We start from the raw sequence: 72,089 nt of genomic DNA on the forward strand, positions 1-72,089 counted from the left end.
AGCTCTGCCCAGACTCACAGGTTTTGCAACATAATAGCCTAAACATTTTCAAATCTCCATTTGAAAAGGTTACTTTTTCTGCTAGCAATGGGGGAATCTGGAGAAAGAAGGGGTGATCCTTGCAGAGTTCTTAGTTCTGTAACTTCTCTAGCTTCGACATTACTTCCAAACAAAATTTGCTTCAAAGAGTGTGGTCAGGTCAGCCTGTGCGCTCCAGGTTTCCCACCCATCACCCGCGGTCCTCCCATGTGCCTGGCCCAGGACTGGTCCCCTCCACACGTGGAGAAGCGTCACCGTGGACCCGAGCCCGGGGCTGTGACTCCTCTGCCCCCTTGAGCTGCCTCTGTGGCCTGTCCTCTAAGGTCGGTCATGAGGTTTTAAGGAGACCATCCACAGTCTGGGTCTCAGGCCCCCTCGTCTGCAGAGACACAACGCCTACCCCGACCCTGCCGGCAGCTGCAGTGGGAAGGAGGCACCCGGAGGGACTGTGGTGACAAAGAGGCAGCTGGGGGCTCCCTGCAGAGAGCAGAGCCCGGGGACGAAGAGTGGACACCGGCCAGAGGCAGCGAGATCCCAGAGCTGAGAAGCTCAGCTGGACCTGGGCCCCGGGGGCGGGCATCTCGGTAGGTCCGGGAGATGGCTCAGCACAGCCCGGGACGGGCACCTCTCCCTGCTGGCCCCCGCCGGGGATGGGGGACGGGGGAGGGCATCGGGATGAGGGCAGACTGGAGGAGCTGCAGGGACGGGGGAAAGACCCACGTAACACGACTGAAAGCTCTCCTCCATAGAAGCCAGTTTTTTTTTTTTTTTTTTTTAAAGCTCCCCTTGGTGGATCATCTCTGCTTCTGCTAATAAACGCCGACACTCTTTACCAGCTTTATGTTCTGCCCGCAGCCTTGCGTGGACGATGGGGACGTGATGTTCCCGTGTTGAAATGAGACTCAGGTCCTTTAATAATTTCCCAAAAGGCTGTGGAGTGAAGAGAAGATGAAGCTGGGGTTCGCGCACGTCTGCCTGATACCTGGCTCCGCGTCTTTGGCCTCTGCCGGCCCTGCGGCTGGCGGCTGGCCCTCTGCCGGGCGCAGGCCAGGTGACCACGTAGCAGCCCTTCCCCTCCTGCTGGTGGCCTCTCAGTCCTTTGCCAGCCCGCTCTGGGGCTGTCCCAGTGACCTTGCCTGTCACTTGCAAACGCTTCTCAAAGCGGGTACCCAGACCAGCAGCACCAGCATCACCTGGGGTGGGTGGGTGGGGGTCTCTTATCGTGGGAGATTCTCACAATAAGATGGGACCCCAGAGGGCTACCTCCTGTGAGCCACAGTGAGCCAGGGGGGCAGAACCTGGGGGAACCAGAGTGCAGGTTTGGGTCAGTTTGTGGACCTGGTTTCTTTAAAGATTTGACCTTGGTGCAATGTGGTCTTAGGTTAGCAGGCTCCCCAAACACCCTTAAACACCAGTCCTTTCTGAGGGAGCTGCTTTGTCCTTTCCTCCTATTAATTCAGCAGATAATTTTGCAAGCAGAGTGAGCAGCACACAAAGCTAACCCTGCAGATGTGGAGACTGGACTCCATGAGGGAGAACAAACCAGAACACGTATAACAGAAACACGTGCAAAGATGGGGGGGATTGTATTATTGGACAGAGATTATAAAAGCTTCTGCTGACTGTGCTAAAGCTTTTTTTTTTTTTTTTTTTTTTTTTTTTAGGTACGCGGGCCTCTCACCGTTGTGGTCTCTCCCTTTGCGGGGCACAGGCTCCGGACGCGCAGGCTCAGCGACCATGGCTCACGGGCCCAGACGCTCTGCGGCATGTGGGATCCTCCCAGATCAGGACTCGAACCCGTGTCCCCTGCATCAGCAGGTGGATTCCCAACCACTGCGCCACCAGGGAAGCCCTGTGCTAAAGCTTTAAGACAGGTTGAAGGATGTGAGCAGGGAAAAGGAAACAGTAAGGAAGTGTCAGGGCAGATTTGGCAAAAACAAGCCCTGAACTCTCAAAATGAAGAATACAATAACCAAAATGGAAAACTCCATGGATGGTTTTCACAGCAGATTAGACACAGCTAAAGATAGAATTGACAACCTGGTAAGAGGGAAATCATTCTGAGCAGCACAGGAGACAAAAGATGAACAACACAAGAGAGAGAAAGAGCCCCTGGGGTAGGTGAGAAGGACCAGGTGTAATTAGAGGCCCCGCAGGAAGGCAGCGGCAGTGAGGCTGGATTCTTTTTTTTTTTTTTTTTTTTGGATTCATTTTTAAAGAGATAACCACTGAACATTTCCCTGAATCACCAAGAGACACTGTACTTGTTTCCTGGGGCTGCACACAAAGCACCACAAACTTGGTGGCTTCAAACAACAGAAAAGTATCCTCTCACAGCTGGAGGTTGGAAGCCTGACATGCAGGTGTCGGCAGGGCTCAGTCCCCCTGGAGCCTCGAGGGAGGGTCCTTCCTGCCTCTTCCAGCTCCTGGTGGCTCCTGGGGGTCCATGACATTCCGTTTACCTAACTTTCTTCCTCAGTTTATCTCCTTCCTCTAGCATTTTACTCTTAAGATATGCCCACAACACACGGCTTGGAAATCTCCTCAGCTAAATATCCAAGTTGGTCACCAAGTTCTACTTTCCACGGAAGATACAGGCTCAACATAAGCTGAGCTGTGCCTAACTAATGACACTAGGGAAAACCCCCTATTTTCAAATAAGGTCGTAATCTGAAGTTCCAGGAGAACATGAATTTGATGGGGGTTGTGTGTGTACAATTGTACCCAGTATAAGCATTGAGCCACCCACTCCAGAGTCCAGTGAATCCCCAGCAGGAAAATCAAGGAGGTCCACGTTTAGACAAATCATAGAGAAAGCCAAAGATAAAGTGTCTTAGAAGCATGAGAAAGAGGTCAGAAATGATCAAATCGAGTGTAAAGTTTTTGCAGATGCATAAAGCATGATTGGAAACATACAGCTAAAATGTGTTCCAAGTGGTTCACTGCTCTGAGGTGAAAAAACTGCCTGGAATGTGGTGACGGGGGAGGGTGGTCCCCACCCTGTGATCCCGTACACTTCCGGAGCCTGTGTCCTCATCCGCAGAACACAGGGCTGGGCAAACTCACTATAACATCACTTCTAACAAAATGGTTCTAACATCCCTTCCAGAACAAAGACCCCACCCCCACCCCCAGACCCGGCGGTGTGATGACGACACAGGAGAAGGGTCCCACCTCCTGCTCTTTCTGTTTCCTCTCACTGCTCAGCTGTGAAAGCTCAAGTTCGGGGGCTCAGGGTTTAAAAGTACTGAGAAAGGCAGAGCCACAGGTTGCACTGGGGACCTGGTGCAGCAGCAGTGACCTGTGGCTTGTACTCTTCGCTTGCTCTAGATTCACTGAATCAGTGATTCTGCGTTGAATTTTTCCTCTCCCTCTAGCTTCTGATCCCCTCTGATCTTCCTCTTTGGGGAAGTTTCCATGACCTGTGGTGTTGGACACACCCTGAAATCCAAGGCAGAGCTCTCCTTCCCTCCTCCTCCATTTCCTGCTTCGGGACCGATGCCTGACCCACGCTCAGGCCAAAGGACCCGTCCCACCCCACCCACACAGGCCTGCGGGCTTGCAGCCTGGAGCCAGGAGAGGAGTGCCTTCCTGGACCGCTTCTGCCACTGCCACCAGCCAGCACCCCTGCCGCCACCACCCAGCACCCCTGCAGCCACCACCCAGCACCCCTGCAGCCACCAGCCAGCACCCCTGCCGCCACCACCCAGCACCCCTGCCGCCACCACCCAGCACCCCTGCAGCCACCACCCAGCACCCCTGCAGCCAGGAGCCATCCATCCTTGGTAGAAGACAGTGGTCTTCCGCTCAGGCCCCGAGACCATATCAATTCCTACCCACACTCTGAGCCTCGTTCCCCCACTCGTGTCCCCATGCCGTGCACTGTCTGCCTTGTCACTCTGGCTTGCAACCAAGGCACCTCCCAGGGATAACATGCTCCCTGCACACTCGTGCCCGGTGCCCAGCGCTGAGGGACCATCACAACACAAAGGGACCCTGCTGGGAGCAAACTCCCCTTAGCCGCCTTTCCCTGAAATCCCATCCTGTCGTAGACCCTCAGGTACTCATCTGTAGCTTTCCACCTAGAAGTGCGCGGTCACTCACACATGTGAGCAAAAGAAATCTGGATGGACAGGAACCTCAGAATAAAAACCCAGATGCATCCACACTCATGCTGGGATACCTGGTGAAAGTCTTGCTGGACCCCAATACCCAGAACTCACACTCTTCTTTACTAAGAAACACTTCCTTCTCTTGTCCCGCCTGGTTAATATTTACTATACCTTCATTCCTTTCGTCAGAATTTTGTTGCCTCTTCAGAGTCTCCCAAACTCGTGGGGGATGGAAAGACCCAGAATGTGTGCTAGGATTCTGAAGGAGCATGTGATTAAAAGCTCAATTTCATTTCTGTTTATGGCTGAGAAATATTCCACTGTATATATGTGCCACGCACACGTATATATGGAATCTAAAAAAAAGGTTCTGACGAACCTCGGGGCAGGACAGGAATAAGGACACAGACATAGAGAATGGACTTGAGGACACGGGGAGGGGGAAGGGTAAGCTGTGACAAAGTGAGAGAGTGGCATGGACATATATACACTACCAAACGTAAAATAGATAGCTAGTGGGGAGCAGCCGCATAGCACAGGGAGATCAGCTCGGTGCTTTGTGACCACCTAGAGGGGTGGGATAGGGAGGGTGGGAGGGAGGGAGATGCCAGAGGGAGGGGATATGGGGATATATGGTTATGTATAGCTGATTCACTTTGTCATAAAGCAGAAACTAACACACCATTGTAAAGGAATTATACTCCAATAAAGATCTATTAAAAAAAACATTAAAAATCCGTGTATAATCCAAACCACTTGGACGTATGGAAAGAATAACTTTCAACAATGTGCTGAAAGAATTTTAAATTCTCATTTATTTTTCACGGAAGAAGAGTGCGCTGTGTCTGCCAAACTTCCAGTGCATGTGGATTGAATCCCCTTTGTCACCCTGAGATCAGGGTGGGTTGCTTTGGGCCATTTCAGACTGCGCAGGGCTCAATCTTTCCTCTAGTCGTAAGTGTGAATTGTGACCCAGGTCCTCTCCACCACATGTGGGCAACCACCAGCTTGACCTTCCTCTCACCGCCTCCTTACTGAAAGCTCTTCAGCCCACCCTGCACCAGCGCGAGCCCTACCCTCCTGCTCAGAACACAGGCCACAGGCCAGAGTGACCCGTTCTTGGCCCACCCTGGACTCCGTTGGGGTGTGCGCATTGGTTGGGTTTGCCTACCATCCTGGCCGTCGTGGTTGGTCTTACAGGCACACATGGCATCAGTCGGAGAGCAGACTCAGAGAACTTCCTGCTGCGCTGGTGCTGGCGTGGACAAAACTGGGCATTTGGCCTTTCTCGTTACATCTCTGTCCTGCCCCTGGATCAGACCTTCATCCTCCTGTCGCCGTTAGCTGGGTCCCCACAGGAGGTTCCTGGCTGGCTTTCTTCTCAGAATTGGGGGTTTAGTGTTGTGGAATACCTCGGCAATGCAAATAAGATTACCAGCACTAATAAAAGAGCCGACGCTTGGAGCCACTGGACCTCGGAACAACTCACATTTTACAGATGAGACTTAGAGAGATCAGGCCCCATCCCTCAGTCTGCTCAGCGTGAGGGAAGCTGGCACGCAGATGCGGGGTGCATGGCCCCAAGGCTGGCACCTAAACACCCCGCCACTTGATTGTCCTGCAGGCCGCCTGTGACACTCACCTAATGGGCGTGTGATGACCGCCAGGACTCCCCAAAGGGGTTCTGAGATGTTTAGGTTTAAGTGTTCTTTCCTTATTCACCTGTTTCTTTCCATGAAGAAAGCAAGAAATCATTTTCTACCTAATGTCAGAATAAAACTCATGGGGCTTCCCTGGTGGCGCAGTGGTTGAGAGTCCGCCTGCCGATGCAGGGGACACGGGTTCGTGCCCCGGTCCGGGAAGATCCCACGTGCCGTGGAGCGGCTGGGCCCGTGAGCCATGGCCGCTGGGCCTGCGCGTCCGGAGCCTGTGCTCCACAACAGGAGAGGCCACAGCAGTGAGAGGCCCGTGTACCACACAAAAAAAATAAATAAATACAATAAAACTCATGGACTAAGGTCTTCCTCAAAGGGTTGGCTGAAATATGCTCTTTTAACCCCAACACAAAATTGACCAGGAAAGGGTCAGGGAAGACCTTCCCTTCCCATCAGGGGTTGCTGTCTACTCTGCAGGGACAGGAAATCAGGAGAGGAGGGAGCGCTGGCCTGGGGGTCACGGCCACGTCAGCCCTGTGGGTGGGGGGCCAGGAGCCCCACCTGGTCTCCATCAATCACCACACAGGGCCTGGGACCAGCCACGGAAGCCACGGGACCGGTTTCTTGACCTGCAAGTGCCAATCCTCGCTTGCGGAGTGTTAATTCGGTCTAACTGTGTGACCCGTGGGGACTCAGAGGGACCCTCAGAGCGCCTCCTGCGAAGCACACCCTCCCACCACCGGTGCCATTGCTTAGGACCAAAGGGCAGGATTTTAAGTTTGTTCCTGAAGTTTACAAAACCACCCAGCCGGCTCCTCCAGGCCTTAGAGGACCCACTGTCACCTGCCCATGGAGTGGCCTCTGCCACCCTACAGCCATCCTGTGGCCATGACCAGCTTCCATCCTGTCACTGGGGGGCATCACAGGCAGGACTGGGGTCCCCCCGACGGGCCTCCATGCAGGCTCACCACGCCCCCCGCCATCGTCGTCTGAGCGAGGCCACCCGGCCCTGTGTTAACCTGCCAAGGTCACGGCCGCGTAGGTGGTCATCACGTCCTTACTGGTACCCTGCCGCCTTCTTCCCACTGATGCAACGATGCGCTGGAGCATCATGGGCTTAATGTTCCCAAAGAATTGTCCATGTGCCTGCCGCTTTGGACAACTTTTTATTTGTGTTATCTGTGCAAGGCAAGCGGCAAGGCCCTCACACACTCTGGGGGTCCATACAGTCCTGGCGGTGCAAGGAGGCTGAGGCTGGACACTTGGGCTGGGCAGCAGGTAGAGGACAGGAGGGGACGGTCTCTTCTGCCAGCCAGTGAGCCTGGGAGAGGGAATTGGTGGAAACCAGGGTCTCCTCAGGGGCTTCCTTCGTGGGTCTATGCCCAGATGACTCCCTCTCTGTAAAGGTTTCCTAATTGTGCCTGAGGAAACCCTGTGCCCTCACCAAATGCCCTGGGCCGTGTGGGGAGATGCCTGTCCCCTGTGCCCTACGTGGGAAGCCTGCAGCACCCCTTCCCGCTGGCATCACAGAGATGATTTTTACAAGAAAAATTAAACTACCAGTCTGCCTTCCAATTTGCAAGAATGTTTTTTTTCCTATGCTGCCAGGAAAGGATGCGTTGCCAAATGAGCTCGGCAGTAGTTAACATAGGATAACACCTCTCACCAAGGACCCCTCACTGTGTTGTGAAGAGCTGCACAGAGTTTCCCAGCTGGGAGCAGGTGACAGCCTTGCCTCCACCAGGAAGGCCCCCCATGCCTGCCTCAGCACCCTGGATGCCAGCTCTCTAAAGAGCCCGTGACTGCTCACTACATAAAGAGGCCCTTTTTAATAGCGAAAGTCTGCCCTGGGCTTTCTGCATTATCAGAGAACAAACAATAGGGAAGAGCGAAGGGAGTGGTGAGACCTTATTCAGCTGGAAAGTTCTCAGGCGGGCTTGGCTGTGGGCACACGGGGAGTCCTTGGCAGACAGGTTAAGGAGGAAGCAAAGAGGCAAACAACAATGCTGGCCTGAATTCCTGCCACACCAAAGACTCCAACAGGTAGTTATGCCCAAGGCATCCCAGTTCAATCCCCTGCAGGACAAGCTTACTACCTGCACTGAAAATATCTTGGTGTGAGAGGCTTCCTCGCCCCTTGGTTCTCTACGAGATAAGCAGGGGTAGATACTGTCCCCATTTCACAGATGCGGAAACATGGAGAAAGTAAATACTGCCCACAACCGCCCTCCAGGCTAGAGGCAAAGCTGGATGCGACCCCGCCCACTCAGCTCCAAAGCCTGTATTTTCTTTGTGAGGACGCTGTTCAGATGTCACACTGCTGCCCACGAGGCTGAGCTTTTTCTTCCAGAAAAGGACTGTTTGCCCTCAGAACTGATTTCCTAACGGGGGAAAATCATTTGCTGCCGTAGAGGTGCTAGATAGTCACACCAAGGAATCCATTCATTATGGGGATGAGAATTTCACAGACTCTCTTGTTAGTAGATAGTTCTGGAAAATTAGACAAGAGAGCCTTTGAAGAGGTTGTTCTTCTTCCGTCTCTTTACCTCTGTCTGCACTCACCAGGCGGAACTTGGGAAAAGGCAGAGAAGCTGCAGAAACAGCTCAGAAAATGTGGCAGGACGTGTGTTTCTTGTTAGCACAGACATCATAGCAAGGACCACATTTTGCACTTAGACAAGAGATCATACGAGTTCTTTTTTTGCATATGTTGTTTTAAAAATTATTTCTACCTGGTTTGATGTATAGTTTGGATTCTTATGGCTATCATAGCTATACTTATAACTCTAAGCAATAGCAACTCATTTTAATGCTTTCATCAGACTATTCTATTATTGTAATTCCCTCTACACTCATTTTACCTAGAAAAGCATGGGGATATGATGAACACAGAACAAAGATGATTGATGAAATAAATAATAACAGATCACATTTATTTAGATAGAAACAAAAAAGAGGTAATGAGTTTATTGTAGTATCGAGAATATAAGAAGACAAACTCAGATGGCCAAAGTGAAAAGGACAGGAAATATCACGATATCCTCACAAAGGAGCCGGGCCTTTTATAAGAGCAGCGTCAAAATCATCCTCCACGTGGAGACGGGGCACAGCACAGGAATGAAGTTCTGCAGAGTCCGTGGCCAGTCTCACCACGTGCTGAGCTGCACACACAGACGGTCTTAGAGACCCCAGGTTTCCACAGTTGAAAGCAAACAGAGAATGGGTTTTGTAAAGTACACCATGGAGAGATTCCCTTGCTGGTCTGCAATTGCTTAGCAGTCAAGTGCCGAGGCCACGAGGAGACACCAGGAGCCTCACAAGGTTGAGAACACCCCCTGCCCACAAGCCAGCAAGAAAACCTCAGCCCTATGACAGCAGGAGACTGGATATGAAGTTTGTCAACAACCGAGTGAGCCGGGGAGAGGACCAGAAAGAAAGGCTCCAGAAAGTCAGGCAACCTTGCTGACACCTGGAGGGCTACCCACAGAGACTCAGCAGAAGACCCAGCCACGCTGGGCTTGGCTTCGTGACCCACAGAAACTGGGAGGTAACGAGAATGCATTTTAAGCCAGTTTAAAAAACAAAAACAGAATTCACAATATGTTTGATCCACTTAAGATTCTCCTTCCATAAAAATCATCGTCAACACTGACGGACATCTTGCCCAGTACTCTGTAAAAACCTTTTGGTATTAACATATTCTAAAGCACCATTGATGTAGGAGACAGTCCTAACGTCCTCCGGGACAGTCAAAGCAGGCCACTTCTGCGTCGTGCGGGAGAGAATTGAGAGTGGCAGGAGGCCTAATATCTCTTTCCTCTCTGCTGAAAGGCCAGAATTCTCCCCAATCATAGAGAGAGTACTAGAGCCCCATTTTTCCAGAAGGCCCACTGGGCTGTGGCAGTCTTTGAGAAGCAACGGCAGTCTGCGTGCAGCTGATTTCTCACGCTCCTTTAATGCGAAAGGAACTCCCTTCAGACCACCATCTGGTCTCTCCCGTCTGGTGGAGCAACCCCCAGTCCCCGCAGGAGCGGACGCCCCCAGCCAAGTTGGCCAGATCTTTGCAAACCCAGAGAGCAGTGCCCGGCCCCTCAACCCCGCTCCACTCTGCACTGCTTTGCGTCGCTGGTTTTGTTCTCTCTTCTGGTTCATGAAAATGTTTATCCTGGTTTTGAATTTGGGTACCTTAGTTTCCCATTTCTTTTTGTTTTTTAAATTAATTAATTAATTAACTTTTATTTTTGACCACACCACGTGGCTTGCGGGATCTTAGCTCCCTGACCAGGGATTGAACCCTGGGCCAGAGCAGTGAAAGTGCCGAGTCCTAACCACTGGACCACCAGGGAATTCCCGGTTTCTTCTTTGTATATTTCATTGATCATTTTTACATGTTTGGAACATAATGGGTTGGGTCATGGGATGTACTTATTGGGTCAGCATGAATGAATGTCCTGCATCCCTTCCCCATGCCCCCAAAAAAACCCATCAGCAAAGTGTGGCCCATGCAAGAAATCCAGCAGATTGCCTGTTTTTATAGATAAAGGTTTATTGCAGCTAAAACTCCCTTCTTACACCCAACACTTATCATTTGTGGTTCTCCTTCTCTCTCTCTCCCTCCCTCCCTCCTTCCCTCTGTCTTTCCCTCCTTTCTTCAGTTTAATTATCCAACTTGCCAGAGGTTTTCCTATTTTATTGATCCTTTCAAAGAATCCACTTACAACTTTCTTGATCAAGTCTAATGTATATTTACGCTTTTCTTTCGTTACGTGTGTACTTGTGACTTTATCTTTTTGTTCATTTCATTGTCCCTTGAGTCATTTGCTAACTTGCCTTCAGTCTTTTACAAATGTCGGATAAATAAGGCTCTAGTACTCTCTCCCATCTCACTTTGGCCCCATCTTTTTTTTTTTTTTTTTTCTTTTTTTACGCAGGCCTCTCACTGTCGTGGCCTCTCCCGTTGCGGAGCACAGGCTCTGGACGCGCAGGCTCAGCGGCCATGGCTCACGGGCCCAGCCGCTCCGCGGCACGTGGGATCCTCCCGGACCGGGGCACGAACCCGCGTCCCCTGCATCGGCAGGCGGACTCTCAACCACTGCGCCACCAGGGAAGCCCCGGCCCCATCTTTTTATGTATGACTTTTTCACTTACATGTAGTGCTTCATTGTCACTTCCTTGCTTCTAAATGGTCTTGATACCACTTTATTCCAAGAAATTTTTGGAACTCTGCTCTCAAAAACTCTAAGTGGACAGATTTTGTTTATTTGTTTTCCTTTTGTTCCTTAATTTCCAGTTTCATTGCAATGTCCTCAGAGAATGTAACTGTTTTGATTTCTGCTTTCTGGAGTTTATTGAGCTCTTCTTGGTGACTTAAGTTTTTATAAATAGTCCAAGGGTGCATTCTGTTCTGGAAATACGTGTGTTGTAAATATAGTATTTTATATTCTGTATCCACTTATTTTTTGAACTCACAGTTTTGGAGTTATATAGACTTCAGTGCCATTGTATTAAGTGATTAAAGTTTTATTCATGTGGTGGAGTGTTGATTTCATCAACAGAAAAGATCTCTCATTGTCCCATGTAATGTTTTTGGCTGAGTCCTACTTTTCATAGTCATATAACTCTTAAAGCTTTATTTGTTTGACATTTGCTCTTATCTCTTTGCCCGCCCCCATTTTCAACCCTTCTGTGTAACTTAATTTGGGTATTTATTTTATACGAGAACATCATTAGAGTGTTTTCAAACCAAATTTGTGAGTTTTGTGTCTTGTTTTCTGGTTACTTCCAACATTTTTAACAAACCTATTTAAGACCATACTTCATGTTCAACATTGAGAATCAATCATAATTGATAACTTCCTTCACCCTCCAAGCCACATAAGAATCTCAGTGAGCTTTCCTTTTTCCTCCACCCTGGGTTCCACTGTCTTGTTGAAATTTTCTACAATTTCAGCATTCACGTTTTACATGATACCTCTTTTTCCTTAAGAATACTTTCTAAATAATTTTGTATCATGTTGTGAGTTGCCAGAATAAAAAACCAGCAACTAGAACTCTGGCTAACCCAAGCCAAAGCCACGGGGCAGCTTCCGTGGTGTCTAGAAGGATGGAGAGCTGGCTGGGGCTCCTGCTGCTTTGAAACCCAGTTTCCTGACTGCTTCTGGGTCTTTGCATCCCTCTCTTGATGGTCAAATTCCCACCAGGAGTACAAAAACCCTGGTCAAAAGACCACACCCCAGCTGGCAGTCTAGAATCTTGGCATTTTGTCCTGGATTATGTCCTCAAACATTTCTTCCAGGGCTTCCCTGGTGGCACAGTGGTTGACAGTCCACCTGCCGATGCAGGGGACATGGGTTCGTGCCCCGGTCCGGGAGGATGCCACGTGCCACGGAGCGGCTGGGCCCGTGAGCCATGGCCGCTGAGCCTGCGCGTCCGGAGCCTGTGCTCCGCAACAGGAGAGGCCACAACAGTGAGAGGCCTGCGTACCGAAAAAAAAAAAAAAAAAAATTTCTTCCAGCAGGCGATGATAGCGGGCAGCTCTCCTGAAATTCCTCTTAGCTGCCCCCACATCCTAGCTGGGTGCAGACTTCACCACGTGGAGAGTCAAGGTGAGCGAATGTACATGTAGAGGAATAAGCAGGGATGGCAGAGGAGGTGAGGAGAGGTGAGGAGGCAGGTCCCCAAGGCCCCGGGAAGGGGCTGGAAGGTCCGCTGGACTCAGCCCTGCAGGGCTGGGTTCAGCACTCTTCCCGAGGGAAGACCCTTCAGAACTTGTGCTCCCTCTGTGAGTCAGATGCGGGTGCAAATGGGACGCACCCCAGGGCCTCTCCCTGCCCCCAGGGATCGCACACCCCAGCCTGGCGCTCTCCGTCTATCCACCTGCCTTGTGCACAACTCACTGTCTGAAATGTCTCCCTGGCCTGTTTGTTCACCGTCTGCCCTCCTCCGCAAGGCTCAGGGATTTGTCTTGCTTGCTGCCGCACTTCCGGTGCCGGGCACAGGACAAGCGCTCTGTCTTTGCTGAATGAACAAATGCATATGAGCCCACAGCCAGCTCACTGCTCCACTTGCTAGTCACTTGCCAAGAGTTTGCATCCCGCTATCTCACTTAACCCTCATACCATCCTGCCGGTCTCCAGGGGAGCTGCGTCGTGCAAAGCCGGGGCTCAGCATCCCCACCACCACCATCGCCTTTGCGTTTTGCTATGTCTGTCACTGCAGAGCAAAGGCCGTAGCATCCGTCTCTCTCCTTCATTGGCAAAGAAGCCTCTTGTTCTCCAATCTGGGCCCCCGCGGCTGAGAAAAGAGAGAGGAAAAGAGCCATGAGACAGAGGTCCCTCCCATGGTACCCAGTGCACTTTCTTGTGATCCAAGACCATCCTGGCCCCATGTTGGGTCCGGGAAGAGGGCTGGGGAGGGCCCATGACTAGAATAGGTATTTGCAAGAACTCAAGACTACACACAACAGAGCTGGAAGGTTCAGGCCTGTGTCCACCCCCCCTGCAGCCCCTTATTGAAGACAGTGAGCTGGGATTGCCCTGATCCAAATCTCCTCCCCAGGAGCCTGTGCCGGGGTTCACAGCTGCCGAACACGTGGCCACATTCTCGACTCTGAAGATAAAATAACAGGCGAGGATTTTGTGCCTTTGCTATTTCGAAGGCTGCAAATGCCCTGAAGGCTTCTCTCTGTTAAGTGTGGGAGCTGGGATCCCCTGAAATTGTTACTGATCTGAAGGTGTGATGGCCATAAAATAACAAGGGGAAAGGGACCAAAGGATCCGGAAATAAAGTGGCCCGGGGGTCATAAGAATCAGCAGGTTTTCTGAGAACAAGATTCCATAACATGCAGCCCGGAGGAAGCCACGGGAAGCAGAGGGATCCATGCACCTTCCACCTCCTTCACCCCCTAAGAAAGGACCCTTCCTCTCCAGAGGTCCAAAGCTCCCTCACCCCCAACCCATCTGCCTCAGGGTCCTCTGTGCGTCCCCCTGTTCCTGACCCAATTCACTCTCTAGGTGGGAAGAGAGAAAAGGGTCTCCGAGAGGCTGGAAAAATGACCATTCCCTGTGCAAACAGCACCTGCAGAAACAGAAATCACACAGGACACAAGAAGGAAGAGCTATGGGAACATATGTATATGTATAACTGGTTCACTTTGTTACGGAGCGGAGGCTGACACACCATTGTAGAGCAGTTGTACTCCAATAAAGGTGTTAAAAAATAAATAAATAACTAACTAAATAAAGGAGCTCCTACTCCCAAACAGTTAAAAAACAAAAAACAAAAAACAAAAAACATGATGTCTTTCACTGCAAAGTAAAGGAGCTGTTACAGTGGAGGAGTCCTGGACTGAATGCCAATATTATGACACAGTGTGAGTGTGTTTCATGTTTGGTAATTACAATCATTGTTGCTTTTGCTGTGGTCATCCATTTACAATGCTTGGTGTCAGTTGATGTATCTCTTGTAAAACTAAAATACAGTCTGTGTGTGTGAAAAAAAACATACATGATGTCTTGATAAAGTTGTATGGAATTTGAGATCTGGAAAAAAGCATTCCTTTTCTGTAATGCTAGGATGCTAATTGGACATTTTTGCAAGAAAGAGATTTCAGGATGCAAATCTCGTGTCTCTAAGGTGGGAAGCCAGTTCATGGTGGAACATTCTATTAAACTTGTGTGAGTGCAGAAATATTTCTTTGGAAGGAAGAGGTCACAAATCCCTTTTTAACAGTTAGTGGTTTATAGTATACCGAATGAGCAAAATGGCTATTTCTGAACTTTAGAAAAAAATAATATAGTTTTTCTGCATTTATATTATGAAGCTGATGTAGAATATCAAAAATTCTTTATTTTGAAAAACAATGTAATCAATTTGGCATAATTCATATATATTGAACCTGTGGCACACACACACGATAAAACTTACATTCAAAAAAAAAAAAAAGAAATCACACAGGAGAGTGGGGACAGGCGACTTTGAATTTCCACTCCCAGTCGGCTGCCCTGTGCCCTGGGATCATATCCTGAAGCAGATTCGAATACACGGAGGGCGAATTCAGGGTGATTTTGCGAAACGTTTTCTTTAAAAATGGCAAGTTAGTTCATCAGGAATTATGAGGCTTCTTTCTTCTGTAGCGGTGCGATTTACATGCAACTGTTTGAAAACATTTTAGATGAAACGAGCGCATTTATGGCACGTCTTTAAGTATCCCTGGGGACTCTCCTAGGCATCCGTCCCTCCTCCGCCTGACCCCCGCTCTCCAGGGGTCTCCACCTACTGCATCAGTCCCTGCGGACACTGGCCTCCAGGACAGACCCCCCCCACGGCAAGCTCCCGGGCCAGACCGTCTCCTCCAAGGCTACTAAACAAGGTTCCCCTTGGCCTTCACCACCTCCAGGGTCAAGGCGCACCCATGATGCTCCACAGCTGTTTCGACCGGCTGACACGCCTCCACGCAGAGTCAGATTTCACGTCTGCGGTCTGGAAAGCAGCTGGGAGGTGGGACTCAGGGTCAGGCAGCCGAGGAAACTTGAAAATAGTTGCACATGAGCACTGATGCCTTAAAACAGCGGATCTTGTCACACGCACGAAGGTGACTTTCAAGCGATGAGATTCAACCTCTGCGCCTCCTGGGGAGAAGCCAGCCAACCCCAACCCAGCGGGGCGCTTCCAAAGCCATGGGCCTCTGGCAGACCCAAGAAGAGTGGAGTTTCAAATCCTGGGGCCCTTGCTATACACCGGCTCAGTTTTATAAATGTGGAGGCTCAGTGGAGTGGTGTTTTCTTTCTAAATTAAATCTTACCTTATCCTCTAAAACAAGTTTTGGGTTTTAAAAAATACAAGCTGAGGGTAAACTCTCTTTCTCCTTCTGGTTTCCAGTGACAGATACCACCTGTGGGAAGACAAACTCATTTCTCAGTCCCTTATACTCACTTTTTCCCTTGTATACCTTCTGAAATGGGGTGGTTAATCATTTCTTTAAAAATAAGAGGGAAAAATTCAAGGTAAGATGCCTTAGAAAGGGAAGTTCAATTAAATTCCAACATTTAGAACAAAACTGCTTCTGGAGACTCATTCCTTGATGCATGTTTTGCTTTTTGTTTGTTTGTTTTGTTTTTTAATAAATTTGTTTGTTTGTTTGTTTGTTTATGGCTACGTTGGGTCTTTGGGTCTTTGTCTCTGTGCGCGGGCTTTCTCTAGTTGCGGCGAGCGGGGGCCACTCTTTCATTGCATTGCGCAAGTCTCTCATTGTGGTGGCTTCTCTTGTTGCAGAGCACGGGCTCTAGGCGCATGGGCTTCAGTAGTTGTGGCTCACAGGCTCAGTTGCTCCGCGGCATGTGGGATCTTCCCGGACCAGGGCTTGAACCGCTGTCCCCTGCATTGGCAGGCAGATTCTTCACCACTGCGCCACCAGGGAAGCCCTGTTTTGTTTTTAAATCAAGTTATTGGGAATTCCCTGGTGGTCCAATGGTTAGGACTCTGAGCTTTCACAGCCGAGGGCCCGGGTTCAACCTCTGGTTGGGGAACTAAGATCCTGCAAGCCACGCCACGTGGCCAAAAAAAAAAAAAAAAAAAAAAAAAAAGATCAAGGTATCTCCCCAATAAGAAAAAAACAGAAAGATGTTAGCAAAATTGTTGATGCTATCTGTAATCAATAATCACTTGCAATGTGTTGTTAGAAACAAAAAACGATGTAAAGCAAAGTGATAAAATCATAGAATAACAACTGTCTGAAACCAGGGCTTAGTCTGGGCCTCCTTCAGACAGGAGTGAACTGCACTCCCTCCCCAGGGATGAGCAATCCCTCATCATCTCTCAGGACCACAGGCTCTCCCGATATTTCAAATAGACCCCAACCTATAGGGCCATAAACCTCACCCTCTTCACCCCACTAAACATCATTTTGATGCCAGTTGTTCTAGACTCGGGAGTTCATCAAATCAACTTCACTGCCTGCAGACCTCTGGGGCCCTCTGATATCTGTGCAGGAGACTTGGGGCCTTGGCACGTTTATGTTCTTCTGGAGCCTCTTTCCCCTGTCCGGAAAGACTCTCTAAACCTTTGGTCCAGCACTCACATAAGGAGACTTATGCTTTTATCTGCCTTAAGGATTCTATGCACCTGTAAAAATACCCTAAGAGTAACTGATTCTTAACAGTCATTTACACATGAGTAAGAATTAGTTGGCTTGAGCTATTCCTAATACCTGGTCCTGAATAGGGGACCAGGAAAAGAGTAAGTGGATGTTTGCAGTGTGAAGAGAAAAAAGCAGAGTGACACCTAAGGGGGAAAGAGAATATTGAGGGCATTGCTGGAATCACAGGACAAACTTTATTTCTTTGCAAATTAGAGAGAGAGAGAGACACTGAATGATGTTTAGTTTCCAATTATCCTTGGTTTTATCAAAATCATATGAGCCCCAGAACATCTATTGCCAATCTGCAAATATTTTGAGGTCCTGGAATGATAGTATGAGTGGGCAAAGTGTCCCACTGAAACCAAGCAGGACCCTGTGGGGCTCCTGGCACAAAAGCCTTTCTGTGTCCCCCATTTCTTGATTACAGGAAATAGGCTTATTCAGCCTCCATGACCTTCCCTGAGTTCCAAAGGGCAGGTTCAAACAGTTGCTATTCAGGGAAGGGAGGGGATGCAGAGACAAGGGAGGAGCAGTCAAGAAACAACAGTGCAGCCTTAGGGCAGGGTCCTGGCTCCCCCTCAAGGGATACACAGAACAATATATTTGAGCTCTTTTGTAGAGGCTGAAACCCCCACCAGGTGGGAGAAGTTAACTGTGTGCTGATCACAAGCATGTAGACCCCAGACCGATTGGAACCAGAAGGTTGATGATACTGACTCCCACTTACCTCACCACCAACCACTCAGAAGAATGTCCACGAGCTGACCATGCCCCCTTTGAACCACTCCTATAAAACTCCTCACTACCCCCTCCAGGTCGGGACACACGGTTTTGAGGGCATTAACCTGGTGGGTTCCTTTGCCTGGCAAAGCAATAAAGCTATTCTTTTCTACTTCACCCAAAACTCTGTCTCTGAGATTTAATTCAGTGTCGGGGTACAGAGGCTAGTTTTGGCATCAACATTTGGACACGCAGACTTGACCCTCCCCTGTGGCTCAGGTGAACCCTCAGAAAGCCTTCCTGACCCCCACCCCCTGAAGGGTTAGGTGCCCTCTGCATTGTGACAGCCTCTTATCATATTTGATTCTGTCAGTTCTCTCGTGGGTCCCTTCTCTCCAGCACCCAGGACTGTGTTTGATATCAGAGTTTAAGAGTTGAGGAATTGATTGCGAGGTGGGCAGGATGAAGGTGGTGGGAAGGAGGGCAGAAATAGGAAAGAGAGAAGACGGAATAAAGCACATCGTCTAAGAATTCCAGCCACCTCAAAATCTCAGCAGACAACAGGCAGATGCAGCTTTTAAAAACCACAACCTTGGGAATTTTAATTATATCCAATCAAATATGCATCTTCAGCATCCTTCATCATTTATAACAGCTAAAAAAAAAAATCCTTCAAAAACCAAATTGCACCCTGACATTCTGTAATTTGTACTTGGATCTCTCTCCAAAATGGATTTATATTAACAATCACTCCCAAATCACAGCCCAAGCCATGCCGTGAATCTTAAGGCGAATGTAATTGAATGATTGTATTATCAAAATTCATCTTTGAGGCATGTGGTTGAATGTGAACTAGAAACTTTTGGCAGCTGTACAGACAAGATGCATAAAATCAGATATTCCTGTCAAACCATGACAATCCTCCCCAATAATTAGGAAGGAGATGAGAAAGACTGAATCTTTCAGGTTACTGAGTGTGTGTGAAAGGATGAACGCACCATCAAATTAGAGAAGCCACATGTAGCTGGGAAATAACTAATTATACCCGTGTTATTTAACACATTTGGAAAGGCTATACTTTCAAATATTTTTAATATTTAAAAAATGGTTTGAGAGGGCTCTTTGCCCAGGCTAAAGTGCAGTGGCCCCTGGGGCATGTCCCAGGTCTTCCTGAGGACACATGTTCAGGTACAAGTGATAGAGAGGAAAAGACCCACTTACCCATCTGACTCCCACCTCACTCTGGAGGGTGAGACTATCCCATTCCAGGCTGTTGGCCCAGCTCAGGGATGAGCACTGGGGTAAGAGGAAAGTCAGAGGTCTGAGGTTCTAGACCCACTTGGGCCACCCCTGCACCTGTCAAGGGTCATCATTAACATGCAGAGTCCCTGATTTTTGAAATGTAAAGCTAGAGCCATGAGACACTAGAGGCCATCAGGGTTTTATCCAGCTGTCATTGTCCACATTCGTGACCCTTTTTAGTGGCCTGAACCACCTGACAACAGTTCACAGCAGACAGGCGTGTTCTCAGCCCCTAGACACTGACTTAGCACCCACAGCAACCCTATGGGTAGGTTCTCTTATTATACCAGATGAGGAAACAAAGGCACAAGGGAGCTAAGTAATTCATCCAAGCCACACAGCTATTAAATAGCAATGCTGAAATTTGAACCAGCTGTGCATACACTTTGTCACTGCTTCAGGAATTCATTCAAGAGTTAAATATCTATGGAACATCCAGCGTATACAATGCACTCTGCTAGGTCCTGGTTACACCGTGGTGAACAAAACACACAGATCCCTTCTGTCGTGGAGATTAGGTCTATCAAATGTGCCAACATTCAACCTGACAGCTACAGAAATTATTAAATACAGTAGGAGCCCACTGTAGCTCCTTAAGAGAATCCCATAACCAGGACCGGCTTTCAGGGAAGAGTTCCTGAACAAATGACACTTTACCTGAAACCTGACCTTAGTGAAACAGGTAAAGAGGTAAAGGAAGGGTGTCTGGACATAGGGGTGTATGCACAAGAACCTGGAGTGCAAGGCTGTTAAGCCTCTTAGAGCCCCAAAGATGGCCATGATGATTGGAAAGCAGTGACCAGGGAGAAAGTGGTCCTGTTTTTGTATTTTTTTTTATGGTTGAGAGGGCTTTTGATAGAAGTAGGAAGGCCCAGCACAAGAGCTGCTGATGTGTCTTCACCACTGACAGTGGATATTTTTTGTTTGGTTCCTTAGCACATATGCCCTGTGCTCTAGAAAAAGCTCTGAGTCCACACGAGGAGTGGAGCATGGAACCAACCCCAAGTCAAGCAAAGCATTGCAGTGCTGTAGCCACAGTGATTCTTTCAGAGATAAGTGCACCATCTAAGCTAACAGTCAGAGTGAACCTCAGAAATATTTCCTGAAAGTCTTGGGTCAAAGATTCATTGCAACTCACAGCAAATTTTAACCTAGAAGGATATGGCCCTTGAATTGTCAGTTGAGAATACATTGATGGTAGATTTTTTTAAAAAACAGGTCTGAATCATGTTAACCAATAATATCCATTTATTAACACTGGCAAAAACATAGTATGGCTTCTACTTCATCACCTGAAGAAGTACCTGACTACCCTTTTATTATAAACAATTAGAAAACTGGACAAAATATATGAAGCAATTTTTTGGACATTGGGCAACAAGTGGCACAGAACTATGGTCCCTGAGAGAAGGGGAGAAATAAGACAGATCCTATGATTACCCTGTTTTTCTCTGTGGAGGGAATGATTAGATTGTAGCAAACAGAGGCAGACTTAAACAGTGCTTGGGAGTCTCACTGAGCAGATGAAACAAATTAAAGTTCAATGAGGCTAAAGCAGCTACAATCTGCAGGGCACAGTTCAAGAAAGAGGTGAGTTAAACAGAGAAAGAATCCAGTAATGTAGAGTTAAGGAGTTAAGTCTTTGTCATAATACAAATTCAGGTATGCATAAACTTCAGAAGACTGGCAAAGAACCACCACTGGGGAAAGAAGTGGGTAGCTATACACCAAACAACTCTCAGAATCCACACTGTGCTTAATTCCCATCAGCCAGAGCAGAGACCTTGATGAATACATGGAACATTCAGTAGTGACTCTGAAAGATTCATGACGTAGAAGTAGAACAAAGTTTCACATGTCCAGAATCTAATAAAAACTGACTAGACACACAGAGAAGCAGAAATCCATGAAATATAACCTGCCTATAGAAACAGAACCAGAAATGACCAAAAAGTCCTGAAATTAACAGGCAAGAACCCTAAAATAGCTATTGAAAAATTTTCAAATATGTTCAAAGATGTAAAGAAAAACATGAACACAATTAAGAAAAATAGATGACATACAAAAGAATTAAATGGAACATCTATAGAAAAAAAATAATAAAAAAATGGGATGGGATTAAAAGCAAATTAAACACTGAAGAAATAAAGATCAATAAACTTGAAATAGCAACATAAACTACTGAAACTAAAACAAAGGAAAAAAGATGACAGAAAAGGATAAGAGAAAGAAAGAGAAAAAAGCTTATGTGACCTTAGGAACAACAGCAAACGGTGTAAAATATGTGTCACTGGAGTTCCAGAAAGAAAGAAGAGAAAGAAAGGAACAAAAAATATTTGAAAACTTTTCCAACTTTGATGAAAACTATATTACATAGATCCAAGAAGCTCAATCAACCCCAAATTAGATAAACACACACATACACACACACACACACACACACACACACACACACACCAAGTACACCATAATTTAATTGATAAAATTATTGACATAAAAACCTTAACACATCCAGAAAAATATATATGTAGAAAAAAATAAGAATTATTACAAATTTCCTATCAGAATCTATTCAAGTCAGAAGATGATGTAATGGCATCTTTAAAATGCTTAAAAGAAAAACAATCCATCATTCTAGAACACCATACTCAGTGAAAATACATTTCTAAATTAAAAGTGAAATACTTTTGCAGGTAAATAAAATCTGATAGAATTTAAAGGATATTCTTCAGACAAAATGAAAATGATACTAGATGGAAATATAGATCTACACAAAGAAAGAAACTGTTAGAAATTTTATTTCAATTTTTTTCTTATTTAAAATTTTTTTAAAGTAAATTGACCATTTAAAGGAAAAATTATAACAATATATCTCTTGGGATTTATAACATACGTAGAATAAAATGTCTAATAATTTAGCATAAAAAACAGGAAGAGAGTAAAAGATTATACTGCTATAAGACACTTACATTATATAATATTATTTAAAAGTTGACTGTGATAAGATATATATGTATATTGTTAAACCTAGAGATGTGGTTCTCAATCTTCAGCATAAAACAAAATTATGTGAAGTTTTTAGTTTAGTAGGTCTAGGGTATGCCCCAATAATTTCTGTTTCCAACAAATCAAGGATGTCAGACTGCATTAAAAAATCAATATCTAACTATGTTATTCACAAGAAACCAATTTTAAATACAAAGACACAGATACATTAAAAGTGAAAAGGATGTAAAATGATATGCCATGCATACACTGATCATGAGGAAGGTGAAGTAAGTATATTTATATTCAACAAGGTAGATTTTAGAACTAGGAATAATATGAGAAGCCAAGCAATGACATTACAGAGTAATAAGGGATAAATTTATCAAGAAGGCATAGAAATCTTAAATATATATGTACCTGATAACAGAATTTCAAAATATATAAAGCAAACTAAAGGTAAAACTAGACAAATCCACAATCACAGTTGGAGATTTCAACAATCTTCTCTCAAAAATTTATAGAACAAGTAGCCATAAATCATTAAAATATAGAAAACATGAAAGACACTATAAACTAAACATGCTTTTTACAAACAGTAAAGAATCAAAAGGACATTGACTCCTAAACAGCAACCTCAGAGACTAAAAGATCAAATTCTGTAAAATTCACTAGAATTCACTTCTATCTGTGATGAAATAACTGGATTAGAACAAACTATCCCACCAAAACGAACAAGCAAACAAAAAACCACCTTTTGAAAGTACTGGAGAATAACAAAAGGAGTCAGCATTTGAGAGCACGAGATCTTTACAAAAGGAAGAAAAGATTGAGGTGAGACCTTATTTGCCACAGTATTCCCTCACAGATGGGGAATAGCAGCAAAAAGTTTAACCAAATACAATGTCCTAGAACTTACTGCAGACCATTGGGAAGGGAGACACAAGAACTGGGGTTCAAGGCTACCAAGTAGACAAGGTTTTAGTGAGGTGAGCTCCTAGACAAAAGGGAATCAAAAAGAAATGAGTTTGATATTCCACATGTGAGTTCCTCTAAAGGCATTTGCCAACTCCTAAGCTGTGCATTGTAGGACAAAGCAGGTAAAACCAGAACAGTGGCTTCAAAATCAAAGAATTTGGAGGTCTCATGGTGCTAGGGAGACAAAAATTAGATGTTATGGCTTTCCAAGGAGAAAGAACACTGGTAAGCACTCTAGAATTTAAAATAAGACTCAAGAAGAGTTACACCCTAGCAGTTAGGGCAGTAGGGAAACAGGCCAGTCTATTTCAAGGTGACGTGTTCATATATTAGGGGACTAATATGTGAACTTCTCTAAGTGGGAAAAACAAGAGAAAAAAGGACCTACAAAAGCAAACCCAAAACAATTAAGAAAATGGTAATAGGAACATACATAACGATAACTACCTTAAATGTAAATGGATTAAATGCCCCAACCAAAAGACACAGGCTCGCTAAGTGGATACAAAATCAAGACCCATATATATGCTGTCTTCAAGAGACACACTTCAGGAACTTCCCTGGTGGTGCAGTGGTTAAGAATCCACCTGCCAATGCAGGGGACATGGGTTCGAGCCCTGGTCCAGGAAGATCCCACATGCTGAAGAGCAACTAAACCCTTGTGCTACAACTACTGAGCCCGTGTGCCACAACTACTGCAGCCTGAGTGCCTAGAGCCTGTGCTCCGTAACAAAGAGAAGAACTACAATGAGAAGCTCGCACACAGCAACAAAGAGTAGCCCTCCTCGCCACAACTAGAGGAAGCCCACGCACAGCGGCAAAGACCCAATGCAGCCAAAAATAAATAAATAAATAAATACATAAATAAATAAATAAATGGTTTTTTAAAAAGAGAGACACACTTCAGACCTAGGGACACATACAGACTGAAAGTGAGGGGATGGAAAAAGATATTCCATGCAAACAGAAATCAAAAGAAAGCTGGAGTAGCAATTCTCATATCAGACAAAATAGACTTTAAAACAAAGACTATTACAAGAGAAAAAGAAGGACACTACACAATGATCAAGGGATCAATCCAAGAAGAAGATATAACAATTGTAAATATTTATGCACCCAACGTAGGAGCACCTCAATACATAAGGCAAATGCTAACAGCTATAAAAGAGGAAATCAACAGTAACACAATAATAGTGGGGGACTTTAACACCTCACTTACGGCAAGGGACAGATCATCCAGACAGAAAATTAATAAGGAAACACAAGCTTTAAATGACACAATAGACCACATAGATTTAATTGATATTTACAGGACGTTCCATCCGAAAACAGCAGATTACACTTTCTTTTCAAGTGCACATGGAATATTCTGCAGGATAGATCACATCTTGGGTCAAAAAACAAGCCTTGGTAAATTTAACAAAAATTGAAATCATATCAAGCATCTTTTCTGAGCAAAATGCTATGAGATTAGAAATCAATTACAGAGAAAAAAAACATAAAAAACACAAACACATGGAGGCTAAACAATGTGTTACTAAATAACCAAGAGATCACTGAAGAAATCAAAGAGGAAATCAAAAAATACCTACAGACAAATGACAATGAAAACATGACAATCCAAAATCTATGGAATGCAGCAAAAGAAGTTCTAAGAGGGAAGTTTATAGCAATAAAATCCTACCTCAAGAAACAAGAAAAATCTCAAATAAACAATCTAACCTTACACCTAAAGGAACTAGAGAAAGAAGAACTAACAAAACCCAAAGTTAACAGAAGGAAAGAAATCAGAAAGACCAGAGCAGAAGTAAGTGAAATAGAAACAAAGAAAACAATAGCAAAGATCAATAAAACTGAAAGCTGGTTCTTTGAGAAGATAAACAAAATTGATAAACCTTTAGCCAAGCTCATCAAGAAAAAGAGGAAGAGGACTCAAATCAATAAAGTTAGAAATGAAAAAGGAGAAGTTACAACAGACATCACAGAAATACAAAGCATCCTAAGAGACTACTAGAAACAACTCTATGCCAATAAAATAGACAACCTGGAAGAAATGGACAAATTCTTAGAAAGCTATAACCTTCCAAGACTGAACCATGAAGAAATAGAAAATGTGAACAGACAAATCAAAAGTAATGAAATTGAAACTGCGATTAAAAGTCTTCCAACAAACTAAAGTCCAGCACCCGATGGCTTCACAGGTGAATTCTATCAAGCATTTAGAGAAGAGTTAACGACCATCCTTCTCAAACTCTTCCAAAAAATTTCAGAGGAAAGAACACTTCCAAACTCATACTAGGAGGCCCCATAACCCTGACACCAAAACCAGACAAAGGTACTACAAAAAAAGAAAACTACAGGCCAATATCAATGATGAATATAGATGCAAAAATCCTCAACAAAATACTAGCAAACAGAATCCAACAACACATTCAAAGGATCATACACCATGATCAAGTGGGATTTATCCCAGGGATGCAAGGATTCTTCAATATATGCAAATCAATCAATGTGATAAACCATATTAACAAATTGAAGAATAAAAATCATATGATCACCTCAACAGAATCAGAAAAATCTTTTGACAAAATTCAACACCCATTTATGATAAAAAAAAAAAACTCTCCAGAAAGTGGGCATAGAGGGAACTTCCCTCAACATAATAAAGGCCATATACGACAAACCCACAGCAAACATCATTCTCAAGGGTGAAAAACTGAAATCATTTCCTCTAAGATCAGGAATAAGACAAGGATGTCCACGCTCACCACTATTATTCACACAGTTTGGAAGTCCTAGCCATGGCAATCACAGAAGAAAAAGAAGTAAAAGGAATACAAATGGGAATGGAAGAAGTAAAACTGTCACTGCTTGCAGGTGACATGATACTATACATAGATAATCCTAAAGATGCCACCAGAAAACTACTAGAGCTATCATTGAGTTTGATAAAGTTGCAGGATACAAAATTAATGCACAGAAATCTCTTGCATGCCTATACACTAACAATGAAAGAGAAGAAAGAGAAATTAAGGAAACATCCCATAGCTTCAAGATGGCGAGGAGTAAGATGCGGAGATCACCTTCCTCCCCACAAATACATCAAAAATACATCTACACGTGGAACAACTCCTACAGAACACCTACTGAACGCTGGCAGAAGAACTCAGACTTCCCAAAAGGCAAGAAACTCCCCCATGTACCTGGGTAGGGCAAAATAAAAAAGAAAAAACAGAGATAAAAGAATAGGGACAGGACTTCCCTGGTGGCGCAGTGGTTGAGAGTCCACCTGCCGATGCAGGGGACACGGGTTCATGCCCTGGTCTAGGAGGATCCCACATGCCATGGAGCGGCGGGGCCCATGAGCCATGGCCGCTGGGCCGGCGTGTCCGGAGCCTGTGCTCCGCAACGGGAGAGACCACAACAGTGAGAGGCCCACACACCGCAAAAAAAAAAAAAGAAAAAGGAGAAGAATAGGGACAGGACCCACACCTCTGGGAGGGAGTTATCAAGGAGGAAAAGTTTCCACAAACTAGGAGGCCCCTTCACTGGCAGAGATGGGGTGTGGACAGAGGGGAAGCTTTGGAGCCCTGGAGGACAGCGCAGCACCAAGGGTGCAGAGGGTAAAGTGGAGAGATCTCCACACAGAAGATGGGTGCCGACTAGCACTCACCAGCCTGAGAGGATTGTCTGCTCACCCGCTGGGGCGGGTAGGGGCTGGGAGATGAGGTTTGGGCTTCAGAGTTCAGATCCCAGGTAGAGGACTGGGGTTCTCTGTGTGAACCCAACCTGAAGGAGGCTAGTGTGCCACAGCTAGCTGGTAGGGAGTCCGGGAAAAAGTCTGGAACTGCCTAAGAGGCAAGACACAATTGTTTCAGGGTGCACGAGAGGAAGGGATTCAGAGCACTGCCTAAACGATCTCCAGAGATGGGCGGGAGCCATGACTATCAGCGCGGAAATAAGAGACGGGCATGATATGCTAGGGCTGCAGCTACAGCCATCACGAAACCTATGTGCAAGTGCAGGTCACTATCCACACCTCCCCTCCCAGGAGCCTGTGCAGCCTGCCACTGCCAAGGTCCTGTGATCCAGGGAAAGCTTCCTGGGGAGATTAGCATTGTGAAAATGACTATACTACCTAAAGCAATCTACAGATTTATTGCAATCCCTATCAAACTACCACTGGCATTTTTCACCGAACTAGAACAAAAAATTTCACAATTTGTATGGAAACACAAAAGACCCCGAATAGCCAAACCAATCTTGAGAAAGAGAAACGGAGCTGGAGGAATCAGGCTCCCTGACTTCAGACTACACTACAAAGCTACAGTAATCAAGACAGTATGGTACTGGCACAAAAACAGAAATACAGATCAATGGAACAGGATAGAAAGCCCACAGTTAAACCCATGAACATACGGTCGCCTTATCTTTGATAAAGGAGGCAAGAATATGCAATGGAGAAAAGACAGCCTCTTCAATAAATGGTGCTGGGAAACTGGACAGCTACATGTAAAAGAATGAAATTAGAACACTCCCTAACACCATACACAGCAATAAACTCAAAATGGATTAGAGACATAAAAGTAAGGCCAGACACTATAAAACTCTTAGCGGAAAACATAGGCAGAACACTCTATGACATACGTAACAGCAAGGTCCTTTTTGACCCACCTCTTAGGGAAATGGAAATAAAAACAAAAATAAACAAATGGCACCTAATGAAACTTAAATGCTTTTGCACAGCAAAGAAAACCATAAACAAGATGAAAGACCTCCCTCAGAATGGAAGAAAATATTTCCAAACAAAGAAACTGACAGAGGATTAACCTCCAAAATATACAGGCAGCTCATGCAGCTCAATATGAAACTAAGAAAACAACTCAATCCAAAAATGGGCAGAAGACCTAAATAGACATTTCTCCAAAGAAGATATACAGACTGCCAGCGAACACATGAAAGAATTCTCAACATCATTAATCATTAGAGAAATGCAAATCAAAACTACAATGAGATATCATCTCACATGGGTCAGAATGGCCGTCATCAAAAAATCTACAAACAATAAATGCTGGAGAAGGTGTGGAGAAAAGGGAACCCTCTTGCACTGTTGGTGGGAATGTAAATTGATACAGCCACTATGGAGAACAGTATGGAGGTTCCTTAAAAAACTAAACATAGATCTACCATATGACCCAGCAATCCCACTACTGGGCATAAACCTTGAGAAAACCATAATTCAGAAAGAGTCAGGTACCACAATGTTCATTGCAGCTCTATTTACAATAGCCAGGATGTGGAAGCAACCTAAGTGTCCATCGACAGATGAATGGATAAAGAAGATGTGGCACATATATACAATGGAATAATATTCAGCCATAAAAAGAAACGAAATTAAGTTATTTGTAGTGAGGTGGATGGACCTAGAGAGTGTCATACAGAGTGAAGTAAGTCAGAAAGAGAAAAACAAATACCGTATGCTAACACATATATATGGAATCTAAAACAACAAACAAACAAAAAATGGTTCTGAAGAACCTAGGGGCAGGACAGGAATAAAGACGCAGATGTAGAGAATGGGCTTGAGGACACGGGGAGGGGGAAGGGTAAGCGGGGACGAAGTGAGAGAGTAACATTGACATATACACACTACCAAATGTAAAATAGATAGCTAGTGGGAAGCACCCACATAGCACAGGGAGATCAGCTCAGTGCTTTGTGACCACCTAAAGGGGTGGGATAGCGAGGGTAGGAGGGAGACACAAGAGGGAGGAAATATGGGGATATATGGTTATGTATAGCTGATTCACTTTGTTATAAAGCAGAAAGTAACACACCATTGTAAAGCAATTATACTCCAATAAAGATGTTAAAAAAAACAGAGAAATTAAGGAAACAAATCTCATTCAGCATTGTAAGAAAAAGAATAAAATACCTAGGAATAAACCTACCTAAGGAGGTAAAGACCTATACTCAGAAAAGTATAAGACACTGATGAAGGAAATCAAAGATGTCACAAATAGATGGAGAGATATACCATGTTCTTGTATTGGAAGAATCAACATTGTGCAAATGACTCTACTACCCGAAGCAATCTACGGATTCAATGCAATCCCTATCAAACTACCAATGGCATTTTTCACAGAACTAAAACAAAAAATTTCCCAAGTTGTATGGAAACAGAAAAGACTCCATATAGCCAAAACAATCTTGAGAAAGAAAAATGGAGCTGGAGGAATCAGGCTCCTGGACTTCAGACTATACTACAAAGCTACAATAATCACGACAGTATGGTACTGACACAAAAGCAGAAATATAGATCAATGGAACAGTATAGAAAGCCCATTGATAAACCCACACACATAAGGTTACCTTATTTTTGATAAAGGAGGCAAGAATATACAATGGAGAAAAGACAGCCTCTTCAATAAATGGTGCTGGGAAAACTGGACAGCTACATGTAAAGAATGAAATTAGAACACTCCCTAACACCATACAGAAAAATAAACTCAAATGGATTAAAGACCTAAATGTAAGACTGGACACTATAAAACTCTTAGAGGAAAACATAGGAAGAATGCTCTTTGACATATATCACAGCAAGATCTTTTTTGTCCGACCTCCTAGAGTAATGGAAGTAAAAACAAAATAAACAAATGGGACCTAATCAAACTTAAAAGATTTTGCAAAGCAAAGGAAACTACAAGCAAGACGAAAAGACAACCCTCAGAATGGGAGAAAATATTTGCAAATGAATCAAGGGACAAAGGATTAATCTCCAAAATATATATGCAGCTCAATATTAAAAGAACAAACAACCCAATGCAAAAATGGGCAGAAGACCTAAATAGACATTTCTCCAAAGAAGACCTACAGATGGCCAAGAGGCACATGAAAAGCTGCTTAGCATCACTAATTATTAGAGGAATGCAAATCAAATGTACAATGAGGTATCACCTCACACTGGTTAGAACAGGCATCATCAGCAAATGTACAAACAACAAATGCTGGGGAGGGTGTGGAGAAAAGGGAACCCTCTTGCACTGTTGGTGGGAATGTAAATTGATACAGCCACTATGGAGAACAGTATGGATGTTCCTTAAAAAACTAAAAATAGAACTACCATATGACCCAGCAATCCCTCTACTGGGCATATACCCTGAGAAAACCATAATTCTAAAAGACACACGCTCCTCAATGTTCATTGCAACACTATTTACAATAGCCAGGACATGGAAGCAACCTAAGTGTCCATCGACAGATGAATGGATACAGAAGATGTGGTACATATATACAATGGAATATTACTCTGCCTGAAAAAGGAACAAAACTGGATCATTTGTAGAAACGTGGATGGACCTCGAGACTGTCATACAGAGTGGAGTAAGTCAGAAAGGGAAAAACAAATATCGTGTATTATTGCACATATATGGAATCTAGAAAAATGGTATAGATGAACTGGCTTGCAACGCAGAAATAGAGACACAAATGTAGAGAACAAACGTATGGACACCAAGGGGGGAAGCAGGGGGGTGGTGGTGGTGAGATGAATTGGGATTGACATATATACACTAATATGTATAAAATAGATAACTAATAAGAACCAGCTGTATAAAAATAATAAAATTCAGAAAAAGAGATTAGCGAAAAATAAACAAAACATATATGAATTGAAAAGATGGCAAGAGAGAAGCATAGAAGAGGCTGTACAGATACAACAGAAATGATTAATAAAATATTAGATTAAAACCCAAATATATTAGGAATTACGTTAAATATAAGGGGAAAAATTGCTACAAATAAAATAATAAGATTGTCAGACTGTATTCTTAAAAAACCTATGATAGTATCAGAAGACACACCTTAAATTATAAGAAAGGTTAAAAGTAAAAGAAAGAAAAAGTTATGTTGTACAAATGCTAGGTAAAGCAAGATGGTATATCTATGCTAATTTCACACAATGCAGGCTTATATACCTAAGATTAAAGAAATTTTTAAAAGCTTACAAATGTAGAACAATTCTAAATGTGTATGTACCTAATAGCATCAAAATATATAAACCAAAAAATAATAGTACTAAAAGAAGAAATCACAATCACAGTTGGAGATTTTAAACACATCTTCTCAGTAAATGTTAGAAAAAACAAACACAAAAATCAATGCGGCAGAGTAGCTCTTAATACTTGATCTATTTGACAATCTTGATCTATTTGACATACATGAAGCACTCTAGCCTCAAACTGCAAAATACACATTCTTTTCAAGTACACACAGAACATTAACTAATATAAATAATACACCAAGCCTTAGAAGACTACAGTACAGATTGACCACAGTAGAATTAAGCTAGATATCAAAAATTTAAAAAAGAACCAGAAAAATCCCCAAAGATTTCATAATTAAGCAATACACTTCTTTATATCCCATGGATTAAAGAAGAAATCAAAATGAAAATTAGAAACTGTATTGAACTAGATAGTAATAAAAATATAATGTATCAAAACTTGTGGGATATTGCTAATGCAATTTTAAAGGGAAATCGATAATCTTAAAAGGCTAAAAAAAAGGAGGGGGCTAAAAAGAAGTCAGACTGAAAATCAATGATCTAACATCTCTCTTCCCTCAAATTAAACTCAAAGATCTTGCTTACCCCTTACACCAGGTGAGAGCACAGTGAAAAGACAGACGTATGAACAAGGAAACTACCAGACACGAACTCTGCCGGCACCTTGATCTTGGGCTTCCCAACATCACCTTGATCTTGGACTTCCCAACATCAAGAGCTGTGAGAAATAAGTTTCTCCTGTTTCTAAGCCACCCAGTCTGTGGTATTGTATTATAGCAGACTGAATGATCTAAGACAAGACTAATGTAATTGATATCCTTTAGCAAGACTTGTCAAGAAAAAATTAAATACAAGTTATCAACATTCCTATTTAAAAGAGACACTGAAATAAAGATTCTACAGGCATTAAAATAATAGGAAGTAATATGTACAACTACCCTCACAAACTCTTCCAGAGAATAGACAAGGCGTGAATAATTAACAACTCATTTTCTGAGTCTATAATCTTGATAAATCCAGACAAGGACATTACAAAAAATGGCCAATCCTTTTCATGAACAGAGACACAAAATATCAAAACTGCCAATACATTTAAAAGATCATGAATAAGTTTCCAGGACTGCAGACTTGGTTTCACATTTGAAAATCAGTATTGTAATTTACCACGTTAACAGGACAGAGGAAAAAAATCATACAGGCATCACAACTGATAGTAAACAAAAGGTTTTGCTACTATTTAATACCTATTAATAATTTTTTAAAAATCAGTAAACTAGGAATAGAATGAACTTCCTAAATCTGATTAATGGCACCTACCAAAAAATTAATATTTTTGGTAGAGAGAGAGATGAATTTTAAGGAATTGGCCCACAAGATTGTGGGGTTGCGAGTCTGAAACCTGCAGAGTATCTCCCCAGGATGGAGACGCAGGGGAGAACTGATGTTACTCTGAAGGAAGGCTGCAGGCAGATCCCCGCTTCTTAGGGGACCTCACTGTTTTTCTCTTATGACCTTCACCTGTTAACTGATTGGATGAGGCCCACACACATTGTGGAGGGTCATCTGCTTTACTCAGAGTCTGCTGATTTAGATGGTACTCACATCTAAAAACTACCTTCATGGCAACATCTAGACTGGTATTTGACTGAAAACTGGGTATCATGACCTAGCCAAGTTGACATATAAAATTAACCACCACATCCACTGTCCCCACTTAGATTTGATACTTTATAGGCAGTCATAGCCAGAGTGATAAAGGCCAGAAAAATAAAAAGATGAGAATTGAGGGAAAAAAAGAGAAGTAAAACTGCAATTATTCACCAATGATATAATGGTATATGGGGAAAAATTGAAAATAATCTACAAACTATTAGAATTAATAAGCAACTTTATTAAGGTCACTGGATACAGTATCGTTATACAAAAGTGAATTATTTTCTATATACTAGTAACAAACAAATAGAAAGTTATATTTCATGTAGCATCCAAAAAACTCAAACATTAACAAAACATGTGCAAACCTCTACATATAAACAGACTCAAGTTTGCCAAGAAAAACTAAAGATCCAGATTTACAGGGAGAAATAATCCAGGACATGGAAGCAACCTAAGTATCCATCAACAGATGAATGGATAACGAAGATGTGGTACACACATACAATGGAATATTACCCAGCTATAAAAAAGAAAGAAATTCTGCCATTTTCAGCAACATGGATGGACCTATAGGGCATTATGCTTAGAAATAAGTCAGAGAAAGACAAATACTCGATGATATCACTTACATGTGGAATCTAAAAAATAAAGCAAATGAATGTATATAACAAAACAGAGACAGACCCACAGATACATGGAACAAACCAGTGGTTACCAGTAGGGACAGGAAAGGGAGGATGGGAAAGGTGAGGATAGAGGATGAAGAGGTATAAACTACGAAGTAGAAAACAGGTAAGAAAAAGGATGCATTGCACAGCAGAGGGGATTATACCCATTATTTTCTAATAACTTCAAATGGAGTATAATCTATAAAAATATTGAATCACTATGTTGTACACCTGAAACTAATATAATATGGTAAATCGACTATACTTCAGTTTTTTTTTTTAAGTCAAAAAGTCAAATTTACCGCGGGAAATACAGCCGATTCTTGTTGTTCACAGTACTTATGTTCTATGATGTCTGCAAACACTGGATCAGTGAATACTGACCATTGCTCCTCGGGCAAACCTGAGGTTAGATTCCTGCAAACCTCTGGTCACAACATTTTGACAAGCACCTTATTTAATGTATGCTATTGATTCATTAACATCGAACTCCTGACCAACACCGTTATAATCCATGACCAAACACAGCTTCTCTAACATGTGTATTTTATCCACAAGGCACATCACAGCCTTCTTGCGCTGAGCATCCCTAGGCATCACCTCATTTTAAACAGAAAAATCACCAACAAAAGGCACAAAACTTCGAAAACTGTGGCACTAAGTTAATCGTGAAAAGGACGCTTGTTTACTACTGGTGTGAGAGCTGAAACAAGAAAGCGAGGTTCACCTTGCTCCATCTCAGCTGGGAACGTGTTCATCGGGCAACCTGAAATCGTCACCACTCTGATCATATGCACAACGACCCCCAAATGCCACAGGTATTGATTTGGGGATACAAATGTTAACAAGCAGGCTAATTTGGAAATACAGATTTCACAAATCATAAGAATCTGCTGTTTCACCTTCAAGGACTGGGAGACTAAAACAGAAATCCATTTTCCTCGAAGTGATGTATATATTCAGTGAAATCTCAACTGGTATCCCAGTGGACTTTTGGTGGAAATTGATAAGCCTATTATAAAAGTCAAAGGAATGGAAATAACAAAGATAGTCCTGAAGAAGATGACGTTGGAGCACTTACACCACCAGCTAGAAAGACTTGTCTAAAGCTATATTGGTTAAAATATTGTGATACTGATGCAAAGATAGAAAACCAAACCAGTGGAACAGACCCACACATAAATATGGCCACCTAATTTCCAACAAGTATGTCATTTCAATGCACCACCCCAAATCAACAAAAAAAGATAAATAACTCAGTTAAAAATGGGCAAATATTGTCTAGATCCTTCACAAAAAAGGATATCCAAATGATCAATAGCATATGCCAAGGAACTCTACATTACTGACCAGCAGAAAAATGCAAAATAAAACCAACAAGATACAAAACACACCCATCAGAATGAATAACATCTTTTAGAGAACATACCTAGTGTTGGGAGGATATAGATAAACAGGAAGGCTCATAAATTGCTGATGGACATATAAATTTGAACTATCACTTTGGAAGACAATTTAGCAGCATCCACTAAGCTGTGTAAGTGTGACCCTGTCACTCAGAAATTCCTGTTATGTACCTAATAAAAATGCCTGAAAATTCACTCAGACACATACAAAAATGCTTATAAAAGTTCTATTCATTATAGCCCCAAACTGGAAACAACCCAGATGTCCATCAAAAATAGAATGGAAAAATAAAGTCTGATTTATTCATACAATGAAATGCTGTACAGCATACAGCAAACACAGCACAACCACGAGGATGAATATAACAAATGTTTTATTCAGAAAATGAAGACAGACACAAAATACTGTGTGATTCCATTAATACAAGTTTCTATAAGAGGCAAAACAACATTACAGTGACAAAGTCAGAATAAAGGTAACCTTTGAGGGGAGAGTAATGACATGGTGGGGACTGTAGGATGGCTCCTGGGTACTGAGAATATTCTAGATCTTGATTTGGATGATGGCTACATAAGTGTGAATGTTTTATAAATATTTGTTATATTTTACTGTATAATTACTTCAATAAAATATTTATTAAAGCTTCCTGAGATAAATTATTTTTTTAACCTAGAATTCTCTATCCAGCCAACCCAGCAATTATACAGTTGTCTCTTGAACACTGCAGGGGTTAGGGGCGCCCACCTACCCCCAAACAGTCAAGAAATCTGGCAACTGCTATCTCTGCCTCTAAAACCGAGAAATTGATAAATGACTCATCCAAAGGCAGGAAGCTGATACAGTCTGGATGGAATCGGGACTCAAACCCTAGTTCTTTTGATTCCACGTATTGTGATCTCTAATGCAACACAAACTATTCCCCACGCTTAGTTCGTTTAAAGATCGGTACAATGAAAATACAGGTACTATATATACTGAAAAAAAAATCTGCATATACGTTGGCCTGGGCAGCTCAAATCCATGTTGTTCAAGGGTCAACTGTCGTTGAAAATAGAAAATAAGATATTTCAGGCCTACAAAGTCTCAAACATCTTTATATTCTTCCCTGTAACCTTTTGGAAATAGGTGACGTACGTTGACACAAGGATAGAGTAAATGAAGGTCTAGCAAACTTCTTTGTTAAGGACCAGATAGTAAATATCTTAGGCTTTGAGGCTGTGTTGTCTGTCTCCACACTCGACTATCATTGTAGCCTGAAAGCAGCCATGGAAAACACACAGGTAAATGGGCATGGTCGTGCCCCAGTCAAACTTGATTTACCAAAAAAAAAAAAAAAAACTATGTCTGGGGGCCATAGTTTTCTGAGCTTTGGACTCAACCAAGAAAGAGGTGGGCATGAGGGACAGGAGAGAAAAAAATGGGAATCCTCAGAATATGGGAAAGGGAAATCCCAAGATGGAGTCTGTGTAATAAATGCAGCCATTGATCAACGCGCATTGGAGCAGTCCAGGGGCAAACTAGACAAGAAAAGCAGTAACTCAAGGAAACAAGAATAAGGAAAGGAAAAGTAATTAGTGTGTACTACATAGCTCAGCTGTCCATAACAGTTATAAAATCGTAATAGTGGGACCATAAATACTTACCCAACTAAAGTGACGATGTAGATGTTGGGTGGATAGAGGCATAGGAACTTATACGTATGGGGCTCTAGGCTGAGAAGTAAGCGAAGTCCTCATCTTCCGTGGAGGGAAACTAGTAGATAACATCTAAGGGCAAAGTCAGCAAGCAGCAATGTGTGCTGTTATTTACAGACATGAATGCATATATTTAAAAAATTGGTGGAGAATTTAAAGGTCATTTCCTGCAGGGAGAAAGAAACAAAGGCAGCAGAGACAGTGAACATACTCATAGTTTGCACAGGAAGTCTGCAGAAGGATCATAGTGTTTAAACCGTATGCATACATAGTCTTGATAAAAACAAAAAAACCAAACTTAGAAAGCAGAAAATGAATGGGTACCCAAGACTCTGAACTAAACTGAAATCAAACCCCACATGGGTTGACATAGCTTGAAATGGTTTTGAACTTTTATCTTAAAAATTCAATGCTATGTTGCATTCTACTTCATGATATTTGCCTTTTCATAGATTTAACCTTTATGTCCCAGACCTCACACACCTGTCATTACAAAATATTATACCTTTCACTTTTCATTTTTGTTATTTTCCATGTATTTTTTCCAAAATTTTTGTTGTGCTAAAAAACACACATGAAATATACCATCTTAATCATTTTTCAGTGTACAGTTCAGTGGCATTAAATACATTCACATTGCTGTGTCACCATCACCACCACTGAATCTCATCTGTTCTGACATATTTTAAAGTATGTGATGTCGGACTCTGACACCGCTCTGCACAGACCACCATCTCCCAGCTCAGCTGCCATGGCATCGTTCAGTCGGTCGGAGTTTGATGTCATTTGTCGGTAAGACCTTTACACTGTTGTTTACTTGCGACTGGAAACTTTCAGGAACAGACCGGTTGCTTTGTTTTGACCCCTGAAAACTCAGAGTTCTCTTTATAACAAGAACAGCACCTGAATACACCTGGCACCTTGTTATGTGAAGTGAACCCCACATCAAAGACTGGGTTGAAATTACTGTTTAAACCTCCAGGTGGGTTTCCTATGAATCAATCCACCAAGGCTTTTCAGAGATTATTTTCAGGCCTTCCCACCTTTTTACCACAAAAATTGTCTTCTTATTCTCTCCTGGTTTTCACTGTTCTGTTTCACATGCTGTCTGATAGGGAAACTTCGGGATTTTTCAACTCCTTTCTCCTACGGAGGGAAAATCACCCTGTGTTGACAGAAATATGATCGCTAGTTTCCAATAGTCAGCATCAGCCCACATCTTCCATTTTGTAACCAGTTAGAGGCTGCAAAGATGGATTTTCATACATCCTAATAATAGCACCTTGTCTAAAAATCTGGACTCAGATCTATTTATCTATGCTCTGGGTAAACATACAGGGAAATCATGAGATGAAATCACGGCAGAAGGTAATTTTCTTGTGATGCTAAAGCCTGGGCAGTGAACCTTTTATAATTCATATTACTGACATCACAAATGAACTGAAATGGGATTTAATGATCAAAAGTGAGATGATTAAAAACTCTTATGGCTCAGGTCTATTACACTGATATTAATATTTAATGGAAAATGAGACATGGTTTGTTTCATGAAACAGTCCGCTGAGTCTTGAATAGATAAACTCTGAAGGAAGAATGAAAGGCGAAGCGCCAATGAATTGGAGAAAAGATCAACAACCTTGGAAAAAACGGGAGATGAAAGGACGTTTCTGAAGAAAGCAGAAAAGCATCTGCAACGAATGTGAAAAATGATTTAGAAACACAGCGATTGCCTCTCTTCCTGCCTGATGCTTGCAATTGCCTAGAAAAGACTCTTCTAACTGAAGAAAAATGCAGCCAAGGGTGCGGACCCTGCCCTGTGGCTTTGACATTGACCTCTGTGAGAGCCAGCCCGGAAGGGGCCCGGGGACCAGGCAGGCAGGGCTGCTCCAGGCTGCATGGCACAGCTAGGGCACCTCCCACCCAGGTCGAGGTTTGTGGAGCCAGAGGGGGACCAGGCGAAGGACTTACACACTCTCTTCGGGTGATCCGAGTGGGCAGCCAGGGTTAAAGCTACGGAAGGGGACAGACTGGCTTTGCTGGTTTGACCATCTGTGGGAACTTGGGCCATTGGCTGACCTCCTGCATCCTCAACTTTCTCAACTGCAAAGTGGGGTAATAGCAGCACTTATCTGACTGCGAGATGGTGACAAGAGCTTAGACACTGCGTCCAGCAGCTGGAAAAGCCAGGGAATCACCACCTGTGATTGTTACCATTGACACCACCCCTGGCTTTGGGAATCTGGAGGTGGGGAAGGTCACCACACCCCAGGTGGTAACAGCATCTCCTTAGTGACCAAAGCCACTGCCAGAGACCGCAGGCTCGTGCAGGTGTGGGTAGCGGGGCGAGGCCCCATTCAGCCACGTGCAGGTTCTCTGTGGGTCCCCAAGTTCCCAGGAGAGCAACCCAATGTCATCGGGGCCTCAGGGGACAGGCCTGGCTCCTCAGCCACACGTCAGTGTTGCTTTCAACTCCAAATAAAGTCAGATGAAGAGACCGTTGGAAAACTCCAGGCCACACTTCACTAAGGACAAAAGGACACAGGCTTTCCCTCCCACGCTGACCGGTCAGACAGGCCTGGCTCCAGCCCTGCCAGTCAAGTGTCACCTGTGTCCTACCTGGTCCCCATATCGACGTCTGAGACCCACCTGCGGCCCTCCCGTGTTGGTGCCGGGCTCAGCCAGCCTCTGCCCACCCCCAGGCCCCACTGAACGCACAGCACCGGAGGCCACGTAGGTCTCCTGTTACTCCCATCACCCTGGATGGTCTTTTCCACCCCACACGGTGCAAACAAGCCTTGGCTTTGTGACTTGGCCAAAGGGACCCCCTCTGTGAACGCATCCTGCAAAAATGCTCTATGACCGGCTCTCCTCTGTGGGAATGGGCCTGGTCCCCGTGCAGCCACAGAGGAGGAGGGTCCTTTCTGCTCGATTGTCCTGCAAAGCTTTCCCTCATTGCTCAGCGACCTTGACCTTTCTCCCACTGTCATCATTCTCCCACAGACACAAACCAGGATGGAAATTGATGGGTTTGTTGCCAACGAAGTTTTTGGTGGTTTTTTCCCCTTATTCTCACCCTCCACGTGAATTACACAAACTCGTACCAGATTTGTGAATTCTAAGGGTCAAAGCAGGGATGGAGGCTAATGGGTTTGAGAGAAGTAAGTGTGGCCTAAATAAAAGGTAGCTCTCCTTTCACCGTTAGGAAGCGGGAGACCGAGATTCACAGAGAGCACGTGGGGCTCCAGCACGGCAGCCCAGTGACCACAGACCCGACCTCAGCATGGCCACTCTTGGGACTGAGGCTCAGAGAGATGACATGACTTGCCTGTTTCTCACGCAAGGTGGGATTTCCCAGCACGTATGCCCGACTTCACCCTCTGTGGTCCTCCCACAGGGGAAAGGATGGAAATGCGGACAGTCACAGACAACGTTACAGGATAAGTATTAAGGAAATCGGGCTCCTTGTCCTGGTGGGACTGCACCCCCAGGGGCCGCTGGTGCCCACAGCCCCTCCAAGGGCAATCTTGGAGCCACATCTTCTGCTGAGGAGCTGCACGAGGGGACTGTGTTCCTCCCACCTCCCAGCACCCAGCCTAGACTTAGGGGTCTGGGCCTCGGCACAGGAGTCCTTCCGGGGCAGGGTTCAGGGAGTCCTGCTGTCCTTCCAGGCTGCCAGAACAGAGTACCCTGGACCGGGGCTTACAAACAACAGACATTTTCGTCTCAGAGCTCTGGAGGCTGGAAGTCCAAGATCAAGACTCCAGCAGACCTGGTGTCTGGTGAGAGCTCCTTCCGGGTTCACAGATGGTTCTCACTGTGTTGTCACATGGTGGGAGGGGGAAGGGCTTCTAGAGTTTCTTTCATGAGGAGACTAATACCAGCAGGACGGCTTCACCCTCATGACTTAAGCTGCTCACTAAAGCCCCACCTCCAAAGACCATTGCCTTGGGGGCCAGGTTTCACCTCACGAATGTGGGGGGGACATGGCCATTCAGTCTGTATCTAGGAGTGAGGTCCTAAACCAGAGGCGGAGGGTCTCTTGTGTAGCTGTTTCCGGTTTGCACAGGGCCCCGAATCATGCTAGCGTCTCAAAGGGACCAGTTGCTCGATCCCAAATATTACACGGAAGTCTGTCACCTGCCTTCCTCCCTCGCTTCCCGTAAGGAAGGATTTATGGGGCACTCAGTCTGTGCTTTGTGTTTTGCAGGGGACTTGTGATTTTACATCTGAATGGGACATGGATTGTGACCTCATAAGGATCACCACTGAACCAGCAAGATAAACAATTGAATAATCCAAATACATAGCTCTAGATGGATAGACTGCGGTCCGAGGAACGACACGTGGAAATAAAGCTCCCCAGGGGATGGAATCAGAGACGGCTTAAAAGCCCAGGAGGTCATTTACCTGGGGAAGAGTGGCATTGGATCAAGGCTCTTTTTTTTTTTTTTTTTTTTTTTTTGCGCTACGTGGGCCTCTCACTGTCGTGACCTCTCCCGTTGCGGAGCACAGGCTCCGGACGCGCAGGCTCAGCGGCCATGGCTCACGGGCCCAGCCGCTCCGCGGCATGTGGGATCTTCCCGGACCGGGGCACGAACCCGTGTCCCCTGCATCGGCAGGCGGACGCTCAACCACTGCGCCACCAGGGAAGCCCTGGATCAAGGCTCTTGGATGAGGTTGTTAAGCCCCTGAACTAGTCAACCCTGAGGCCCTCCTGCCCCTCGTCTCTTGTCAGAGAAAACATAAATCCCCTTTGTTTAAGCAAGTTCAGTTGAGGTGTTCTGTTCCACAGAGCTGACAGAATCTTACCTGACTTAGGACAGAAAAAATAAACACAAACACGAAATTCTCCAAGAAATGCCAGTGCCCAGGGACCTATTTCTGTAACACTTTTTCATAAGCACAAGAATTTCAGCCCCAATATACACAGTGTGACTCACTGCTACCAGGAACAGTTAGGAAGGGAACTGGGGTTGGGAGGCAAAAGCAATGGAGCCCCAGGCAAGAGGCATTAGAAATGGGCTTAGAAGAGATCAATGAAAATGCAGGCAAGAAGGCACAGCTCTTGGATGATTCTTTTTTTTTCTAGCAAAGGAAAATAGCTGAGATGATTACATGAGATGTTTTCCCACAGAACTGAGGCTACAGCAGGCTTCTCATTATGATTGATCATTACCAGAGTCTGGCTGGAGCCCTGGGAGCACACACCATGCTCATCATCCAAAAGGAACCTGTCATTTTCTCCACTTTACTGGTTAGAAAACGAAGGCTGACTTGCCTCACTTAGTGTGATAATCTCTAGGTCCATCCATGTTGCTGCAAGTGGCATTATTTCATGCATTTATATGGCTGAGTAATATTCCATTGTATATATGTACCACATCTTCTTTATCCATTCATCTGTCGATAGACATTTAGCTTCCATGTCTTGGTTATTGTGAATAATACTACTATGAACATAAGGGTGGGTGTATCTTTTCGAACTGTGGTTTTTTCCAGATATATCCCCAGGAGTGGGATTGCTGGATCATATGGTAGCTCTAATTTTAGTTTTTTGAGGAACCTCCATACTGTTTTCCATAGGAATAGGAGTTTAAGATTAGCAGAGGCAAACCATTATATATAGGATGGAAAAACAACAAGGTCCTACTGTATAGCTCAGGGAACTATATTCAATATTCTGTAACAAACCACAATGGAAAAGAATATGAAAAAGAATATATATATAAATGAGTCACTTTGCTGTACAGAAGACATTAATACAACATTGTAAAGCAACTGTACTTCAATAAAATTTAAAAAAAGAAAACTAAGGCTATTAAGCCCTTGGCTAAGGAAGTGCAGCAGTGGGTGCAGCTCTCAGGACACCATGTTGTCACCTCTAGGACGTGGAGATTGAGAAGCATCCACAAAGCAAGGCTGAGAGCATTGGAAAACACTCAAGGCCATTCTCACATCAAATATACAAACACCAGGCCTCCAGAAGGGCCCCAGGACCAGGATTCAATAATTCTGACTCACAACACCAGAAAGATATTGGACGTTTGGATGCTAGACCGTACACATAAGCAAGAATGTCTCTAACCATGCATTATCACCTGCATCAGAGCAAAAATAGAGACAAACATCTTATTGAAATCCCTGGGACAGGGTCTGCAGCATTGCTGGCAAGTAAGGATTGGTGAGAAAGTAATTTTACGAAACTGCTTGTTACTCATTTAAAATGGGAACTATCGTTTGTCATCCTTTTCCGCATTCTGTCTTTTTAGTGAACATAGTTAATATTTATGGACTCTATTTTTTCTCTGGCTTTTAAGAATGTCAGCTGCAAATTCTCTCCCCATCAAGTTTTCACTAACTTGCCTTTACTGTGAGAGACAGATTATTGTACAACAAAAGAGAAGCAAAATAAACAGAAACCATATCTTTAGAAATGTGATAGAGTGACACTTACATAGGAATTATTAGATAGATTAAGCCAGTAGGAGACCTGTGGAATTATTTCTATAAGGATGCCTGTTGCAGGTGAAATGGAGATAACAAACCAAAGGAATTGTCCGAATCAGCTGAGAATTGAACTCACAACAGAATTAAGCACAGAAACATCGACATCGTTGTTTAGGTCTTGGTGCAGGTCAGGGGGCTGGGGATGCGGCCTCTCTTGTCTGGAAGTGCCCTCTTCCTGATGAAGAGGGGATGCTTGGCTCCTGTTTCTAAAGATGAAAAGATAGATGCTTTTAAATGTCATGGATATGGGACCTGTGATGTTCTTCAGGATAGTGTTCTTTTAAAATAAATCACATGGGCTGAAAATGAACTTTATATTTACTAGTCTCTTGACTCATTTGTCAAAGGGGCAAAAATGAAGCAAATAAAACTGGAGAAATGTCCTTGCCTATTTTTCCTAACATGGCATTTTCCAGGGATTCACTTCGATTCCCGTGGTATTGTCTTCGAGATGGTCCCTGACGAAGCACCATATAAACAAGCTCTCAAAGTCGAGCCAAGGATGCCAGTGGAGACACCTGCCTTCATGATTGTAAAGAGGAATCAAAATAGCAGGACATTACCTTTTAATTAGATTCAAACTCATTTATTTACCAAACATGCTGCTATGAATGCCAACTTGGAGTTATAAAACTTAAATGATGGTATTTTACTAAAACAACAGGCAACAGTTTTGTACTTCTTTGTGGTTTTCAAAGGACGTTTTTACATTTGTTTGACTCTCAAGCTGACACCACCATGTAGCCAGCATAATTATTATGATCCTCATGTTACAGAGGAGAAACCAGAGGGTCAAAAAGATTGATGAAATTTTCACATTCACACAACAAATAAATGGCATAGCCAAGAACAGAAGCCACATCTCTATTCTGGTGTGCTTTCTCTTCTAAAGGGCAAAGGCATGGGGAAAACGTGAATAGAAATTCTAAAGCCAAAGATGGACTGGTGCTCATAAATATACTTAGGATAGTTGGGTGGGGTTGTTTTCAGTTAGATTTAAGACAAAGAAAATGAAAGGGATGGACCAGTTGATGGACTGAGCATAAACATGTTAATAAACGATAGAGGAAATTGTTCTACTTCTCTCTGCATCCAACTGCTCCGTCTAGGACTCAGACCTTCAGACGGGGTGGAAATAAAATGGGCAGGAGGAAATCCAGATCAAGTGAGGAGATGGTAAAGGGAGAGTGGGCAAGTCATCTGGCCCAGGGCACTGAGAGGGCAGGAACAAATATCCTTGAGCCTCTTGGCCTGGTCTACGGGATGTAAGGTGGTGTGCTATATGTGGGCAGTTTGGGAACTGCAAATTTTCAACCACATACACACACAAAAATGAAAGTGGAAGAAAGTCCCAAACATTAGTTGGTGACATTAAAGTGCATCTTACCAAGATTACAAAATTAATCACATAAGGGCTTCCCTGGTGGCGCAGTGGTTGAGAGTCCACCTGCCGATGCAGGGGACACGGGTTCGTGCCCCGGTCCGGGAAGATCCCACATGCCGCGGAGCGGCTGGGCCTGTGAGCCATGGCCGCTGAGCCTGCGTGTCTGGAGCCTGTGCTCCGCAATGGGAGAGGCCACAACAGTGAGAGGCCCGTGTACTGCAAAAAAAAAAAAAAAAAAAAAAAAAATTAATCACATAAGTATAGTTTATGTGCTCAATACACACGCTACAAACCCCTTGAAGGCAGGGATTATTTTGTCTTCCTAGCAATCACTGCAATGACCTACACATCAGAGACACTTAGTAAAAGTGTGCTGACCAAAACTGAGCACAGAAAATAGAACGAGAATCATTAGGTTCAATAATAGTGATGACTTTTTGGATACCGTCCCCTGGATGGTCAGCGGGTCTGTGTACCAGGATTTCAGGAAGACCTTGGAACAAGTACATCATACCTCCATAGACACAACTGGAGTGAATGGCTTGGAGATGGCCCTGCTATGTGGATTAGTAACTGCTTGAAAATACACACTCAGTGGGGGCAAACTGACGACTGTAAACATGTGTGAGGTCTCCAGAGACCTGCGTTCAGTCCCAGTTGGGTTTTTTTTTTGACATTTTATCCTTCACACTGATGAGAAAAAATATAGATTATTTCTGCTCTAGATCATGCAGTAAATATGGTTTCAGGTTTACTAGCATTTTTAATAGGAATATATTTCCTTGCTTAATTAAACTCCATAATTTTTAAAACGTGTTCAGTTTTCAGTACAACATTGTTAACCATTTTAGGGTCATGCCATAATTAAATTCAACTCTTTTCATTTTTTTATCATGGTAAAATATGCATGACATGTCATTTACCATTTTAACCATTTTGAATTGTAGAGTTCTGTGGCATAAAATACACTCGCGTTGTTGTGTGTCCATCACCGCCATCCATCTCCTGTACACTTTCCACTTTCCCAACCTGAAGCTCCATCTCCATTAAACAATAAATTCCCATTCCCTCCCTCTACCAAACCCCCCGGCAACCACCATAATGCAAGAGATTTAAACAGTCAATGTACCACTCCTAAATGATGAATAGCATATAGAAAGAGACAATTTAAAAAAAACATAGCTGGGCTCAAAAATGTGATAAACCTTCCTATGGAACAGAAATGAAACAGTAGTAATGCAGGAAAGAGTATGCAGCCCATTAGTCTGATGGGTTGTGAGCCTACAGACAGGCCATGCTGACCAAAAGTTTGGTGCCTGTTGAATAATAAAGAAGAAAATTCCTCCCTGAGGACAGAGACCAGAGTCAGGCTCAGTACTGGAACTCACTGCCCAGGACAGCACGCACACTGCACATCAGAACCCAAACACGCTGGCTGGTGTGTGTTACCCACAATATCATGGAGACGCAGCTCCAAACCTATATATGACCTGGTCTCTTCTAGGGACATGTGGGTGACAGATAAAATCAACAACAAAATCTTTGAGAAGAAAGTAAGCATGAAAAAGGAAGGAATAAATATCTCCTACCTAAATGAGGCTCCAAACCAAAATAAAGAAATGTAATACTAAAAAAAAAAGAGGAAACATTTTTAATTTTTAAATGGTTTAATAAAGAATATATTGTGAATATGCATATGATGCTCCAAGAGTTAAGTGAAGGAAGAGCAAACATCAAATATCAAGTGAACAATAAATTGTGAAATAAAGACAGAGAGCACTTCCAAGAGCTATTATAACTGAGGATAATCCCAGGGACCGACTTTCTCCCAGAAAACAATTGTCTACTCTGGACCTGGAGGTCCTGGAGATGGAACAGAAACCGGTGGGTTCCAGTGGGGAGCCCTCCCTCTTGTGTGTCTCCTGCATTCACAGGCAGGATGGCATAAGGTGGCAGAGGTGCAGGGGGAAAACCAGAGCCTGAGTAGCCCAGTGAACCAGAGAGCTGAGTGTGGACATCCATGGCTGATGGAAGAGGGAGGTAGACCGTGGAAGCCTGGAATGAAAATTGTCAGAAAGATCTGTCATTTCTTCCTGCCCACATCTCTCTCTGACCCCTGACATACACAGGGAACCGCACAAGAAAGAGGATGCGACCAAGTTAATTCCTGGCTACAACAAAAGAAACTAAACTTATCAGAGAAAAATAACATATTTCCAACTCTCCACAGCTTAACATTCATGATATTTAAGATAAAAACCAAAATTACCCAACAAAGAATCAGGAATATAGGATGAATTATTTTTTTAAAAAGGAAAAGAAGATAATCAACAGATATCAGATGAGTGAGATTCAACTAGGCTGATCTTCCCACAGAGAACAATTCTATACTATGCATGTCATAAAAAAGGATCTCCTGAATGCACTGCCCAAGACTGTCAGCACTTTAACCTTCCTAATGTTTGCAGAGTACCACATCTAACAGCAAAATGCACATTTTTCAATGTGCATTGTTAAGTTCAACAGAGTGGGCCATAAAAGAAGTCTAAATAAATTCATAAAGATTGAAATCTTACAGGGTATATTCTCTTTCCACAACAGAATTAAAAACCAATAACTATAAGATATAGAAAATCCCAACTATTTGGAAGTTAAGCAGCATACTTCTAATTAATCCATTGAGCAAGATAGAAAACATAAAGGGAATTACACAATATTTTTAACTAAATAATAATGAAATACATCACACAAAGTTTACGTAATACATCTTTTGAAAAAAGCTTAGAAGAAAATTGTGCTTATACTGGAAGATCTAAAATCAATGATTTAAACTTCCATCTTAAGAAGTTGGAAAAAGGAGAGAAATTAAAGTCAAAGTAAGTAGAAATAAAGAAATTTTAAAAAAATAAGAGCATGGATCAATTAATAACAAAAACAAGAGAAGATAATGAAAAATAGCAATAGAGGGAGAAAAGTTCATTCTTTAGGAAAATTTTAAAAGTCCTGAATAAATGGAGGGAGATAACATATTCATGAATTGGAAGACTTAATATGGTTGCAATATCAATTCTTTTCAAATTGACACATAGATTTAATGCAATCCCAATCAAAATTCTATCAAGTTTTTCTGAAGAAATTGACAAGTTGATTTAAGAATTTATATGGAAATTCAAAGTACCTAGAATAGCCAAAAAAATTTTTTATATTTTTCCCTTTTTATTTATTTCTTCTTTTTTTTTGCGGTACATGGCCCTCTCACCGTTGTGGCCTCTCCTGTTGTGGAGCACAGGCTCCGGATGTGCAGGCCCAGCGGCCATGGCTCACGGATCCAGCTGCTCCATGGCACGTGGGATCTTCCTGGACCGGGGCACGAACCCGCGTCCCCTGCATCGACAGGAGGACTCCCAACCACTGAGCCACCAGGGAAGCCCCCTTTTTATTTATTTCTTAAAAAGAAGTTTTAAGTTCACACTAAAATTGAACAGGAAATACAGAGTTCCTATACAGCCTCCCGTCACACACATACACAGTCCCCCCACTATCAACATCCCCCACCAGAGGGTACATTTGTTACAATCAGTGAACCTACATTGACACTTCAATTTCACCCAAAGTCCATACTTTAAGTTTCACTCTTGGTGTTGTACTTTCTGCAAGTTTAGATAAATGTATGATGACTTGTATTCATCCTTATATATAGTATCAAACAGAATAGTTTCACTGACTTAAAAATCCTCTCTGCTCTGCCTATTTATCCCTCCCCACCAACCCCGATCCTTTTACTGTCTCCATAGTTTTGCCTCTTCCAGAATGTCATAGAGTTGCATAGAGTAAGCAGGGTTTTCCAATAGGCTTCTTTCACTTGGTAATATGCACTTAAGATTCCTACTTGTCTGTTCATGAATGATAACTCATTTCTTTTCAGCACTGAATAATATTCCATTTATTATCCATCTGTTGTCTGGATGGACCACAGTTTAATTATTTACCTATTAAAAGACATCTTGGTGGCTTCCAAGTTTGGGCAATTATTAATAAATCTGCTGTAAACATCCATGTGTAGGTTTTTGTGTGGACATATGTTTTCAACTCCTTTGGGTAAATACCAAGGAGCACAATTGCTGGATCATATGGTATGATATGTTTAGTTTTGTAAGAAACTGCCAAGTTTTTTCCAAGGTGGCTGTACTATTCTGTATTGCCATCAGCAATGAATGAGAGTTCCTGTCACTCCACATCCTCACCAGCATTTTGTGTTGTCAGTGCTCCAGATTTTGGCCAATATAAATAGGTCTATAGTGGTATCTCATTGGTGTTTTAATTTGTAATCCCCTAATGACATATGATTTTGAGCCCTTTCATATGATTATTAATTTTTTTTTTTTTTTTTTTTTTTTGCGGTACGCGGGCCTCTCACTCTTGTGGCCTCTCCCGTTGCAGAGCAACAGGCTCCGGACACGCAGGCTCAGTGGCCATGGCTCACGGGCCCAGCCGCTCTGCGGCATGTGGGATCTTCCCAGACCGGGGCACGAACCCATATCCCCTGCATCAGCAAGCAGACTCTCAACCACTGCGCCACCAGGGAAGCCCTGATTATTAATTTTTAAAAAGAAGAAAAAAGTGGAGGACTTGTACTATGTAATTTCAAAACTTAAGTGCAGAATTCAAGGCAATGTGGAACTGATATATTGACATACATCTGGACCAATGGAACAAAATGGAAAATGTCTGGAAATAGATCTTTGCTTATATGGCCAAGTGATTCATGACTAAAAAGGATAATCTTTACCCATATTGCTCCTGGTACAACTGGATATTTGTATGAAAATAAATGAATCTCAATCTTTACTTCATAAAACACTAAAAATAAACTTAGTTTTATCATAGACCTAAATGTAACAGATAAATTATAAAACTTCCAGAAGAATACACTGGAGAAAATCATTGTGACTGTGTGTTAGGCAGTGATGATTATAGGATACAAAAAGTCAAACCACAGAACAAAATATTGGTAAAATGAACTTCATCAAACTTACATATTTTGCTCTTTAAAAGAACATTAAGAAAATGAAAAAACAAGCCACAGGGTGGAGAAAAACATTTGAAAAACATCTACCTGACAAAAATTTATATCCAGAACATATATTACCAATAAATATGTTAATACATGTACAACATTGTTAGTTGTCAGGAAAATATATATTAGAACCACAATGAGATACACAGGCACTAGAGTGGCTAAATTTAAAAGACTGACAATATCAAATGTTGACAAGGATGTGGAGCAAATGGAAATCTCATATCCTGTTTAGAATGTAAAATGATGCAACAACTTTGGAAAACAGTTTAGCAGTGTTTTATAAGGCTAAACATATATTTACTGCATAATTCAACTATTCCATTCCTAGATATCCACCCAAGAGAAACGAAAACATGTCTGCACCAAATATAAGTGAATGCTCATAGCAGTACTATTATTTATAACAGCCAAAAGTTGGGAACATCCCATGATTCCATCAATGAATGAATGAATAAACAAATTATATCTATACCATAGAATACCACTCAGCAACTAAAAGAAATAAACCATCAATACATGCAACAACATGGATAAATCATTAAAATGTTACACTAAGTGAAGGAAGTTAAAAGCAAAAGACTACATAATGTAGGATTCCTTCTATCTGAAGTTCTAGAAAAGGCAAAAGCAGAAGAGCTATTGCCCAAGGCTAGGAGCCTAGGGAGGATTAACTGCAAAGGTACACAAGGGAGCTTTTGGGGGTAATAGAAATGTTTGGTATCTTGCTTGTTAGGGTGGTTACAAGACTGTACAATCACCAAAAACTCAAAACAAAATGAGAGGTAAACTGGAAAAAAAAGAGTGTAAAAAAACAAAACAAAACAGTGAATATAAAAAAAATTTTTCTTAGAAATAAAATATAGACTTTAAAATTAAAATTTGATAAATCAGGGCTTCCCTGGTGGCGCAGTGGTTGAGAGTCCGCCTGCCGATGCAGGGGACATGGGTTCGTGCCCCGGCCCGGGAAGATCCCACATGCCGCGGAGTGGCTGGGCCCGTGAGCCATGGCCGCTGAACCTGCGTGTCCGGAGCCTGTGCTCCGCAACGCGAGAGGCCACAGCAGTGAGAGGCCCGCATACCGCAAAAAAAAAAAAAAAAAATTGATAAATCAAAAATCTGAATGAATTCTAAAATAGATGCAAAAACTGAATTTGTGAGCTGAAACAGAATTTACTCAAAACTCAAACTAGAGAAACAAAGATTTTTTTTAATGAAAGAACAGTTAAGATATATAAAGAATAAATTTAGAGGCCACATATATTTTTAAGGAATTTAATAAAAAGAGCAGAAAGGAAATAACAGAAAATAAATATTTCATGGGAATCACTGAGAATTTTCTGGAAATGTAGAAAGACATGATCTTTCAGACAATTAATTCTGAGTTCTAACCAGAGCAAATAAAAATAAAATCTCACCCTCACACACAGCTGTGAAATGGCAGAACATCAAGAATAAAGAGAGCATCTTCAAGGTAACACATAAAAAAGACAGATTACCACAAAGCTAGAGCACGCTGCCAGCCGACTCCTAATCAGCAATAATGAAGCATTATCTTCAAAGTAACAGGGAAAAACAAGTCAACTCTGAACTTTGAACATGCTCATTCTTCTAATGAGAGTGAGAAATAAAGGCATTTTCTGATTTTCAGATACTAAAAGAGTTTACCAACTACAGGTCACTAAAAATACAAATTAAGAATGTTCTCTCGGGCTTCCCTGGTGGTGCAGTGGTTGAGAGTCCGCCTGCTGATGCAGGGGACACAGGTTCGTGCCCCGGTCCGGGAGGATCCCGCGTGATGCAGAGCGGCTGGGCCCGTGAGCCATGGCCGCTGAGCCTGCGCGTCCGGAGACTGTGCTCCGCAACGGGAGAGGCCGCAACAGTGAGAGGCCCGTGAACTGCAAAAAAAAAAAAAAAAAAAAAATGGTCTCTGTAGCAGAAAAGGAATCTCAGAGGAAAAGACTGGGATAAGGAAACATAAGCATAGAAATAGGTCATTCAATTTAATTAGACATTGACTGTGAAAAATGACTGTTCTATGTTTTAAAATAAAAGTTTTCACAATGAACAGGGGTAGGTGTCTCTCCTGGTCTGGAGGACAAACACAGAATGATGTTAGACTCTGGAAACATTTATACCGATGCATGTCACAAAAGCAAAAATAACCCCCGCCCACCGCAAATTTCGATATGTGAGAAATCAAATATGGCCAAGCCTATGAATTCTATGAAATTTTGGCTCTCCTCCAGCTTTTTTCCATCTAGATGAGGGGTCTCTGTGTAATCCACCCACCCGAGTCAGAGGTCCTTATTAACGTGATACTTTTCTTTGATGCCTAAATTGTTTCCTACACTAATTGAAGGCTTTGGATATTAGATATAAAACTGGATGGTGGAATTCCTGTTTAGTATATAGTGGGAGTTTAGGTATTGATGCTGTATTAGAATTATGAGTGTGACTGCCTTTTACCTACACAATCTGCACTCTCCCACCTCTGTGGCAGAATCACTTTTTAAAAATTATTTTTGCCGATTTTGTTGTTGTTGTTGTGTCTTATTGGTTTCCCTGTTTCTTAATTTTTTACTGAATATCACGGATAAAAATGAGAGGTCAGAACATAAATATTTCAGCTCAACTAATTACCACGTAGTGAGCATAATCATGTAACCACCTCCCAGTTCTAGAAATAGATCATCCCCACCCAAGAAACCACTGTGTGGCTCCTCCATCCTCTCAAAGTGTTGCAAACCCTTACTTCCGTCACTGTAGTTTAAATTTGTCCCTTTTTGTATTTTCCATATGTGCAATCTTATACCATATGTTCCTCTACATCTGGCTTTTTTTCCACTTAAAAATGTGTTTGTGAGATTCATCCATATTGCTGTGTGTTTGTTTATTTTTGTTTCTACATAATACTATATTGTATGAATATCCCATAGACTACCCAGTCTTCTGCTGGAGAATTGCACACATTTTTGGTGAAAGTCAATTGCACTTCTATAGGGTGTGTAACTAAAAGTAGAATTTCTGGGTCATCGGGTACACATATAATCAGATTTAGGAGATAATGTCAGTTTTCCAAAAGTGGTTTTTGCCAATACTTCCACCCACCAGCAATATCTGAGAGGTCCTCTCGCTCTACATTTACACCGAGATTGGTTACGCCCGCCATTTTAGAGGTTGTGCAGAGTTATCTAATGTTTTCATCTCATTTCTCTCATTACTAGTAAGGTTGAGTTCTTTTTCATATTTTTTAATGGCCATTTGAGTATCCTCTTCTTTGAAATGCCTCAAAGTTTCTCGCCCTTCTATTATGTCGTTTTTCTTTTTCTTTTTTTATTTGAAAGAGTTCTTTATACATTCTGTAAACAAGCCCTTTGTCAGTTATATGCACTGTAAATATCTTTTCCTTCTGTGTTGTTTTAAGATCTTTCAATCATTTCTGGTCATTTTTCAAAACTTTTAAATTCAAAATAATATCAGATTTACAGAAAAGGTGCAATGATCCAAAGAATTCTCTTATGCCCTTTACCAATTACATAAATGTTGATATATAACTATTTTTTCTTTCATTTTTTTCTCTTTTTCCAAATCATTTGTGAGTAAATATTTATTTTATCCCTAAATACTTCATGTGTATTTCCTAAAAATAAAAGGCATTCTCTTATGTAACCATAGTACAGTTATGAAGATCAGAAAGTTTACATGAATTCTGTACTGTTATCTACATATCTTATTCAAATGTCACCAGTTGTTGTAATAATGCTCTTTATATCAAGAGAAAATACGTTTCTGGTCCTAGTTCTGATCCAGGATCATCATGCCTCATATTTAATTACCATGTCTTTAGTCTCCTTTAATCTTAATTCCTTATGCTTTATATTTCATGACATTAAAAAATTTTTAAGCAATTAAAACTGGCTTTTTTGATAGACTGTCCCTTGAGTGGATATAACTGATGTTCCTTTATAATTTGATTCAAATCATCCATTTGGGGCAGTAGTAACACAGAAGTGATAGTGTATTATTTTCATGGCATCATATCACGAGGCACATGATAAATTGTCCCCAAACTAGTGATGTTAACTTTGATCACACTGACTAAGGAGTGTACTGACAGTTTTCTCTACTGTAAAGTTGCAGTTTTTCTTTGTAATTAATAACTATTTGATGGGGAGATAGTTTGAAACTATGTAAATATCCTGTTTCTCAAAAAGCTTTTACTCACTAGTTTTAGCCACTGATGAATCTTGGCTAAATCAATTTTACTACAATTGTTGCCCAATGACAGTTTTCAAAAGAATAACAGAATTATTCCTTTGAAATGGAATTGTTTCTTCTATATTTATTGATTGGTATTCTGTTGTAAGAAATATTTTTCCATTCTCCCATTCATTTATTCCTTTCTATTGGTATGAACTTATGGATTCTGATTTTCTTCAATAGGTTAAAATCCATTACTAACATTGACTTTGAGTCTCAGATTGCTCTAGACCTTGCCAATGGAGTCCCTCAACCTGGCTCTGTATCCTTTTGAAATATCTCCATCATTCTTTATCATTTGAGAGTAACTAGTTATTTCGTAAATGGTTACTTATAGTTATTTATTCCTTAAACAGTAAATATTTATTTCTTAACTTTATTTCTTAAATAGTAAGATGTTTCGGATTTGCCTTGTGTTTTCCCAGTACCAGATCTGGAATGAACTTACTTATCCAAGGAGTCTTCTTTCTTTTTAACGGAAAATATATTTAGAAATCAAGATCTTGGCAATATGTGTGTTCATAGCTGCTCAGTGTAATTGCTTTCGGCTCTTAGACAGAGCTAGAAAAAATAGAGAAAATAGATAGGTAGATAGATAGATAGATAGATAGATAGATAGATGGATATCATGAGTTCTTACTGATTCCCCCAATTACATGCCAATACCCAATTATGCTTCCATAACCAAAGTTTATTCCAACTTCCCCTATATTCACACTTGCAATTACCTTCTCCAACAGTTTGTAAACGTGTTCCCATTTTCCATCATATATTTACTTATTACTTAATCCTATAATATACTAGAATGTACAAAAAGTACTTTCATAATTGCTAACTCACACCAAACCTCCCAGCTAAAATTTAATAAATTGTAAATAAATACAAGTTTTTGTGTTCAGCGTGAGTATACACAGTCAAAAAATTGTATTTAAAAATTGTTTGAGTTTATTTTTTCCATTTGATGTGGTTCTAGTATTCCTTTGAAATATAGATAAGTTCATTTGTTTTGTATACATTTTAAGGCTTTCTTTCAACATCTTTGTTGATTTTTTAAATGTATTGTATATGTGAAACATTAACATAGTTCCAGAAGTCCAAATTACAGGAAAAATAGCACTCAGAAAAGGGTCACTACCCTATTACAGTTTCTAGTTTTTGCTTTCCATGTTTCTTTATGCAAAATAAGTTGCTTTATGTATATCTCTTATTCGCCTTCACTTTTACAGAGCAGGAAACATACTTTAGCTATTCTTTCTCCCTTTGCTTTTTAAATTTAACAAACTGTCTAGGAACTTACTCCAAATCATTCACAGACCTCTTCTGCATTCTTTTTTTTTAATGGCTGCATATTACTCCATTGTGTAAATGGCCATAGATTACTCAACAGCTCTCCTATGTATGTGGTTTCATATATTTTGCCATTGCAAACAATGTTTCATAAATAACCTTGTGCATGTTTATTTTTTGCATTGTTGGGGATGTATCTTCCAGGTAAATTCTTACAGTTGGGATTGCTGGTTTAAAAGAGAAGCATCATATAGTTTTTCTAGATATTGCCAGAGTTCCCTCCAGAATAATTGCACCAATTACATCCCCACTAGCAATGTATGAAAGTACCCCATAGCTTCATGCACAGAAAGTGTTGTCCTCAATTTTAACTCCTGTCAACCTGATAAGTGAGAAATGATATATCTGTGTTGTTTTACTCTACAATTCTCTTATTCTGAGTAAGATGGTACATGGTCCCTATATTTGGTAGAACTCGGATGAAAAACATCTGAAAAAGCCTGTTGCTTTTTTATTGGGTAGTTCCTTTAAAACTGATGTGTGAATCTTTCTATTTCCAATGGGTACAATTTTGATAAACTAGTTTTTTCCTAGAGAATTATCAATATCATCCAGGTTTCAAACTTTCTTTTCATGGAGGTCTGTAAAATAATATTTTGAGTTTTAAAACTTTCTACTTTTTCAATGTTATTTTCCCTCCTGAAATTTCATATTTTGTACATTTATCCTCTCTCCCTCTTTCCTTGATTAAGCTAGCTAATGCTTTGTCTATTTGTTCATTTTTTACATAAAGATTTTGATGTTTTAATTGAATTTACTGTTTTTCTATTTTCTGCCTCATTAATTTATGCTTTTATCTTTATTTTTCCCTTCTTTTGTCCCCTCATTTAGTTGACTTTATTATTGTTTTTCTATCCTTTGGAGTTGAAAGTTTAGTCCATTTTCATTCTTTCTTTTTTATTCATGTGTTTTTAAGGAATTTTCCTTGGATAACTGTCTTAAATGTATCCTATAGATTCTAATACATAGTGTTTCCATTATCAATAACTTTTAGAATTTGTGTAGTTTCGGTTTGTATTTCCTCTTTTGGCCAATAATTGTTTAATAGGAGTTTTTGTTTTTTAAATTTCCAGGTGAATGGGAGAAGGGTCTTTATTTTGTGATATATTTCTAATTTTATTACCTTGTGATCAGAGAGTGTTGTAATAATTCTACTTTATAGAAATCTATGATGTTTTCTTTCTAATATATTAGTATGATCATTTTTGGTCAATATTGCGTGTGTGGTTAATAAAAGATGTATTCTATATTATAAGGTTGTAAATGATGGCATATAAACCATAAGATCCACCTTACTGATTGTGTTATTCAGATCTTCTATTTTCTTACTTATTGTTTCGACTTGGGTCTGCCTTTTATTAAGAATGGGTATTAAATTTTGCCATTATTAAGGTGTTTCTATGTCTCCTTGCATTTCATGCAGTTTCTATTTTATAAAGGTGTTTGCTATGTTACTTGGTGCATAGAGTTTATAACTGCTATGTCTTCTTTGTGAGTGGTGGTGTCCTTTCTAGTCAAGTGTCTTTAGTACTAAAAAGTGTCCTTTCTAGTCAAGTTTAATGCTTTTTGACTTGAATTATACTTTGCTGATACCATGATTGCAACCTCTGCACATTTTTTAAATTGTGGTATAGTTGATTCACAACATTATATTAGTTTCAGATGTGCAACTTAGTGATTCAAACTCTTTATACATTATACTTATTTAAAGTTACTATAAAATATTGACTATATTCCCTGTGCTGTACAATAGCAACCTCTGTACTCTTTTTTTTTTCTGTTTTTCCTGGTAGAAAAATCCCTTTATTTTTCTTGAAGAACTTTTGGTCCTTGAAATTTGGTCCACTCCAAAATGTCCATGAGTATATTTGATCCATGCCAAATGGCTTTGGACAGGACCAAGTATCAAGGATCTTTTGGCATGGACCAAATGTCTCCATAGATGTTTGGACAAGACCAAATACGACCAAATATCACAGACGTTTTGGCATGGACCAAATGTCTTATGGATGTTTTGGACAGGACCAAATGTCTGCTAACCCTTTATTTTTAAACTGTCTGACTCACTCACTATTTTGGTGGTAAGGGAGGGGTTCTTGTAGCCCAGAATTGTATCTTGTTTTGAGCCATGTTTAAAATATTTTTTAATGAGTCAATTAGAACCCACTCACATTTATGAATATGACAATTATGTTTGGTCACAACTCTGTCAAATTATTTTTGTTATAATTACGCTGTGTTTTACATTTGCTGTTCCTTTACATGATATATTTTTCTTCATAGCTTTACTTTTAAATGGTTTCATTTAAGAAGATTTGTACTTTTGTGCATAAACTTTTATTAACTGCTTGATTCAGTTTTTCACCATCCCATTTGACTCCCATCAACTTAATAATTAATGAGCTGATTGTACTTTCCTCTTTCACTCCCCCCTCTTCAGTGCCTTTGATTCGGGCTTAGGTCTACAGTTAGAAATGTATTAAATGCTCTCACCTGACAGTTTGCTAAAGTCTTGGTTGTTACCTTCTGGTTGCATGAAGCTTATCTTGTCATAGATTGGTCAGGAAGGCCTCATGGGTATAGTATTCCCTGATTCCTGCATGCAAAAAGCTTTTCCTACAACTTTTCTACTTGAGAAATAACTTGGTTTAATATAAAATACTTGGTTTGCATTTTCCTTCCTTGATTTCTTAAAAATGCTACTCCATTATTGCTTTGCTTTAAAAAAAAAATTTTTTTTTTGTGCAGCATGATACCACTGCAATTTTGTTGTCTTGAAATTATTTAATCTTCTTGCCTGAAGGCCTTAGGATTTTTAATTATTTTTAAGTCTAATAATTTTATTAGAGTATGTCTCAGAGTTGATGGTTTTGGATCAACTTTCACAACTACCTGTTGGGTCTTTTCAGTATGTAGATCCAGCTCTAATTTCTAGAAATGTTTATTGGATTATAGTTTAACTATTAATCCTTTTCCATTGTTTTGGGATTCAAATTGTGTATAAGTTGCATCTTCTTTGCTGTCTGCCATTTCAATGACTTTCTATCTGACCTTTTTTTCTATTTTATCTCATTTTCATTATCTTTGCTTTTGCCCTGCTTTTTTTCTTTGTCCTTATTTAGTTTTTGCTTGAATCTCTTCTTCCTTGGGAACTTTAATTGCATCTTCATCTCTGATATGTTGTGTGTCATATTTTTCTTTTATTCTTTTTCTGAAACTCTCATTCCATTTCTTCCAATTTTCTGTCCATTTGTGTTCTTAGCACTTAAATTTTTGATTCAAGGTGGATTTTTTTCACACCGCAAATACTTCTTTAGGGATATTTAATTCAGTTTGGAGTGTTAAAATATACTTTCTTCTTCTTCAGGGTTAATGTAGGCAGAGGAGTGCATTTTCATCAGCTTAAGTATTTAATTTTCCTGCTCCATTTTCTTCTTAGAGTGACATTGTAGAGATGAAGACCCTTACACCTCTACACTCAATGAACAGGGCTGGTGGTTTGGGGTGCTTGGAACATTCCTAGTTCAAGACATTTTCTTTTCCTGGTGTATCAATGCGTGATTTCTTTTCTGCGTGACTGTTCTTGGAAGCAATGATGGGAGTGGTTACATGACCCTGGAGGCTTTTTTTGGTTTTGCTTTTTGTTTGTTTTGTCCTGTAGGATCCAAACTTTCTGCTTATTGCTTATTCTGTCCTTCAAAACTCAGCTTCCAGAGTTTTCCAGAGTTTTTAGTCTCTCATCACTAGAAGTGTTGCCTTTCCAAGATGTCTCTTTAGATCTCCCAGGCCCCTCTGGTCCCTTCCCTGAGCACACTGCTCTGAAATACCAGTACTCCTTTTCAGGTTTGGGTTTTTTGTTGTTGTTTGTTTTTATATTTTACTTTTTTTTACCTATTGTTGACTCTTTAGAGGCAGCTTTAGGTCAGGCATGGTTTCCCTCTTCTTACCTCTGTGCAGCCTTTTGAGACCCTTTTCTCTGCAAAGTCTTGGGATGAAAGCTCAAGAAAATAGCTCCACTGGCAATCAGTGCTTCTCTTTATGAATTTGTAGTATTTTCTGTTGATGAAAGTGTAGAAGGTGTGGAAGTTATGTGGTTTTGGTTCCTGTTGATTTGTATTGTTTAGGGAGGGTTGTGGAGAGATTACAATTTAGGCAGGTGTTCCGGCCGTGTAATGGTCACATCCCTTCCCTGCATGCTCTAGACAAGACACGAGGTCTTTATCCCATTTTCTGTGATTTCCTGAGATAACAGGACCTACATTCTGAGGCCACCAGTGCACCAGTGGCTGTTCTTCAGACCAGACAAGGAATCAACCCAATTTTTTAGGGACCTAAAGGCTGTGTGAACTCTACCACCACCTTTATTTCTCCTCTATTGTTAGAGATACGTGTCCTCAGAAAGATGAGAGGAGGTCAGGTAACATCCTTACTTTTATTTCACCCATCCCTGTGATTCTGTGTTCTTTGTAAAAGCCATCACCCTCAGAAGTTCTACCTTTGGATGAATAAGTCAGTTTTTAACTAAACCAACACAACTGCTGACCCTTTCTAGTTAAGAAAATGTCTTATTTCAATAACTGAAGCAAGCATTCCCTTGACTTTCAAAATGATAAGACTTTTGCCACCATGGGTTCCAGAATATAAGCAGGTGGTCCCTGAGGCTTTGCATACTCTATTCTTGCCTAATATCACACACTAAATCCATTCTTTCTTTAGAGAAAAATGTTGATATTGGATGATTTTATGCAAATATTTTTATAATTTGGCAAAAGATTCACTCAGGTTCCTTCAACTCTACTCACCTTTATCTGCAGTTTGCAGTGTCAATATTCTGTGTTTGTAACTTTGGATCAACAGACAGAATATTCTTTTTGAAAGTTAGAAGTCACATAACCAAATCCTTAGAAGGGGAAAAATTGCTTAAAGTAAATTGTGCTCAATCGTGTCTCTTGTACTTTTGCTTTCACATCTGGGCCATTACAGACGCATTTGATACACATTTTTTTTTTTTTTTTTTTTTGGCCATGTCCTGAGGTATGTGGGATCTTAATTACCCGACCAGGGATCAAACCCATGCCCCCTGCATTGGAAGCTCAGAGTCTTAACCACTGGACCGTCAGTGAAGTCCTGATATACTTTAAAAGCCAGTGCCGGTGGATAGAATTCATGGGATGGTGAATATTCATCCTGGCAAAACAAACCAGGAATCTAGGTAGCAAGGATACAATTCTACAAGCACCACCTCTACGTGGCCCAGCACATTGATTTGATTTTCTGTGTCTTTTCTTATGATCTCTGTCTGTCTGTTTTTCTGTCCCTGTCTCTCTGTCTCAGTGTGTATATATCTCTCTCTTTCTTTCTTTGTCTATCTCTCTCATTTGCTTACCCTCTGTGTATTTTAATATGTACCATTTTAACAGCAGCTAAATGATATGATAAAATTGTGTAAAGTAGAGGATTTTTATAAGGATCGTAAAGTATTTTCAGACATTAGCTGGTGACTCTTAACTTCCTGATAAGCTTTCTCCACAATAAAAACAAAAATGCAAAGAGATGGGAGAAATACCTAGAACTTGACAAGTCACCTCGTATCAAATTAAATATGAATTCAGGCCCAGGGTACATATGGCAGAAATCTTATTTTCTTAATCTAGTCAATTTGAGGCTCAAGAAAGTATAAAGATGAAACTATATTCTACATTAAATAAATTGTCTTTATCGTAAAAAATATTAATAGAATTACAAAGGAAATGCAGATGTTCAAAATAAATGTTTAGCAATATTAGTGATTAAAAAGTCATTTAAAAAGTAATAAACTTTGAATATAGAAACATATTCAATCTCCTGTGATAAACCATAATGGAAAAGAATATGAAAAAGAATATATATATATGTATAACTGAGTCACTTTGATGTACAGCAGAAATTAACACAACATTGTAAATCAACTATACTTCAATAAAATTATTTGTAAAGTAATAAGCTATTATTTGCTTAACACACTGAAAAAATGCTAATACTGTTGTCAACAGGTGGAAAAACAGGCCCCCTCACAAGTGGGTGGTGGGAGAGCTGATGGCCCAGGCCACTCTGGTGGACGGTTGACAATGCACAGCAAACAGCTGTGCCATGTTTCATGTAGCTGCACCAAGTAATTCTATTCTAGGCTTTCACCTTAAAGAAATAATCATGAACGTGAACAAAGACTTAGCGAACAGCATGTTCATTACACATTGCTACTGATAGCAATACGCAAGTAAGTAAGCAAGTAGTAAAAACAATCCAAAACCGCCTCCCTCCAAAAAGGGAAAATCATTCAATATCCATGCACACTGTGCTTGTAGGTTTTGGGGGTTTTGGGGGGCACATTGCCAGCTGAGTTCCTCCAAGGACCTGGGTGGTATTTTTCTGTCCCTGCATCAGCACCACAGCTTAGAGACGCCCGCCTGCCCACTTGCCAGCGAGTCTCCCCCTCACGTCCCCACATTCACGCTCACCATCTCAGGGGAGGCAGCCTCTGTCCCGGTCCTGGGAACGTGAATCCATGGGAACTGCCCTTGTGCCTGCTCCAACCCCTCCGCTCACAGCCCACCGTGGACCTCTGCTAAACCCAGCTGGGTTGCATGAAATTGCCAATGTTCAACTGTTTTTTATCCAGAAAAACAGCAATTTCGTGAAGTTGAACCTGACAGAAAATTTTCCATTATTCCTGCCCCAATTCCCATCAGACACTCCGTGTTGGGTTGTCAGTCAATCTGATTGACACTAACATTGGTTCTTTGCTGTGAGATGTTTGCTTTGCTGATAACTCCTCAGCACACAGCACAGCACAGAAAAAAGTGCTGAACCAAGACCAGATCAGGGAGTCACAGGAAGCAGGTGCAAGAACAGCCAGGAGTGTAGACAGAGGGCTGAAAGCGAGGGTGCTGTGCCCACATAGAACAGAAGGATGTGCTGCCTGTGAGAGGAGTCTGTGCTGGGCCACAGGTGAGGAGTGGTCAGGTGAGGAATGACAGAGGAATTAAGATGCTGGGATGAGGAATTTAGATGTGACAGATTTTTCAACACAGAGGAGAAATAAGGGGGAGGGTGTTTCATTACATTTTGGTGCAAAATTAATGAGACCAGAACAGACTCCAGTTAAGAAAACATGGCAAAATTGGGGTATAAAGGTTTGAAGGTCTGTGTGAGGCTGGAGAGTGTGGGATTGGAGAAAGGTCAAATGAGTGATAAATCTCAGGAAAATCCACAGGAATTGCTGTCTACTTGAAAATTACAGTGGAGGAACCAGGAAGAGAAAAACTAATCCAAGAAAGTGGAATTCTGGTGGAGCCACTGATATAAATGGGAAGTTTGGGGTAAGAATGTTATTTTACAGGAGCTGATAAGCATTCTTGCTAAACCAGATGTGATGTCTGTATGTCAACTTGGCTACGTGCTGATCCCAATTATTCCATCAAGCCTTCATCTAGGCATCTCAGTGAAGGTATTTAGTCAATGTGATTAGTATCTATAATCAGCTGACTCTGTCTAAAGATTATCCTAGATAACCTGGGGGGAGATGGGGTTTTATCTAATCAGTTGAAAGGCTTTAAGTGAAGAACTAAAGTTCCCTTATAGAAGAAGAAGAAATCCCACCTGTGGACTTTCCAGTCTGCCTCTCCTGAAGGTCCGTCATACAGACTTCAGACCTGCTTAGCCAGCACCAGCCCTCAAGTAAGACTTCCAATATATCTATGTATCTATGTATCTATATCTGTCTCTCTCTATCTATCTATCATCTATATCTGTCTATCTATATCTATCATCTATCTATCTATATCTGTATCTCTCTATCATCTATCTCTGTCTCTCTATGTCTATCTCTCAACCTATAATCTATCTGTATCCATCTATCTATCTGTCTAGCTAGCTAACTATCTTAGCTCTCTTTCTCTGATGGGACCCTGACTGACACACCAGGTTCAATCATTTGGGACAAATTCGGGTCCTTTTCTCTTTCACAGAGAAAATATCACGTTGCCCACCACCACCACCACCCCCGGCTTCCCTGGTTGGTCTCTGTGCGACTGTCCGTGGACCCCCTTCCTATGCCCAAGGCTTCTGACGACCCCCACGGCTGTGAGCCCCTGGTGGAACTCCCTCCATTCCAATCCATGAAAATCACGTCGACGAGGCTGCTCTCCACCTTCATTTGTCACACGTATCATCAGGCAATCGGGGCTCTGATCTCAGGAGACTCGTGATCAGCTTCACAGTGTGTGCTACCGAGGAGGGTTCCATTCATTTTAGGCAAAGGCTGAATGACACTGCATTTTGTCTCCATCTCCCATTAGAACACGGGAAGATGGGAAGAGTAACATTTTAATGGCTTGGAAACCATTCCCAACAGAATGATCTGAGAGAAAATGTTTCGAGGGTTACATCACTAAATGATCAAACAAAGACCCAGTGTCTGGCTGCTGCCCACATGACTCCACCGTGAGCCTTACTTTCATACCCATGTGGCAGCTTCAGACACACCTCTTTTCTCAGTGGTAGAAGGAATATTAGCACAGAAATGAAAACCTCAACCTCAGAGCTGCGAAACCAGCAAAGAAGCTTAAAAATGGAGTAAAGCCTATTTCTGTGGTTTCTTCTTAATAATAATAATAATAGCTGAAACAGTTTGGGCGTTATGCACATAACACACATTACCTCCTATGACCCTCCTAAGAGCCCAGTGGGACGAGTCTTATTATTATATGTCCTGGTTTTACACAGGGGGACACTGGAGGCTGAAAGAGACTTTGAGCAGCTATGGAAGGGAGATGTGGGGACGTGTCCCAGGTGCATGTCACTCTAAATTCCCTTCTCTCAGCTGTCGATCCTGATTAAGCAAAGCTGAGTTAAGTAAAGGCTGAAGTACAGAAAGTAGCCCATTAGCCAAATACTGTCACATTTCTCCACGAATGATGTGTATATCTGGGAGTTTTAAAGTGTCACCTTAAAGTTTTTAAAAAGCCCTTTTAGGTAAAGAGAAGTGATTTGCATGAAACATAATTTGGTTGTCTTTAAGGGTATTTACAAGGGTTTTGTTTCTTTAATGGGTTACATATTCTGCAGAGCTGTCTCCGGCTGACTGGACTTAGCAATGAAGTCCCCCACTGAAGGAACCATAGCTGACTGAGAGAAAGCTCATCTTTGGAGCCAGATTTGAGATTTGTTCTCCTGTCTTCTCCTTGGCTACCTTGTGAATAAGCCCTGTCTTTTCTGTAAATTTTGGATATCTCAGCATTTTGGCTTGCTGTGATTCTGACAAAGGGAACCTGGCTCACATAAATCACCCAGCATAGAAAAATCCAAGATAGCAGTCAGATTGTTACCACAGTTGTCTATGCTATGTGGCTGACAGGGTCTTGGTGCCCTGGCTGGGTGTCAGGTCTGAGCCTCTGAGGTGGGAGAGCCGTGTTCAGGACACTGGACCACCAGAGAGCTCATGGCCCCACGTCATATCAATCAGCGAGGGCTCTCCCAGAGGTCTCCATCTCAACGCTAAGACCCAGCTTCACTCAGTGACCAGCAAGCTCCAGTGCTGGACACCCCAGGCTAAACAACTAGCAAGACAGGAACACAACCCCATCCATTAGCAGAGAGGTTGCCTAAAATCATTCTAAGTTCACACACAACCCAAAACACACCACCGGATGCAGTCCTCCCCACCAGAAACACAAGATCCAGTCTCATCCAGCAGAACACAGGCAGCAGTCCTCTCCACCAGGAAGCTTACACAATCCACTGAAACAACCTTACCACCTCACACCTGTCCGAATGGCCGTCATCAAAAAATCTACAAACAATAAGTGCTGGAGAGGGTGTGGAGAAAAGGAACCCTCTTGCACTGTTGGTGGGAAAGTAAATTGATACAGGCACTATGGAGAACAGTATGGAGGTTCCTTAAGAAACTAAAAATAGAACTACCATACGACCCAGCAATCCCACTACTGGGCATATACCCTGAGAAAAACATAATTCAAAAAGAGTTATGTACAACAATGTTCATTGCAGCTCTATTTACAATAGCCAGGACATGGAAGCAACCTAAGTGTCCATCGACAGATGAATGGATAAAGAAGATGTGGCACATGTATACAATGGAATATTACTCAGCCATAAAAAGAAACGAAATTGAGTTATTTGGAGTGAGGTGGATGGACCTAGAGTCTGTCATACAGCGTGAAGTAAGTCAGAAGGAGAAAAACAAATACTGTATGCTAACACATATATATGGAATCTAAAAAAAAAAAAGGTTCTGAAGAACCTAGGGGCAGGACAGGAATAAAGACGCAGTCATAGATAATTGACTTGAGGACATGGAGAAAGGGAAGGGTAAGCTGAGATGAAGTGAGAGAGTGCCATGAACATATATCCACTACCCAATGTAAAATAGATAGCTAGTGGGAAGCAGCCGCATGGCACAGGGAGATCAGCTCGGTGCTTTGTGACCACCTAGAGGGGTGGGATAGGGAGGGTGGGAGGGAGGGAGACGCAAGAGGGAGGAGATACGGGGATATATGTATATGTACAGCTGATTCACTTTGTTATACATCAGCAACTAACACAACAATGTAAAGCAGTTATACCTTAATAAAGATTTTTAAAAAGGAAAGAAAGCAAGAAAGCTTGTCTTTGGCCCCATCTACGTCCACCCGTTCCTCCTGGCCTTCCACCTGCAGTGTCCCTCCTGCCCGTCCTCAGGGTGTGAGGAGGGTGAAGCAATTAACAACAAGATGGCTGATGGGGGCTCCAAATGGACTCCACCCTCAGGGTGCAGGAGCGCTGGACCACAGACACCGGGCAAATGTCCCTAACCCTCCAGGGACCTGGCAGTGAAGTCACTGTTTGAGACACACAACTGCACAAGCCCCTTCTGGAATGATCTGGCTTCAGCCAATTTCAGCCAATTTCACATCTTTCACTCACGTCTTTGACAACACAAGTTTGCATCTCGTTCTGGATGGCTCCGTTAGAGTCACTTCTCCTCACATGCTCTAAGCCCAGTTACACCAACTGTGGTGCTGTTCCCTGACACTGCAGTGCTGCTTCACGCCCACGTGCCTTTGCCGTCCCCTCTGCCGAGACTAGCCGTCCCTCTTCACCTCTGGCTCCTCCCTCAGGGCCCTGGGAAATGGCCGACCCAGTAGATTCTGGCAAAAACGTATTGTCCACTAGTAGGGAGTAGTGGAAGAAAGGTTCAAAGTACCCACAGTGACTCCATAACATATTTATTATTAATTTCCAAATTATGTGGGTCCGACGGGCAACGTGGGATATTTTGTCCCACGTTGGAGGAGAAAGTGGATTTAGACCCATGCATCATGGAACCCGGGGTCTTCGAGGTCAGACACCAGCACTAGAGAGATGGAGGTCTGGCCCCAGGGGGCCCAGGATGCATGAGCTTCTGCACTGCCGACTCAAGCTCACACGACCTGCCACCTGCACCTGCACATGCCCCTCTGCCTCAGTCCCCATCGCGTCTGGGGTACCTGGGAACCACTGCCACGCACACATGCTCAAATAGCACGGAGCCTCAGCCTCAATCACGCGTTTAGACACAGTCATCCTAGAAGCTCTTCATCCCGACAGCCACATCTTGCCAACGGGGTTGGAGAAGGCAGGCCATCCGCGACTTGGAACCCACGTCACCACATTCAGTGTCACTGGTGCTGAACTCCGCGCTGTGCTTCACTGGTCCATTTTAAATGAGGAAGCAAGAGGGAAAAGAGAAGGACCCACGGGTTGGAGTTTATAGTGTTTCTGAAAGCATGGCAACCGAGGTGATATTTGTCTTTTCTTGTTATACGATGCAACTGATGGGGGCATATGTGATATAATTTAAAAGGGAACCCAAAAATTGGTGGTGGGGGAGGTTTAAGGCAAACTCTGCTCCCCCCCTCATACCTGCTGAGTCTGAACACCCCAAGGACAGTGGCTGGACCATAAACAAAAATAGAACTCTGACCCCCGACCTGTGAAATGGATACGCAGTGTTCGGAAACTTTCAGAGCAATGATGTTATAGCTCTTCTAATTATAGCCATTGAAACCTAACTTTATGTCTATTGAATCTAATAATAAAAGTTTGGGGTTGATTGTATGTCTTTTTACTTTTTTTTTCATAAATTCATTTCTATTGTGTTTATGAAAATGTTGGCCTGCAATGGATCAAAAAACTAAAAAGAAAATTAAAACTGATCTTCACTACAGAGAAATGGAGACTCACCATTCTATCCTGCTCTAGTCCCTTTCAGCAGTGAACAAATGTTAATTGAACGTGAGAATAAATCATGATTTATTCAATCCACATGAGGTCAGTGTGATTTTGAGAGGTGAAGATTCCTATTCCAAGTTTCCCAAGGGAACCCAAACGCTCTGTGCTATAGGTTTTTGTGCCATAAGAGCGATGCTCTTAAGAGCTAGAAGGTGCGTCACATTAAAACCTAAACCGAAAGCAAATTGGCCTGCACACGATAGCAGTAAATTACCTACTGAACAAGTGAGATTTGAATGCCATTTCTGGGAATAAAATAGTAACAGGAATACAGAGAAGTCAAAGGTATTAGTATTTTGTTAGGTATTAGGCTATTTGTAATACAAAACAACTGTTTTAAAGGACAGCATCTAGTTTTCATATACTAGAATCTACCGGGCCCACTGTCCATGGATGTGGGAAACATTTCCTCAGGATCCATCTCATTCAAAGGGCTGGTCTGGCAAGTAAATACGTCTAGAAACAGCCTTGGAATGTCCCATGCCTGCACCTGCCAAAGGGCACACTTTTATCAATCTCAGGTTGAATTTCAGAAGTTGCTCCATTGTTATGCCCATAGCCAACAAGACATTGACAAAAATAATGATGATAATTAGCCTTATTGTGAGAAATACTCTGCCGCAAACCAACCCTGTCCAAGTATCCTGCTGGATAAAAGTACAACAGACCCTTGCTCGTGTGTTCTGATACACCTGTTCAGTCACAAAGAAAACAACACTCGTGACCCTAAACCAATGGTTCTTGACCATTCATCCACTTTGGCACATGTGACTGATGGGGCTTCCTTATGGGACACAGTCCCTTGGGCAGTATGACATTAACCACATTCCAGAGATGGCAGCCATAACTCAAGAACATGTAACAAGATGCAGGTCCGTGACGGGATGCTGTGAAAGGGCTAAATATTAGTACATCACCTGCAGACTTTGTTACATCACCAGTAACAAACTTTGACACCCCTCACAGATGGGGTACAGCCCACCAGCATGTCACAACTCTGGGGTGGAAACCTTATCTACAATCATGGTGACTATTTCATCAGGCCCTGGGGGTGACCAGAGCAATGGAGCCATAGTCACCCAAGCATTCGTTTCGTAAACACATATTCCATTGAATGTTGGGCTCTGGGCAAGCCATTAGAACAACAGAAGTTGGATAAACTTAGGAACTCTGTCTTGAGCAGCTCATAGCCAGTGGGAAAGCCTGCTAAGGATGCCACTGATACCTGTGGGTGCAGAAGGGATGAAGGGTGAAGACGCAGGATGCAGGGGGCTTTGGAGACAAGCATCTCGGCTGCGATGCTTGGCCCCTGGAAGCAGAATGTGATTGGAAAGTCTGGCCATGCCACACATGATCATTTTCTTAGTTTCATTTTAATGATATATGTACCTTCAACCCCTAAAGCACAGAGAATCTAATTAAGGTATTTAAAGGCTATCTGGGATTTGTTTAATCAAGCATTGTAAGACACGCAGGTATGGAAAAGACGGCCACGAGGGAAGAAGTTTGTACTCACAGTTCCCTAGAAGCAGGAGCATCCAGAGAAGCACCAGGATGAGGCAGGAGGTGGCGGGGGGTGGAGGGAAGGCGGGCGAGAGCCTTGATGGCGAAGGAGCAGACAAAACAGGGCCAGCAGGTTTAGAGCTATAGCTAGTCTGAATCATTTCACTGTCGTGCCCTTGGGCCTGGGATGGATAGGGCAGGTGCGTGGAGGCCCAGCCCGGCGCGTGAGAGCCCAGTGAGGAAGGTGTTCTGGATGGGCTGGCTGGCGTATGGGAAACGCGTGTGGAGACAAGTCCTTCGTTACCTCTAGGAACTGGCCGCCCTGGGAGAGGCGGGGCCTCCAGGTTCAGCAAGGCCCCAGATGTCAAAGCATCACAAATACAGGAAACAAACAGACATCGCGAATATCAGAGGCAGGTGCCCCTCAGCACCGTGTCACTCTCACTCCCCTGCCCGCCTGAATCACAGGAAACCTGCACGTTGGAAAACTCACAAAAGCCTTTTGCCACCTTGGAGGACACACATGGACACAGTGTCCTAAATATCGGATCCCGTCAGACACTGTGAGGTCCTAAATATGAGACCAGAGAATGTATTCTTTCAGCTAAGCTCGGTAGGAACTAAAGGGTAAACTGGGAAAGCCAACGCCCCCAAGCATCAACCCTGAAAATGTTGAGGGTATTTGGGAAGGAGCGTCATTTCCTGGCAGTAGATTCACAAACCTCATCCCCCACTAACTCCCCCTGTTCATTGACAGATCAGCACCACCCATCTGCCTTGTCAAAGGCCACACGGGCCCTCCACTCTGCTAGAAACTTTCTGTATACTCTGGCATTTAATCCTCCCAACCCCTCAGGAGGGAGGAATTATGCTTACTTACAGAGGAGAAAAATGAGGGTAAAAGGCTTAAATAACATACCCGAGGTCACACAGCTGGCAGTTAGTGCAGCCAGCTTGTCCCGACTGTCTGACTTCCAATGTCCTCCTGCCCAGCTTCTCACCACCATCCCAGGTGGACACCTCCGAGCAAGCCGAGGCGATTTCCCCCGGGCGTCTTCCCGGTCCCTTGTGATGCCTCGTGGTCTCCGAAATGGACATGGAGGACTGAAATCTGTCCCGCTGGGTGCTCAGCCAGCCCAGCCCACAGAGCTTGCCTGTTCTATCTGAGCCATTTTCCTGCAGGATCCTGAGAGAATTCATCTCGGGCTGACAGTAAGGGAGCATTTACTTGGCATGTCCCAGGCAATGGACTCTAAGCGATGACAGTCAGCTCATCTCTACAGTAACGCTGGAGGATCTAACCTCTGAGAAGTCACCCTCCTTCTGCGCACACTCTCTGCCTACAGTCAAGGCTTGCTCCTTGACAATTTCAGCCCCACTCCTATTTGAGGAAGGATGTTAATAGTTATTTAAGTTATTTATGTGCACCAGGAGCTTTACATACCCGTGGGAGGGGGGAGGAAAAATAATTTCCCCGCTACCCTTCTAGGTTCTCGGCTGAGAGCCTCCCGTAATAAAAGACAGTGACTGGAGAAAACGAACAGAAGTTTACCAATACGTATACCTCCTTTGTACACAGAAGATACCTAGGAAAACTGAATAACTCCCAGAAATGTCCCAAACCATCACCTTAAATGCCATCTGCAGCTAAAGACAAAAGAAGATATTGGGGGTGGGGTGTAGCCAGTTACAAGTGACCAGGAAGACACAGTGAACAAGGGTGAGGATGTCATATGCAGGTTTCAGACTTGCCTTCTCTACTGATAAGAGTTTCTAGAGATGTTGTCATCCTTTTCTTCCTGGTCCAGAGGGGAGATACCCTTACAGGAGGAGATTTCCTTTACGAAGGTCAAAGTCTCCTTTAGAAGGGGAAGTTCTACTTGGTTTTCATAGACTGTCCTATGTCCACTGTTTCCTAAAAAATTATCTTCTCAAGATAAGCCTTACACCAAAGAGGCGTAATATTTTGGGGTGCATATTAGGCTCTCCTTCCCACACCGTCTGCTTAGCTCCATGAAGATGGTCCAGATGAGAGTGGCTGAGATGCTTGCCTGGGGTCATGTGGCCCATAAGGTCCCATGCTGGATGCTCATCCAGAAGGATCGGGTTAGAAAAAGCCAACCTCTCCGCGCACAATATCCTAGGCTTTGGCAGAAGGCGAACCCAGCTGCCTGGAGCCCCACCACTGGTCCTTCTCGACTTCGGCTTCCAGTTGCCCCATGGGTCCCAGACAGGCTGTGGAGAGACCCCAGCCGACTTTCTCACCCACCCTTCTGGAGCAAGACAACAGCCCTCCGCAGAGGCCCAGAGGTAGAGCCTCTTCCCTCAGCATTCACACCTGCTTAAGGGAGGATTCTATCAACTTCCAGACGAGGAAGGTACTGGTGTCACCAACGTTTGTGCTGGAAACAGTGTCCTGGAAGCCTGGGTGGGGACCAGGGAGAAGGGAGTGGCCGAGGTTGGTGGGGAGAGAGATGAACGAGCCAGTAACGTGATGTCCCCTCAAAATGTTCCTCCGGAAATAGCAGTTTAGTATGGAGGTGGAGAAAACGTGACTTTATGTCAATAAAATTTCTGACTTGCTCACCCTGCAGAGCGTGGAGTCCCTCTCCTGTGCAGCCTCTCTCCCGAAGCTGGCATGTGCCTTCCACCCTTTTATATGCTCCTGCCTAAGTCCCAGAGGAAGCAGAGGCTTGTGGGTTTGAGATCGTGGTTAGGGGAGGCCCGCCCCAGAGGACAGGCAGGAGACGCATTCCCAGACTGGCCACGACTTGGCATCAAGGGCCACGGCCCACTGGGTGTCCAGACGGTCCTTAGAGCGGCAGCGGGAACGCCGGGTCTCAGGAGCATCCATCTGGGTGGGGGGGAGGGTAGAATTGGCTGCCAGCTCCCGTCCCCAGTGGGTCAAACATTCTCCTGATGGGAGTCAGTATCCCAGTCACCATCCTCCCCAGAGCTGGGGGTTGGCAGCCGCCCGAGTTTGTAACCGTCACCCTGGGGAGCGACTCCACAGAGATGGTCAGTTCATGTTTCCTGGTGAGTCCACTGAAGCCCAAAATGGCCCTTTTCCAATTGCCATGGGCTCCTTCCTGTGTCCTGTCCCCAGGCATGTCCACACTCGAACCAGGATCTCCAACCGGGCAGACGTCTAGAGGGCCAGGAAGCACAGACTCCCAGGGGCGCCTGGAAGATACCGTGAAAGGGTTAATCCTGCCCCCCACCCCACTTCCTTCCCAGACGTGCACGTTCTCACCCTACAGACCAGCCATCGATGAGCACGT

Source organism: Hyperoodon ampullatus, assembly GCF_949752795.1.
Source record: "Hyperoodon ampullatus genome assembly, chromosome: 9".
Classification (NCBI taxonomy): Eukaryota; Metazoa; Chordata; class Mammalia; order Artiodactyla; family Ziphiidae; genus Hyperoodon; species Hyperoodon ampullatus.